The 60,948-nt window shown below is 49.9% G+C and overlaps 1 protein-coding gene across 1 annotated transcript; it reads left to right on the forward strand.

The window, feature by feature from the left end:
- The first annotated feature begins 5,284 nt into the window (after positions 1 to 5,284).
- LOC129383595 (MIF4G domain-containing protein-like) lies at positions 5,285 to 59,750 on the forward strand. Its single transcript, XM_055068222.1, has 5 exons — positions 5,285 to 5,320; positions 10,195 to 10,330; positions 21,365 to 21,483; positions 53,402 to 53,656; positions 59,421 to 59,750. The coding sequence occupies exons 1-5, from the start codon at positions 5,285 to 5,287 to the stop codon at positions 59,748 to 59,750; spliced, it is 876 nt and encodes a 291-aa protein (XP_054924197.1).
- Positions 59,751 to 60,948: the final 1,198 nt, after the last annotated feature.

Genomic DNA, 60,948 nt, shown 5'->3' on the forward strand with positions numbered 1-60,948 from the left:
CGGCCATCACGCCGAGGCGCGCGGGATATCTCCTCCTGGCGCTCGTGTGGAAGCCACAGGGCAGTTTCCACGACCTGCAACCACAAAGCAACTAAGGCGATTCCTTCGCTTGCCAATTATTATCGGTGGTTCATTTCTCGGCCGCGCTGTCATCTTGCAACCGCTCGTCACACTCCTGTCCGGTCAGACAAAAGCAAACGCTCCCATCTCCTGGACAGACGATGCCGAGACAGCTTTCAGTTCCATTAAGAAAGCTCTCGCCAACGCGGCTTTCCTTGCACATCCCCTGTACGACGCCCGGACATCACTCACGGTGGAGGCTTGACAAGTCGCCGTCGGTGGAGTGCTGCAGCAGTTGGTCCATGGCGTGTGGCAGCCGGTCGCATTCTTCTCGTGAAGGCTTTCGCCGGTCGAGCGTAGATAAAGCACTTTCGGTCGTGAACTGCTGGCGGCCTACTTGGCAGTAAGACATTTGCGCTACTTCCTCGAAGGTCGCCAATTTTACAACCTCGCTGACTGCAAGCCACTCACGTACGCTACCAACTCTGCCTACAGTCCCCGTCAGATTCACCAACTTGCCTACATATCAAAATTCACGAGCGGCAATCGGCACATCAGTGGCACAAACTAACCAGTCGCTGATGCACTATCCCGCATACAAGTCAACACAGCTGTCCAGGAGCGCCCACCTGTGGACTTTGCAGCTATGGCTACAGCAGAGCGAGAGGACAGCGAACCGGCCTTACGACTGAAGGATAATTCTTTCCAACTTCAAGACATGCTATCTCCAGGCTGCGATATTCCCTTGGTTCGCGATGTCTCTACAAGTTGTCTTCACCTCTGCGCTCTGCCACAATTTCGCCGCAACCTCTTCGAAGCCATACTTTCCTTCTCACATCCTGATATTCGTGCGACTCAACATTTCATAACTGCACGATACCTGTGGCCACGCATGAATGTCGACGTCCAACGTAGGGCACAGGCTTGTCTCCAATGTAAGCAAATCAAAGTTCGGCACTACATCCTCAGTCTGCTGGGAACCTTTAGGCCTCTTGATGCGCGACTCAGCCATGTGCCCATCGACCTGGTCGGTCCTTTGCCGCCATACAAGGATAATCGCAATATCTTAACACATATCAACCGCTTCTCGCGTTGGCATGAAGCATTGACACTCAGCGATATCACCGCAGAGACAGTTGTCCTATGGCTTGTCACAGTATGGATTAGTTGCTACGGAGTTCGCTCGACCATTACAACAGATCGAGGTCGTCAATTCGACTCTGCGCTGTTCCGTGGGATGTCCCGAATGCTCGGTGTCAGCAACATCAAGACGACGGCCTGCCACCCAATGTCCAACAGCATGGTCCAGCGCTTTCACCGCAAGCTAAAGTCTCGCTCACATCATCACGGACAACGATACCATTCGCCCTCCTCGCCATTCGCAGTGTAATACGGACTGAAGCCTCCTGCTCATCGGCAGAGCTCGTGTTCGGATCTACGTTGGGCTTACCTGGCCAATTTTTCGACTGGGCGCCAGCACCAATGCTCGACGACCGTAATTATGCCAGTCACCTCACTGCTGCCATGGGACACGTCTCTCCTGTTCAGTGCCGACCTTATTCACGCCAAACCTTCGTGAGTCGCGCTCTCCGAGACTGCACGCACGTCTTCCTGTAGCACGATGCGGTGCGATCACCACTGCTGCAGCCACCTTATGGCGGCCTTACATAGCCATCCAACGCTGCCCCAAGTACTTTGTCCTGCTGATGAACGGACGCGAAGACGGCGTTTCGATTAACCGCGTCAAGCGTGCCTTCCCGGCCTTCCTCGACGCCTAGCTCATAACCGCCGACGACAAACCAATTCAGAAGACCAAGCGCGTTCACTTCGCCGACGCTAGCACTACATCCTCGCCTAGAGATCACTCATTCGCACCTCCACTCTCTCGCTAGAGGGGGGGGGGGGGCAGGGGGGCATGGTGAGCCATCGGCGTCTTAATCGACGAGAAGGAAGTAGCGCCTAAGCACGCAGCTCCCCGCGCCGCGCGCTCAAGACAGCGCTTGAACAAGAAACTGTCAAACCAGCTGCGTTCAGTGATTCCGTCTGTGTTCGTCCGACGAGTAGTGAAGTAGGACATTACAAACCACAAGTTTCCCCACAAGGCACTTCGTGCAATTTAGAAGAAGGTCTTCATTGACTCATAGTGTACACATCGTAGCAGACTGAGAAGGGAGGTTACTTGAGGTAGAAGCTTTTGCACTATATAAAGAACAGAAATGTTCTGCAAGGGCATCAGTCTCCGAGAGAACATCGCGATTTTCACTGACGAGACATGCATCTTCAGCTCTGTTTTTAGAATGAGAACGCACGTTACTGCAATAAATATTTTCAATTACGTGTCGTAGCCAGCCATCTAGAGCAGGAATTTATATGGTGCACAAGATATGCACGCATACACACACACTTCCTCACTCACAGAGCACGTGACACGCACATACAGAGCAAGAACGGGGAAGTCGCCAGCCTCACAACGGGCTGAATTAGTGTTTCCGGTGGCGTGAGATTGCGCACGCTATCAGTGCCAATTCAGTCCGATCGTGAGGCAGGGGAGTCCGAATGCCAAGGCGGCGGAGAGAACGCTCTGCATGCCAGATATAAGCATGCAGTTGCGGTGTCTGGCCATGCAGGTGTGATGGGGCTCAGGCCGTCCTGACCGCGTGTTCAGACGGGCTGAAGAATGAGTGTGGTCCAGAGAGCCGTCAGACAGCCTGCGAAGTAGACGAACAGCTCCTGCCGCCATAGCGCTCCAGGTGTTGCGTGACATGGACGCGACGCCACGTCACCCTCACTCTCGCTTTGGAAGCCGGCGCGCGGTGCCTTAGCCAGCATCGTAGGCTGCTGCCGCGTACTGGTCCGGGCAGCATGTACCGCTTTCGCCTGCCGGCGTTGGTGGCCACTGCTGCTTCCTCAGTATCTCGTCTGTGGCATGCGGCGTTTGCACTGATATCTGCTGCTGCTTGGTAGCTCGGGCAGCACGTACCGCTATGGCACGTTACTTGCAGCGCAGAACTCGAACGACTGCTCAGCGGCTTTCAATTGGACATAATGCTTTCACATTTACTACTCATGAGAAGGGCTTAGGTGTTCTAGGATTTTCTACAGCGAAACTGTCAGCGGCTAGTTGATCTGGATTCTTCGTGGCGTGCTCACCCAAATAAACGACAACTGGTGAGGGGATTATTTTTGAGTTTCCGTGCCAAAAAGTTTTGCTTTCTCGTGTATTCGAATTATAATCCGATGCTATCATGTGCGTCAGTTGTGTGTAAGTTGTACTTTACAAATTTTCAGCATATTTTTCTTTGAGAAATAAATTATTTCCATAACGCACCCGCGTGGTGCGTAGGGCCCAACGATAAGCTGGAAGGCATTGTCTTATAGTTTCCGTGTAACAGAATTAAGTGTTCTCCTATATTCGATTTACTATCCGATGCTATCATGTGTGCAGGTTATGCGTAAGTCGTACTTTAGAAATCTTCTCACGCATTTTACTGTAGAAAATTCAATTACTTTGCGCGAGGCGGAAGGCCTACAAGAATGAGAATGTATGCTGCGCTTGCGGTACCACCATCTGGCGGCCGCGGCCACTTAGACACACTTCAAACGGCAGCAGGAAAAGGGCTTTGTCTTTCAGGTTCCGCGTAAGAGATTTATGTTTTCTCGAATATTCGAATAACAATCCGAAGCTATCATGTCTCCAGATCGTGTGTGACTCGGACTTCAGAAATAGTATGACACCGTTTAGTTTGAAACGTTAGTTTAATAAGGCACTTGCGGTTAGCGAACGGCCTAGAAGAATGAGGATGTATGCTGCACTTACATGTGCATTCGTGCTTGACGTACGTCGCTTGCGGTGGCGGTGCTTGTGTAAGGTCGGTTAACGTCCGCACCAGCTTCGCCACACATCTACTTTCACAGGGTGGAATGGAGGCGAATTTTTCTTCATTCCTAATACAAAGGTTTCTATTGCCGGCTACGTCGTTCACTGTAAAAAGGTGTTCTTGAAGGTGAGCAGAGGCAACTGGAAAAGGAATTGGAGGTACCGTCATGGTTTCTTCGGCATTTTGCAAAAACAGGCTTTGAGCGTGGATCGGCATATCATTCACACAAAGAAAAAGTGTGGGCCTGAGGCCAGAGCCCTGGGGCAGCACTGAGGGCAATAGGAAATCTCGGATACATTTCCACGGAAAAGAACACGGCATGAGTGACCTGTGAAAAAACGACCCGGTCACAAGAGAAGGCAACCTTCAAAGCCTGAATGGCTAACCTTCTGGAGGAGGAGCGTGTTATCCAGGGAGTCGAAAGCGCTAGGTCAAGCTTTTCAAGACATGATCAGTCTGGATCATGTCAGTAGGAGCGCGGGGATGGCAGTGGGCAAAGCCGTGTTATAGAAGCAACTATTTGGCAAACTTGAAAAAGAGGTATTTTTTCTTTCCTTTTTGTGATCCTCCTGCCACCTGGTGAGCTTCAGAAGAAATAATTTGCCATCAATGCAGTTTTCAGCGAATCATTGCCCACGAGTCGCATTCTCGCACTATCGCTTTCGGAGGTATCACTTTCAGTCTGCACTGATTGCCTGGTTGAGCAAGTCATCGAGCACGCCTTGTACTAAGTCACATGAAATTGAAAGTATTGCCAAAAGTTATAGTTAGCGATAGCATTGCTGGCCTAATACACAAAGATGCATTATGAAGATTACATCTACAGGGCACAAACTGTCAGGCAAAACCAGGCACGCTTATGGAAAGGCATGGAAGAATTGAAAATAAACAGAGGACATGCACCAGATACAAGTGTAACAAAATCAACAAGCAGCATAAACTGCCATAGGCAAAGAGTGCTGTCAGTTTGCGCAGCCTTTTGCGTAGCTGGGCATCCACTCTGCCAAACAAATTTCTACAAAGAACTCTCCTGTGATTGCTTATTATTATGCGTGACGCGCGGAATGCAGAGACAGTACCTTGTGCTTAGCCTAGGAGAACAAAAATTATTCTTTCTATATTAGAACTTATATTTCAACTGTAAGCGAGAGAAGCAGAAGAGCGGCTGTTCCGCAGAATGCCTGCTTAACTTCTGCCTGTCGTCCTGCCTTCTCTTGTCATTGCTTATGCTGCTTTGTGCACTTCGTCGTTTACACTTGGCCACGGAACAAGTTTTGAGCAAGGCTTAGATCCTTACAAGCAACAACTTGCCTGTAATTTTAGTAACACATGTGCTGATAAAAACCATGGCCGAGTGGACCAGTGAAGTCAAGTCATCTAAGGTGAGGTATTCAACGCACAAACAACTTCTATGGCGAGCGGCACTGAGCGCTGCACTCTAGTCGCAGTTGGGAAAGCAATGCAGAGGGTCCTGGAGACTGAACACCGGTTGGCCGCAATGACACACCGTGTAAATGACAAGACCAGCTCCCAGCCATTGTGTGCATTTTCGCAGCATTGCCGCCGACGGGCAACGGTAAGCCAACACGATCGAGGCAACGGAGCTCAACAAACTGTTGCATGCTGCTAAGCCGTCGATTCCCAAATGTGGAGCAGGGGGAACTTCCTGGTCAAAGGCTAGGACTTCAATCAGAGACAACGTGCTAACAAATCTGTAAGGCGGTGGTGGGAACTTTTCCATGCGCGAAGCAGGGGAGAGCTGCGTCTGCACCGAAGCCCGTCGTCTCTTGCGCGGCCTTTAGGAAAAGGTGGGCTGCATGGGCAGGCCTTTGATAATGTAGACTTCAGCCGTAGTGCTCGCATTTGCGTCATTGAGTGAGACACCGCTCAGCAGTGGGTGAACGTCTGCGCATTTGGCTAATGGCAGCACTGAACTGCGAGAATGTGGCTCCAACGGAACAGGGCATATTCCTTGGTGCATCCTGCCAACTTCACCATCGTAAGAGGAAGAAGTATACAAATGGTCATCCCACCAAACGCCTGCTTCAGTTATGCCTCGTTGCGCTCTCTTTCTTTCTCATTGACCGCAATGCCTTGTGTACTCAATTCTTTACACAATGTAATTATTTTAGGCGTGCATGCTGCATGTCACCATATTGTTGCATTAGAAGTGTTCATTCAATAATTAAACTCGAATCTATGAAAATGCATTAGAAATCTGGTTTTGAGCTAATCGTTTCCCTGAGTACAGTTTATAGTATTACAGCTGGAATAATTTTAGTGGAAGCTGAAGACCTTTGGTCTGCTTAACGATACCGACTGCACACTTAAGGCACTGATGACACCTTTTCCCTTTTCTGGCATATGCACTCACACCATACGCGGTTTCATTAAGCAAAAAAGATGAAAGGACGATTACAATTTCATTTACTAAGTATGCACTGCTGCTCACGCAGGCTTCGAAGCAACTGTGGTCTACGGGACTGCACGCATACGTCTTGTTTGACGCAGTTCCTCCTATGCATTGCAAATGGTGCACATGTTGCAAACAAGTCATTTTTTGCAATGCTGAAGTACAAGGACACACAGACTCAAACATGACAGTGCTGCACGATAATTCGTTCAGTGTGTCAGCGTTCTTGAGTGCTGCATGAGCGATTTGTCCCCAACGAGCCCATAACGCCCATGCACTTGAGAAAAAAGAGTGTGAAGGAGTACTGTGAACTTGTACTGAACTGGAATCTCGCATGTCGAATTGAAGAGCACACTGTCAGCTGAAATGCACGGCATGGCTGAAAAATTACCTCCCATTGTTCGGATACTAGGGTCTTGCACTTCTGAAAGTTATTTTTTGCAGCTGAAAACAGCGCACAGGTAGCCCATTATACTTGAATCGCCAGAGACGACCTTAACCACGCACGAAACACGCTGCGGTTTATTGCACAAAGTTCCACACGTTTCACAGCGACACATGGCACACAAAGTCAGGAGTGCCATATTTCAAATCTCTGCAGCGCAAACAGCACTAAAACATGACGGCGTCTTAGCTCAGATAACCCTGGATATACAAAGGCGAAAGCTTGTTTTAGCTTGGATAAGTGTTATTTTCACTTGGTGAACCTTTGATTTAGCGGCAATTATTAGTTAGGTATGCAATCATCGTTGGCCACGTATGACGGCTGTGCCAGGTTCGGTGGTCAGATATGACTCTGATTAGGCTTGGGTAAACACGCACGCATCGTTAGCCACACGTGAATGGACACAAACATTACTAGTCGTTGTATTAGCATGACACATATTGTTGCGTCACATTCTTTCACTTGATGGCTACGAAGAGTGATCAATGGTCGGTAAAGAAGTTGACTGCCGTCTTTGAAGCTAGCGTCGCGCGCTTGGCATGCCAGACCCTCTCCACTGAAGCAGCTCGCCGGGCGACATCCGCGGAGTGGTCAGACGCCACTTGGCGACGACGGCTCAAAGCCTCCCGCTCCCGCGCAACGCTCAGAGAAGTCGGCCCGGCCTCGCTCTCATCCATGGCCAAGCTCGCACTGACTAGGCGACTGCGGCGCTCCTCTTGCCAGGCACGCGTCGAGTCACGTGGTCACGCGGCGGCCCACTGCGGAGAGCGCATGCGCCAAGCCGGTGGCGGAGCTCGGCACGGCGAGTCATGTGATGCGTTGTCAAGGCTAAGGCGAAGCTGCATTCAAATGAAGGTCAAATTGCTGGCGATGGCCAAACTCGGCTCAATGCGGTTCGTAATGCTTTCGCTTTAAAATTCATTTTCAACAGCGTTCGTGAGCTGGGCACGTTTGCTCGCCGGTTACTAACTCGAAGGATGCGCTAGGCCTACGCTGAATGTAAACATGCCATATCGGTGGTAGGCGAGTGGCGAGTATCTGACTTCAGACTTGAAAAGAATGTTTCCATTTGTTTCGAGCACAAGAATATATATATACGAGCACAGGGGTTTCGACAATCGTCATTCGCTCCAATATTTAGTAGACGATCGCATTGGGACCGTTATAAAACCAAAAGACAGGTTGGATTTGTCAGCGTCGTTCAAACTCGGCACAACTTCCTATCAAACTGCCACCTCCCACGGTTGCCAGTCATGTCGTGTCAGCCTAGTTTCATAAAACTGCCACTGTTGTACGCGTCGTGCGTCCAACGAACACCGACTATCGTTGGTGTCGGCGTCTTCACATCGGCGACCATCAGGCATAGCAGGCGAGGCGTCACGGTCTCTCACTGGTAAATGCCTTAATAGCGCTCGTCCTGTGATGTGCCGCCGTCTTGGTCCCTTCTCGCTTTTCCTAATCAAGAATGAAAACCAATTTACCCATTGTGCTATTTTGACAAGTGTGCCATCTATGAGGTTAGCTGAATTTTTCGTGGATTATGCCATGTATTCGCTTCATTCCCGATGCACTCACCATACGGATGACACACATTCAAGTTGCGAACTAACAAATGTCAAATTGGCTTTTTTTTTTTGCACATATCGAAAGTGGATGTACGGACGCTACGACGCTGGTAGCCTAATCTAGTTGACACTGTGAAGCAACCAGAAATAACTTGCGTAGACGTCAAAAGGTTTAGTGTGAGATGCACACCGATTGTTTTAGCAAGTATCCTTGGACATTTCCGTAATACTAGCGTGGAAGTGTGCAATACGAATCTTATTAGAGAGTTTTAGCAGAACGTGTACGGTCCGCTGCGCTCAGACCGGCCTATCACAACAATTGGCACGCCGCCGCTCAGCAAAACGCTACTGGGAACGCTGACGCGCGTGCGCACAGCACACATAGCGGCAGCGGAACGTGGGACGCTGACCACGTTCCGCTAGGAACGTGATTTAGCGGTGCGTCTGGGAGCGTGTAGTTGCTTTCGTAATCGTTTTACCGCCAAGCTGAGAGAACGTCAGTGGCATCTCTGGAAGGCGCTCTTGTTAGATAAGCGAAATCAATGCATTCGGTGCAGCCACCGGTGCGCGTGAAACGTGTGCGGAGCGGAGCGCAAGCAAACGCTCTGCTAAAACTTTCTATAAACTGGCACTTTGGCCGATAAGGTGCAGCATTGACAGCAATGGCAAGGTAACAAGTGGCGTTCAAGTTCCATGAACTGTGTTTAAACAACGCTTGTCTGTCTTGGGCTTTCCGTCACAAAAAACGTACTCTGCATCTTTGAGTTTCAGCAAAATGGCACTGGAGTCTACAAATTGCCGTTTGACAACTAATCTAAGCGCTGCTGTTGAAAGTGCAGCGTCACGATCACCGAGAAAGAGCAAGCAGCCGCCATGAAGACAAAGCGCTGACAAAGCGCTGGTGTGACGACCGTGAGGAGTTTTAGCATAGTCTTAGTAGCATCGCCATGCAGAAGTCCACACTTACTCTCCATTCAACTCGGGTCAATGTTGGCACATAGTTGCTCAGGAGAAGCGCCAATGCTAGTGTTTAAGCCAGTAGCTCAAGCCAGAACATTGTGCTGACTCCGCTACCCAGCAGACTGAGTCCAAATGCGCCCACTTGGGCTCATCTCATTTTCGTCCAAATGCGCTGCCTCTAGGGCCTAGAACCATTTGACTGCTCAGCAGAAAGCGGTGCCGTGAACGCGTCTCCAGTGTCCGCAATCACAAGTGTCCGCGTGCCGAGTGTTCCTACAATAGCGCATTCTCTCCTATAACTAACTCCCCATTTCCATTTGGCACGTCTTCTGCGTTATAAGTTGAGGCGTTACTGCTGTTAAGGCCAAGCTCCTGGAAGGGAAGAATAAGGAACGACTAATGCGTTGCCCTAGAGGGTAATGAAAGTTTCCCGCTCCTACGCTTTCTTGACTATTGCTTATATCGTTTCACCTATATTTATTCAGCAGATGCCACTAGAGTCGGAAAATGGACATATCTTTAAAACGGCGCTTTCATACGAGATCGTCTATTCTGTGCAAATATTCTCATGAAATGAACACAATTTAGAAAATGTCCTAATGGGTAGTTGCCATGAAATAAGAAGCCCGTTCGGCTCGTTTTCCAAAGAAATGGAGACGCACTCGTGTAATTTTGTTATCGCATTTATGAGCACATATCGTTTCACTCGTTTTTTGCTTCCCACGTTTATTATTTCTTTTCCTGAAATCCTATTATTATTTACTCCCTTTCTAAAGTTAGCGCCCTTTCTCGCTTCGGCCGCCGGTCTCATGAAACTTAAAGTCATCCCGCGGAGAACAACATTTGCTTCATTCCGTTTCTTCTGTCCCCCAGGCTGTCTCAACGCTGCCGTCACCGAGCATTGGCCAAGAGGCGGCTGCAGACAGCGGCCCCATTTGCCCCAAAGCCGTTGCGTGGAGCGAAAGACAGCCTGGCATCTACCGGGAGATTATTCAAAAAGCGATACACGGTAACATTTCAGAGACTCGCATCTTCTAAAAGATCCTTGGAAAAGTTCAACTAATTCGATCAACCCTAATTAAAAAATTTGGCGCCTAAGCTTCATATTTAAGGGTGGAACGCAATAGCATTCAAAGATCCCTGACTGCTTCTCACGCTTCCCGGCAAAGGCAGCGTATGTAACCGTAATGTTTACAGGAAAACGCTCGTGGCGGACGCTATGCGCGAAGGTTAGCTTTGTGATAAAAAACGCAGCCTCTTGCGTGGGCCGGTCACGGAGGTAGTGCACAGCCACGCCAAAAAAATACATCGTTTTCAATCTCACGTCGTTGTTTCGCTCTTCTAATATTTCAGTCAGAGAAGACTTCGCATAAAAGGTATCCGCGGTCGGTGCTTTGCTTCATGACATTTGTTTACGGGGCTGTCATTTTCAATATTCCGTATATGCAGCGACTGGAACAAAAGCGCAGATGGTTCGGTGGAAGAGAAAGTGATGATTCTAAGTATTTGCTTTTGCGTAGAAATAAGTCTCAAAGATGAGTTCTGCACATAGTACCCCATGACGTGATGCAGTATAGAATACGGGATTGCATAATTGCGTTATAGATTGAGAGCAATGCATCTCGATCGAAAAATGGTCGTGTTCTCATAAGTGATAAGATTCCAAAACCAAATTTGTTAACTACACAGGCAGTATGATTAAACCTGAAATTCGAGTCAACGATCACATCTAGAAATCGAGCACGATGTGTTTGTGGTATGGCAACATTATTGATACGCATTGATAAGTCCGAAGAAATTTTTTAGGAAAGTGGAATACCAGAAAGTCGGTTTTAGACTGATTAATTTTAATACAATAAATGCGGCTCCATTTCCCTATAGATCGTAACAATGAGTCGAGGTTTGCAATTAATTCGGAAGACTTGTTACCAGAAGCCATGATGGTTGGGTCGTCCACCTACAAGAGACATTGGTCGGTATTCAAATAAGAGTGAAGGTAGTAAGCGTATGTTAAAAAAGGCAGTGGTCCAAGAATTGAACCTTGGGACATTCCTGTATTAATTATGAGACAACATGCCTTCAATAAACATGCTCTGGTACCTGTCAGATAAGTGACTTCTGATCAGGGTTAATGCCCGACCTTACAGGTCAGGCGTTCGAGTTTAGAAAAAAAGGTTTCGAGATTAGAAGGTAGAGTACATTATTAATATTATCGAGGTGTTTGGTGTAGCCTATAAAGACAGCTCCAGTTATCATACCACTATCAAGTTGTGCTCCAATCCACTCAGAAAAATGCAAGAGGGCACTTTCCGCCGAATGCCCACGACGAAAACCGAATTGTAAGGGTCATAGGATAATAAAGCATGCGGAATAAGTGTGTATTTGTTTTTGAAGAAATTTGTCTACAACCGTGATACGAAGCTCTCATCGCTAAAAGATCCTACAGGCCGGCTTGGTTGATGCGCTTTGAGGCTACATGAATTTTCATATTCCGTGGTGTACAAGCCTGGCCGCCTGCACCAAGACGTTGACAGTTTGTCGCGTTACCCTGTTGACGACTCTGACTCCTCCAATACTGCCAGTGCTTCTTGCGTATTCTCTGTATCCCAGCTGCTTCATTTCGCCAACGAGCAACACCGTGACGCCTACATCAGAGCACTCATCGACCGTTTTGAACACTGTCCGGTCGATGCCCCTCTACGCCTCTTCGTCCTCCGTGACGCTACTCTGTACCGTCGTAACCTTCATCCGCACGGCTCTGAGTTCCTGCTTGTAATAACTAAACCCCTCCGCTCAACCGTTCTAGAAGAGCTTCACGACGCACCAACGGCAGGACACCTCGGCGTATCTCGAACCTATGACCGTGTACGTCGGCGTTTTTTCTGGCTGAGCCTTGCTCGTTCCGTACGACGTTACGTACGACGTTACGTCGCCGCTTGTGAACTTTGCCAACGACGCAACAAGCCTTCCCAGCTCGCCGCTGGTTACCTGCAGCCGCTCGACATCCCTGCCGACATCCCTGTCGACATCCCTATCGTGTCGGCTTGGACCTCCTCGGCCCATTTCCGGAATCCACATCAGGAAACAAGTGGCCTGCAGTCGCGGCGGACTACGCGACCAACTACGTCGTACGCCGTGCCCTTCCGACCAGTTGCGCAACTGACGTTGCGGACTTCCTTCTACATGATATTGTCACGTGGTAGTGACGTTGAATAACACAGTAGCAATACTGTGAAAGATAAAAAACTAACCTTTATTGGGCGAACCTGTGCCCACAAAACAGGCTACACTTATAGCACAACGATAGCGGCGAACACGGTCGGCGACCGTCGAAAATCTGATCAGCGGGTCAAGCGCGTTAGCTTTTATACAGCAGTCATCGAATGTTCCAGACTAATCGCTGGGACCCGCATGCCTTCTACAGAGTTCTACGCCATTCGCGTCAAGGGATAAAATCAGATAACACAAGCTTCGGCGACAACAGACAGCGGATAGAAGCATCGATAACTTTCCAGAAACTTCGGATACATGCAGGCGCGTCCCGCGCTGTGCGATAACATTTGTTAGGCGGCAAAACGTGTCGCCGGATAAAGACAAGTACACGTGTCAATACCCCCCTCTTAAAAAAAAAAGCATCGCCCCGATGCTGCAAACAAACGAAAGTAATAAATAAGCAGTCGTAGCAAAGAAAACAACAAAATAAGGGAAGTTCGTTAGCGTCCGTAAAACGGTTTAGGACGCACCACGTGGACCACTTCAGGTCGTGCGCGGCGCCGCTGTGAATGAGAAATGCCGTCTGGCACGACCTCATAGTCCAGTGCGCCAATACGTCGGATGACCTTGTAGGGTCCGAAATAACGTCGCAATAGTTTCTTACTCAGTCCTCGTCGGCGTATCGGGGTCCATACCCAAACACGGTCGCCGGGCTGGTACTCGACAAAGCGTCGTCGGAGGTTGTAGTGTCCGCTGTCGGTACGCTGCTGGTTTTTGATCCGTAGGCGGGCGAGCTGTCGGGCTTCTTCGGCGCGCTGGAGATAGGTAGCGACGTCAAGATTCTCTTCGTCAGTGACGTGCGGCAGCATGGCGTCGAGCGTCGTCGTCGGTTTCCTGCCGTAAACCAACTTGAACGGCGTGATCTGTGTTGTTTCTTGGACCGCCGCGTTGTAAGCGAATGTTACGTACGGCAGCACGGCATCCCAGGTCTTGTGTTCGACGTCGACGTACATTGCTAGCATGTCGGCGAGGGTCTTATTCAGCCGCTCCGTCAGACCATTCGTCTGTGGGTGGTAGGCAGTTGTCCTCCTGTGCCTTGTCTGACTGTATTGCAGAATGGCCTGAGTGAGCTCCGCTGTAAAGGCCGTTCCTCTGTCGGTGATGAGGACTTCTGGGGCGCCATGTCGCAGCAGGATGTTTTCGACAAAGAATTTCGCCACTTCGGTGGCGCTACCTTTCGGCAGTGCTTTAGTTTCAGCGAAGCGGGTGAGGTAGTCCATCGCCACGACGATCCACTTATTTCCGGTTGTTGACGTCGGAAAGGGTCCCAACAAGTCCATCCCGATCTGCTGGAATGGTCGGCAAGGAGGCTCGATTGGCTGTAGTAATCCGGCTGGTCTTGTCGGTGGTGTCTTGCGTCGCTGACAGTCTCGGCATGTTCTGACATAACGGGCGACGTCGCCGGTCAGGCGCGGCCAATAATACCTTTCCTGTATCCTCGATAGTGTCCGGGAAAATCCGAGGTGTCCAGCGGTCGGATCGTCACGTAGGGCGTGCAATACTTCTGGACGCAGTCCTAACGGGACACCAAGAAGGTAGTTGGCGCGCATTGGTGAGAAGTTCTTCTTTAGAAGTAGGTTGTTTTGAAGCGAGAACGAAGATAATCCTCGCTTAAATGGCCTAAGCACAACGTCGGTGTGCCCTTCCAAATACTCGATGAGGTTTTTCAACTCCGGGTCTGCTCGCTGCTGTTCAGCGAAGTCTTCTGCGCTTAAAATGCCCAGGAAGGCGCCGTCATCTTCGTCATCTTGCGGCGGCGAGTCAGTGGGGGCGCGTGATAGGCAATCGGCATCACAGTGTTTTCGTCCGGACTTATAGGTTACAGTGATATCATATTCTTGCAGTCTTAGGCTCCACCGCGCCAGCCGTCCTGAAGGATCCTTTAAATTCGCGAGCCAACACAAAGCGTGATGGTCGCTCACGACTTTGAATGGCCTGCCATATAGGTACGGGCGAAATTTCGCTGTAGCCCAAACGATGGCGAGGCATTCCTTTTCGGTTGTAGAATAATTGCCTTCCGCTTTTGACAACGACCGGCTAGCGTAAGCTATCACGTGTTCATGACCATCTTTTCTCTGGACTAGCACGGCACCGAGCCCTAGGCTACTGGCGTCAGTGTGGATTTCGGTATCGGCGTGCTCGTCGAAGTGCGCAAGTACGGGCGGCGACTGCATGCTTCGTTTGAGTTCTTGAAATGCGTCGGCCTGCGGCGTCTCCCACTTGAACTCGACGTCACATTTAGTTAGCTGTGTCAGCGGCTCAGCGATACGTGAAAAGTCCTTGACAAATCGCCTGTAGTAGGCACACATGCCAAGAAATCTACGCACTGCCTTCTTGTCGATGGGCTGTGGGAACTTTGCGATGGCAGCTGTCTTCTCCGGGTCAGGGCAGACTCCAGATTTGCTGATGACGTGGCCTAGGAACAGAAGCTCATCGTAAGCGAAGCGACACTTTTCTGGCTTCAGAGTGAGCCCTGATGACTAGATGGCCTCTAGTACTGTCGTAAGCCGCCTAAGGTGATCGTCGAAATTTTCGGCGAAGACGAAAACGTCATCCAAGTAAACAAGACAGGTCTGCCACTTCAATCCTGCTAACACCGTGTCCATGACGCGCTGGAACGTTGCAGGCGCCGAGCAGAGTCCGAATGGCATGACATTCAACTCGTAGAGGCCGTCTGGCGTGATGTAGGCGGCCTTTTCGCGATCTCTCTCGTCGACTTCTATTTGCCAGTAGCCAGACTTGAGATCCATTGACGAGAAGTATTTTGCGTTGCAGAGCCGATATAATGCATCGTCTATCTGTGGTAGGGGGTATACATCCCTCTCTGTGATTTTGTTCAGTCGACGATAATCGACGCAGAAACGTAAGGTGTCGTCCTTTTTCTTCACCAAGACAACAGGGTATGCCCACGGGCTTTTCGACGGCTGGATGATGTCGTCGCGCAGCATTTCGTCGACTTGTTGTCTTATAGCTTCACGTTCTCGCGGCGAAACTCGGTAAGGGCTCTGGCGGAGTGGTCGAGCGCACTCCTCGGTCATGCGATGCTTGGCGACTGGCGTTTGTCGAATCCTCGATGACGTCGAAAAGCAGCCTTTTATCGTCGGAGCAAACTTCTGAGCTGTTGTTGCTTAATCACGGGGAGACTTGGATTAATGTCGTAGTCTAGTTCGGGAACCATGGTTCTCGGGGTAGATGCGGCGGAATCCGAAAGGACAAACGCATTACTTGTTTCCAGAATTTCCTCGATGTACGCGATCGTCGTGCCCTTGTTGATGTGCTTGAACTCCTGGCTGATGTTTGTCAGCAACACTTCAGTTTTCCCTCCATGCAGTCGAGCGATCCCTCTTGCGACGCAAATTTCACGGTCTAGCAGTAGACGTTGGTCACCCTCGATGACGCCTTCTACGTCGGCAGGCGTTTTGGTGCCTACGGAAATGACAATGCTGGAGCGAGGCGGGATGCTGACTTGACTTTCGAGCATGCTTAAGGCATGGTGACTACTAGAGCTCTCCGGCGGTATCGCTCGATCTTCCGACAGCGTTATGGACTTCGACTTCAGGTCGATGATTGCGCCGTGTTGGTTCAGTAAGTCCATGCCGAGAATGACGTCTCGCGAACACTGTTGGAGGACAACGAAGGTGGCAGGGTAAGTCCGGTCATGAACGGTAAATCTTGCCGTGCAGATTCCAGTCGGCGTAATGAGGTGTCCTCCAGCGGTTCGAATTTGGCGACCTTCCCATGCACTCTTAACCTTTTTCAACTGGGCGGCGATGTGTCCACTCATTACGGAGTAATCGGCCCCTGTGTCGGCTAAGGCAGTGACTGCGTGGCCGTCGAGAAGCACGTCGAGGTCGGTAGTTCATTGTCTGGCGTTGCAGTTGGGTCTTGGCGTCGGATCACGGCTGCGTCGTGTTGAACTGAAGCTGGAACGTCGCGTCGTCAAGTCGTCTTTCGTCGGTGTAGTCTTGGCTTCCTGGCTTCGTCGGGACGGCGGCGTGTCGTCATTAGGTCGTCGAGATCGTTTGTTCGTCGTCTTCGTCGGCGGCGGAGGATCTTCGTCAGTTCGACGAACAGCAACCGCACCTCCATCGGTTGCTGCTTTTAGTTTTCCGGATATGCGCTCGCAGAGCGGCCCCGGGCTGGACCAGTGTATGGTCGGCGCTGCGGTGACAGGTAGCGGCCTGGTGACGGTGAACGGGATGGTCGTCGAGAGTTCCACTGAGTGGCGGCTAAGTAATCGGCGATGTCACGTGAGGGCTTGCCAAGCTGTGGACGCGGCGCGTTGACGGCGAACCCTCTCAGTCCCAAGTCGCGGTATGGGCATCGGCGGTACACATGGCCGGCTTCTCCGCAGTGATAGCAGAGCGGGCGGTGGTCGCGGGCTCGCCAAATGTCCGTCTTCCTCGTGTAGGTGCGCTGGGCGACGGGCGGGCGCGCTGGCGGCGGCGGACGACGGAATTGCGGCGTTGCAGGACCCTGCCGTGGTCGCGCAGGGGGTCCTTGACGGCGGGCGACGGCGGCTGCGTAGGTCATTGCTTCCGGCTGCGGTGATTCTGGTTGCACCTCAGGAACTCCAAGAGATCGCTGAACCTCATCTTTGACGATTTCGGCGATTGAGGCCCCTTGAGGGTGCGACCTCGGATACAACTTCTGCAGCTCTTCCCGTACGACAGCTCCGATAGTCTCGCGCAGATCGTCGGTGGCCAGGGATTGAATTCCTGCATAATTTGTAGAGTTCGTGCGGCGGTTGAATTGCCGGCTCCGCATTTCGAGTGCCTTCTCAATGGCGGTGGCCTCGCGAAGCAACAACAGACGGCTCATTTCTTCCGTAAAGATGGCAACGTTCTCATTTGGTAGCTGTACTCGGGTGTCCAGCATAGCTTCGGCCCTTTCCTTACGCACGACACTTGTAAAGGTGCACAGGAAGCCGCTACGGAACAGGTCCCACGTTGTCAAGGTCGACTCCCTGTTCTCAAACCACGTTCTGGCGGCGTCTTCTAAGGCGAAGTAGACATGCCGCAGCTTGTCGTCGGAGTCCCAGTTGTTGAATGTCGCGATTCGTTCGTAGGTCTCCAGCCAGGATTCCGGGTCTTCAGTCGCTGCTCCATGGAAGGTCGGTGGGTCCCGAGGTTGTTGTAGGATAACGGGGGACGCTGGGGCAGCCATTGGGGTTGTCTTGACCACGATTTTGTTTGTCGTTTCAGGTAGAAGTCCGTGCTCTGGGGGCAGTCCTTGCAGTCTGCGGCTAGCACGCTGGTCTTGGGCGATGTCGGTTTTGTCCTCGGGCTTCGGGCTTGGATCGCGGTTTTGCGGGGGCGTTCGGTACATGAACGCACAAGCACCTCCACCAGATGTCACGTGGTAGTGACGTTGAATAACACAGTAGCAATACTGTGAACGATAAAACTAACCTTTATTGGGCGAACCTGTGCCCACAAAACAGGCTACACTTATAGCACAACGATAGCGGCGAACACGGTCGGCGATCGTCGAAAATCTGATCAGCGGGTCAAGCGCGTCGGCTGTTATACAGCAGTCATCGAATGTTCCAGACTAATCGCTGGGACCCGCATGCCTTCTACAAAGTTCTACGCCATTCGCGTCAAGGGATGAAATCGGATAACACAAGGTTCGGCGACAACAGACAGCGGATAGAAGCATCGATAACTTTCCAGAAACTTCGGATACATGCAGGCGCGTCCTGCGCTGTGCGATAACATTTGTTAGGCGGCAAAACGTGTCGCCCGATAAAGACAAGTACACGTGTCAATATCACTTTGATGCATGGTGCTCCGCGTCAATTGCTTACAGACCGCGGCCGCACCTTTTTGGCCAAAGTCATTGACGACATCATGCGTGCCTGCTCAATACAGCATAAATTTACCACCTCCTACCACCCCCAAACGAACGGCCTCATTGAGCGTTTGAACCGCACCCTTGCAGACATGCTATCCAAATACGTTTCAGACGACCACCGTGACTGGGACCTGGTTCTACCTTACATTACCTATGCATACAACTCTTCCCGTCTCAAAACTGCTGGATTTTCCCCGTTTTATCTCTTGTATGGCCGCGAACCGACGCTACCACTGGACACTGTGCTTCCGTCCGCCACAGCTTCAACTGGCGATTATGCCCGTGATGCAGTCGCCCATGCTGACCATGCTCGCCAACTTGCACGTACTCGTCTACAAGTGTCTCAAGACAAGCAGAAAAAACGCTACGACCTCCGTCACCGTGATGTCCATTTTGTGCCCGGCGCCCTCGTGTTGCTTTGGTCACCATCGCGTCAAGTGGGCCTTTGTGAAAAACTGCTTTCCTGTTACACAGGCCCATATGTCACCTATGAAATCGTTGTAGCTACGCCCACTACGTCCTCTGCTGTGACAACCAGTGACGTTGTCCACGTTGCCCGACTCAAGCCCTACAACTCTCCATGCAGCTTGGATATTTAACAGCACCGCTACGGTGCTATTGCCGTCGGGGGGTAATATTACGATATCATCGAGCGATGTTCAAGAGACGAGCCACCGCGAGAACGACGAAGAAGTTGGTCGGTACCCTTGGCACGAGCGAGTGTCAGCCTGGCTACCTGGCTCCAGTGTAAATAGCGTGTAAATAGCATCTTTCGTCTGTGTCTTTCCACACGTAAGAATATAAAGGTATATTGGTGAACTACTATTTTGAGAATAAAAAAAACTCTTACCAAGACAGCGGAAAGCTAGAAAAGAAGTAAGAACGATAAACGTGGCGCACGTGATGGATTTTGACGGCGTCTGTTCGTGTCTAGTTAATTGTTACTCGTAAAGAGAGCCGGAGTCGATGTCAGCGAACAATTACTGCACCACAAAAACCCATATGCAGAACAATGCTGTAGTTTCGCGCAAAATGCGAATAATTGAATGCGGTAGCAAATTATTTGACAGCTATACGAATTAAGGATAGTAGTTTCCCAGCCGTACAAACTTGTGAACATTCACTTAGATTATCAAGCACGCGGTCACGCGTTCACATCCAAAGAACACATCTCAATCGAGGATCGTGGACACTTGCTGTCAAAACGCTGGTGTGCGGTAGAGCGGCAGCAGGAGCGAACGAATTTCTCTTCGTGCTGCCCCTCGCTTCAATGCAACGAAGCGACGAGATCACAGCGCGCACTAAGCCACCAGCCCTCGGCGCGCCTGCACACTGTACCAATAGGATGTCGTTTTCAAGATAGGGTCCACGCGTGCACGATTATGCGCGCCATACGCAGCCCCTTGGTGCCTGGCGTGCAGTAGAGGACGGCGTGCTCCCTCCCGCCTTGCCCCGTTGCGCCCGCGAGAAGGAGCCACCATCGCCGGCTCGCTATGTCGCACGTTTTCACTCGCACTTACAGCATACGGCATGTGGCCCCGATGTTATCCCACTTGGTCTTTATATAGAACATCACGGTGACGCCAACCATGACGGCGCAAATGCTCCTGGAGTGTCCGTATAATTGCTATGCAATGAACTGCCTTCATAGCAATGATATCACACTGATGTGCGGGCGTTGTCGTTCCGCCATGAATTAAATACGAGGAAGAAGCAACAACGCGTGTGCTCGAGAGCTTTCGGAAGACTTTTTGATCAAAAGAAGAGATACAGCCTGCGTCAGTGGAACATCTATATCACTGTTCAGTGCAGGAATGTGTTTTTCTTTATTAATCAGATGCATTAGAAAGTTCTGTGGGGATGCAGGGAAGAGTATCTATCTATTTATCTATCGATTTGTATGCGCCTGCTCATTTGGGCTAACTTGTAATGCTGTAATTTGTAACTCCCAACGTTACGATAAACTTGTTCGTAGTCAGCGATCTGTCTTTCTGTGTGTCTCTTCTTCTGTGCCGTCCCGTTTCCCAATTTTGCGCATTTAGTAGTCAATCATTCAAGTGAACCAACTAGCCCCTCGACCCATTCTAATCAAGTGTTTTCTTCTCTTTTCATATAGAGAAATTACAGGTCGCAGTTTTCGTCTATAGCGTTGGGCTTGCGTCCGCGAGAGCAGAGATCTTTCTCAGCCTGCCAACACGCTCATGTAGCTGTCCTTATCTTCCATTGCTGTCTCCATCCCAGTTTTATAACCGCACTTATTGTCAGTACAGCAGTGTTGCATTACATTAGCATCTTTGAAAAAAAAAAAGGTACATTGCATTTTGTAGTACTGCCTGGCGGATTAGGATGTGGTTATGATGCGAGTGCTGTCTCGAATGAATTCCCCCGCAGAAGCGATCGCAGAATGACTCTCGAGGTTAAAACAATTGGCATTGAAGCAATGTATCGACAAACGTATGTACACCGCCGAAACGCGGCACGTATTAAGCGTGCAATGCCGGCGGGCTCCCCTTTCGCGCGTCCTTTTCTATTAGCTGCGCCATCTAGCGGCGCCGCCATGAAGTCCGCGTGGGGTACCTGTTTCAATACAAGATTGTCTTCTGTTCACCTTCTGAGATTGTCTGTATATATAACGTCGGTTTGAATCTGCCCACCACCTGAGAAGATTTAAAGCATACCCACTTAACTCAGTGGCACATACCCAGGGGCCCAAGTTGGCGGCAAAGAAGTGCACTGAAGAACGGTGCGTACTCATTGGTGCACACCTAGTGATGCAAGTTGGCCTGAATGAGTTTATCTACAACCATATCCGGAACTGGGCCCAGTCCCCAAAGAATGCAAATGGCGTTATAAATCCGTGAACTATTCAGCGTATAGTTTGCTACCTAACGCGACCGTCTTGTCTTGTGCGCAGACCCGGCTTCAGTGCGCGGCATCCAGTGGATGGAACTGGCCCGAGCTTTCTGCGGCAGCGTCATTGAAAGCAATGAAAACGCAGGAACGGTGGCCACATTATGCATATTTTTTAGTCAGGTAGGTTGACTAATTGATTAATCGACTACATCCACAGCATGAAGGCGATCCGCTCTAACGCATTTTTAATACTGACTGGCATCGCATATAACCAGGAATTTAAACTTCTCTACACTCAAGTTAAGGAACATTCCACTGGCAGCAATAGCGGTAGCGCTGGTGGTCATGGTTGGGCCAAAATGCACTTTGCAATTTCGCAATAAAACTCACTACACAGATACAGATAAAATAGATAGAGAGGCGATAAATATCTCAAATATAGGCACGACATACTAGAGCGACAACTGCACCTGATATCCCCGATTTCTTATTTGTATGAACTGTGAAGAAGAAGACGCGCCTCGCGGCACAGACACATCGCCAACGCGCGGCTCAGCTCCGCTCGCGCTGTTGATTACTGTCGCCTTTTTTTTTTGGACAGTGCTTCGGGCTGTCTCGCCGTTCCCGGTCGCTGCGCTTTTGCCTTAGGAGCCGCCAATAAACCTCTTCTCAATTGGTGGAGGTGCTGGGACTCAAACCCCGTCGCTTGTAACCCTGGAGGTGCGATCAAGAACGCTATCGCCCGCCATGACCGACAGCTCATCCCAAACGGCGCCGACGCCACAGTCCGTCACTTGCACCGGCGTTGCACGACAACGCGACCCCAAGATCTTCAACGGTGCAGACGACGAAGATGTAGAAGACTGGTTGGCGTCATATTGTTAGGTGTGGAAAGACACAGACACAGATGCTATTTACACGCTATTTACACTGGAGCCAGGCAGCCAGGCTGACACTCGCTCGTGCCGAGGGCACCGACCAACTTCTTCGTCGTTCTCGCGGCTGCTCGTCTCTCGCGGAATCATATCGTAATATTACCCCCCGGCGGCAAAAGCACCGTCACGGTGCTGTTAAATATCCAAGGGGCATGGAGAGTTGTAGGGCTTGAGTCGGGCAACGTGGACAATGTCACTGGTTGTCACAGCGGAGGACGTCGTGGGCGTGGCTAGAACGATTTCATAGGTGACATCGGTCACTTTGCGTATCACGCGATATGGGCCTGTGTAACAGAAACGCAGTTTTTCACAAAGGCCGACTTTACGCGATGGGGACCAAAGCAACACGAGGGCTCCGGGCACAAAATGGACATCACGGTGACGGAGGTCGTAGCGTTGTTTCTGCTTGTCTTGAGACACTTGTAGACGAGCGCGCGCAAGTTGGCGAACATGGTCAGCATGAGTGATTGCATCACGGGCATAATCGCTAGTTGAAGCTGTGGCGGACGGAAGCATAGTGTCCAGTGGTAGCGTCGGTTCGCGGCCATACAAGAGGTAAAACGGGGAAAAGCCAGCAGTTTCGAGACGGGAAGAGTTATATGCAAAGGTAATGTAAGGTAGAGCCAGGTCCCAGTCACGGTGGTCGTCTGAAACGTATTTGGATAGCATGTCTGTAAGGGTGCGGTTCAAACGCTCAGTGAGGCCGTTCGTTTGGGGGTGGTAGGAGGTGGTAAATTTATGCTGTATTGAGCAGGCACGCATGATGTCGTCAATGACTTTGGCCAAAAAGGTGCGGCCGCGGTCTGTAAGCAATTGACGCGGAGCACCATGCATCAATATAATATCATGCAGCAGGAAGTCCGCAACGTCAGTTGCACAACTGGTCGGAAGAGCACAGGTTACTGCGTAGCGGGTCGCGTAGTCCACCGCGACTGCAACCCACTTGTTTCCTGATGTAGATTCCGGAAATGGGCCTAGAAGGTCCAAGCCGACACGATGGAAGGGCTCGGCAGGGATGTCGAGCGGCTGCAGGTAACCAGCGGGGAGCTGGGAAGGCTTCTTGCGTCGTTGGCAAAGTTCACAAGCGGTGACGTAACGTCGTACGGAACGGGCAAGGCCCGGCCAGAAAAAACGGCGACGTACACGGTCATAGGTTCGAGATACGCCGAGGTGTCCTGCCGTTGGTGCGTCGTGAAGCTCTTCTAGAACGGTGGAGCGGAGGTGTTTAGGTACTACAAGCAGGAACTCAGAGCCGTCTGGATGAAGGTTACGACGGTACAGAGTACCGTCGCGGAGGACGAAGAGGCGTAGAGTAGCATCGGCCGGAGAGTGTTCAAAACAGTCGATGAGTGCTCTGATGTAGGCGTCACGGCGTTGCTCGTCGGCGAAATGAAGCAGCTGGGATACCGAGAATACGCAAGAAGCACTGGCAATATTGGAGGAGTCAGGGTCGTCAACAGGGTAACGCGACAAACTGTCAGCGTCTTGGTGCAGGCGGCCAGACTTGTACACCACGGTATATGAAAATTCCTGTAGCCTCAAAGCCCATCGACCAAGCCGGCCTGTAGGATCCTTTAGCGATGAGAGCCAGCAAAGAGCATGATGGTCAGTGACTACGGGAAAAGGGCGACCGTAAAGGTAAGGACGGAACTTTGCAACCGCCCAGACAACAGCAAGGCATTCGCGTTCCGTAATGGAATAGTTGCGCTCCGATGGTGCTAGGAGGCGGCTCGCATAAGCAATAACGCGATCCTTGCCACGCTGAAGCTGGGCTAAGACGGCACCTACGCCATGACCGCTGGCATCTGTACGTAATTCTGTAGGGGCATCAGGGTCGAAGTGGGCGAGAATGGGTGGTGAGGTTAGAAGAGTGACGAGACGAGAGAAGGCGGCGGCTTCTGCAGTACCCTACGAGAATTGTACGCCTTTCTTCAAAAGATTAGTTAGGGGCCTAGCAATTGTCGCAAAATCTGGAACAAAACGACGAAAGTACGAGCACAGCCCCACAAAACTTCGAACGTCTGCGGCTGCCTTCGGAACCGGAAACTCTCGGACAGCGCGAGTTTTGTCGGGGTCAGGCTGTACTCCGGAAGCGTCAACTAGATGGCCCAGAAGAGTAATTTGTCGGTGGCCAAAACGACATTTCGATGAGTTAAGTTGCAGCTTCGCCTTTCGAAATATATCAAGTATAGTTGTGAGACGCTCAAGGTGAGTGTCGAACGTTGGCGAGAAGACGATGACGTCGTCGAGATAGCCGAGGCATGTGGACCATTTGAAACCTTGGAGCAAGGAGTCCATCATACGCTCAAAGGTGGCAGGGGCGTTGCATAATCCAAACGGCATTACTTTAAATTGGTATAGGCCATCAGGTGTGATGAACGCGGTTTTTTCTTTGTCCATATCGTCAACAGCAATCTGCCAATATCCCGAACGAAGATCAATAGACGAGAAATATCTGGAACCGTGCAGGCAATCAAGGGCGTCGTCTATACGTGGGAGCGGGTAGACGTCCTTTTTTGTAATGCTGTTCAGGTGACGGTAATCAACACAGAAGCGCCACGTGCCGTCCTTCTTCTTAACCAACACCATAGGTGACGCCCAGGGACTCGATGAAGGCTCAATGATGTTTTTATCGAGCATTTTGTTCACTTCATCTTGAATTACTCGGCGTTCCGACACAGAAACTCGATACGGTCGTCGGTGAATAGGCACAGCATCGCCAGTAAGAATGCGATGCTTGACCGCGAGCGTCTGGCCTAAAGGGCGATCGTCAAAGTCGAAAATATCGCGGTAGGACGATAATACTTCGCAAAGGTCTTCAGCCTGCGTAGAAGACAGGTCCGTCGCAACCATTTTCTTTATTTATGTTGGGATCGACGCCCGAGGCTAGCGCGATGGGCATGCTAAGGTCGCGAGAACCATCGGTCGATAACGCTGCCACGTATTGGTCGCCGAGACAATCAATGGTGGCAAGGCAAATACCTTGCGGTAGACTTCGCTTTGCCAATCCAAAGTTACTGACAGGCATGCGAGTGTGGTTCGCAGTAATAGTAACTATACTGTGAGGCACGGTGACGTCATACTGTATTGGGATGTCGGGCAGAGGAGTGACGAGGTACTCGCCACCAGGAACTGGTGGGAAAGACAACAGTTCAATGTAGGCTATGGACTTTGGTGGCAGGCGAAGAAAGCCGGTAGAGCGTAAGCGGCAGTGGGGCGCGTCAGAAGGTTCTGCGAGCATCGGCAACTCGAGGCGAAGGGTACTGGAAGAGCAGTCAATTAGGGCAGAATGGGCGGAGAGAAAATCGAGGCCGAGAATAAGGTCGTGGGGGCAATGAGTAATTACAGTGAAGAGTACGGGAGTGTGGCGGCCGGCGATGCTGACACGTGCCGTACACATGCCGATGATAGGCACAGTACCGCCATCCGCAACGCGAACGACGCGTGCCGACGCTGGGGTGAGGAGCTTGTTCAGTCGTCGTCGGAAGGCAGCACTCATAATAGAAAGATGTGCTCCTGTATCGATGAGTGCCGTGACAGGATAGCCGTCAACGTCAACGTCAAGAAGGTTTCGGTTAGTAGATAACGTGAGCAGAGGATTTGAGGGCAGGGTCGACAACGCAGCTTCACCTCCAGAAGCTGCAGTGCCTAGTTTTCCGGCTGGGTGCGGGAGGCGATAGGCGGCGAAGAAAAGCGGCGGGGCTGGGGCGAACGAGACTGGTGGCGTCGAGGTGAGGGCGAGCGGCTGTAGCGAAGGTTCGGAGCAGGGACATCAGCAGTAGTAGGTTCATGGCGGGTGGCATAGGGTACAGAAGGTCCAAAGGTGCGGGAATAAGTGGGGGCGTAAGTCCGAGGAGGTGGTGGCCATCGGTTGCGGCAGTGACGGGCGACGTGGCCGATGCGACAGCAGTGGAAGCAGATCGGCCTGTCATCAGGTGTACGCCATTCGGACGGGTTGCGGCGAGATGTGGCAGAAAAGGACTGCCGGGGACGAGGAGGGCCGCTGGATAACTGGGGAACGCTGGGTCGAGACGTGGAACACACGGTGTTCAGACCCATGTTTTCAAATTCCTGTCTGACGACAGCCTGAATCATCGCAATGGTGGTTGCTGGCGGATCGGGATGCGGCGTGGAGAAGGCTGGCAAAGAGGCGGCCTCGAGTTCGCGGTGAACAATGCGGGTGACGTCGTCACAGGTGGTGGTCTGACGTGGTCGACCCTCACATGTCGACGTAGCAGCAGTGTTGGGTAGGCGCGCAATGTGGTTTGCGATACGGCGGCTCTTAGCCTGTTCAAGGCGACGGCATTCTTTTATAATGGCATCGATAGTCGACACGTTGCCGAAAACAAGCAAATTGAAAGCGTCGTCGGCGATGCCTTTTAGCACATGTGCCACTTTATCTCCTTCGGACATATGATCGTCAGCTTTACGGCATAGAGCCAAGACGTCGAGGATGTAGGAAACGTATGACTCTGTAGGTGACTGAACACGAGATGCAAGAGCCTTTCTCGCGGCAGCCTTGCGCGCAATGGGGTCGCCGAACAGTTCCCGCAGTTTTTCCTTGAAACAGTCCCAACTGGTTATTTCGTCATCATGTGTTTGGTGCCACACGCGTGGGGTGCCGCCGAGATAAAAGATGACATTGGCGAGCATAATCGTTGGGTCCCACCTGTTATTAGCGCTGGCATGTTCATAGAGCTTGATCCAGTCGTCGACATCCTGTCCCTCCAGGCCAGAGAACACACCTGGGTCACGATGTGGGGCAACCGTGACGACTGGAGCAGTCGGACAAGCCGAAGCCGTTGCGGAGGCGGGTTCGTCACCGGGAGGCATGGTGACAAGCTCGGTGTGCCGACCACTTCGGAGTTCCGTGGTGAGGACGGGGATCGCTGACCTCCACCAGAAATGTTTCGTGTGGAAACACACAGACACAGATGCTATTTACACGCTATTTACACTGGAGCTAGGCAGCCAGGCTGACACTCGCTCGTGCCGAGGGCACCGACCAACTTCTTCGTCGTTCTCGCGGCTGCTCGTATCTCGCGGAATCATATCGTAATAATATGAACGGGTGAGCGCGCACAACAAGTGGGATGATCCAGCGAAGTGAACCCACGTCATCTTTTATCTGGCTGGTGTTGCCCAACTCTGGTTTCACAACCACGAAAGTGACCTACCCACATGGTCAATCTTGAAGACAACCTATACGGAAGTGTTCGGCCGACCCGCTGTTCGCAAACTGCGCGCTGAACAACGCTTGCGCGCCCGAGCACAGCAGACGGCAGAAACATTCACGAGCTACATTGAAGACGTCGTGGACATGTGTAAACGAGTCAACGCGGCAATGCCCGAAGCTGAGCGAATTCACCATATACTGAAGGGCATCGATGACGGCGCTTTCCAGATGCTTCTAGCCAGGAATCCGCGCACTGTGTCCGAAGTCGTCAGCCTATGCCAAAGTTATGATGAGTTACGGAAGCAACGCGCTTCGACTCGGCGTGCTCTGGGCAGCGACGACTTGGTGGCACGCCTTGACAGCATGTACGACCCATGCTCATTACTTCAACGAGTCAAGGACTTCGCGCGTGAGGAAGTTGCCCGCCAACTTTCTTTAGTCCCCTTCACTCAGGAGCCCACCTCCCGTCTTCCAAACACGCTCCGCACTTTCATCTCCGAAGAGGTCGCTCAAGTTGTCCCTTCCGCACATCATCAGCCGCCTGCAGCCACGAATCTCAACTCTGCTCTGGCAGTGCAGCCTGTCGCGACTCCTCCCACCTATGCGCAGCCAGTCCTGCCTGTGGCTGCGCCTCTTACGTACGCGCAGGCAGTACGCAGGCCTCCGCCTGCGTCTTTCGCGACCCATTCCCAACCGGTGCCACCGGAAGCCCATGCTGCATCTTGGACCGCACCGAGAGCTAATCCTTGGAGGACGCCTGATAATCGTCCCATCTGCTATTCTTGCTGCACTCCTGGACACGTCGGCCGATATTGCCGACGTCGGCCTCAAGCGTTCGGCGACGCCTCTCGACCCTTCCAGTACGGCAGCCAGCCTTTTCGCCAATACGCCACTCCTTCCCACCAACCGTATGCTCGTGCTGACCTTCCAGAATTTCCTTCGCATCGCTCGCCATCCCCTCGCCGACGCTCGCTCTCCCCAATGCGTCGGCGACCCGCGCCACCTGACCAGGAAAACTGAACGTCGCAGTTCACGAGGCAAGAACTGCGCCCCATTCGAACTGTCTAAGTCCTCGCGCCTGTCCTGCTAATGTGGTCGAAATTAGTGTAGAAGGTGTTCCTGCATTCGCTCTTGTGGATACCGGCGCAGCCGTTTCTGTGATAGCCGCCGAACTGTGCCGTTCGCTGCGCAAGGTGACCACGCCGCTTTCTGGACTGTCGCTTCGTACGGCAAGCGCTCAGCACGTCACTCCGCACGCAGCCTGTACTGTACGTGTGCTTATTCACGGCATTGTTTACATAGTCGAGTGCATTGTTCTTCCCACCTGCTCGCATGACGTCATCCTCGGATGGGACTTCTTATCCCGTCATAAAGCCGTGATCGACTGCGCACGCGCCGAAGTTGAATTTTCCCCTTGTGACGCACCCTTGCACGAAGATTGTGACCACCCATCTAAACTTACCGTGCGCGAGGACACAGATATTCCACCTGGTTCCTTCGCTCTCGTACCCGTCTCTTGCGATGCCATCACTGATGCAACGGTCCTCTTCACACCTTCCGACGTCTTCATGAGCCGTAAATCTCTCCGACTACCCTTCGCAACACTTGACATGGCTGGCGGCTGTAGCAATATATACTTCTGCAATCCCCTCTGTGCGCCTATTACATTGCTCGTTGGTGAATGCCTTGGCATCGTGGAACTCCTCGACTCTTCGTCTTTGGTTGACGTCCCCGGAGACTCTTTTGATGTCGACTCCGGCCAGTCGTCTTCGATTTCCGCGCTTGAAGAGACGTCCAAGGATGCATTCTCGAGTGCCATCGCCGATACCCTCACACCTGCCGAACGCGCCGACCTTCTTGATCTCCTGCACCACTTTAGAAGTTCATTCGACGTTTCACAACCTCACTTGGGCCGCACGTCGGAAGTGCAGCACTACATTGACACCGGTTCACATCAGCCGTTACGTCAACGACCCTACCGCGTCTCGGCCGAAGAGCGTCGTGTCATTACCACCCAAGTCGAAGATATGCTGCGCCGTGACGTTATTCGACCTTCGCACAGTCCCTGGGCATCGCCTGTCGTTCTCGTTCGCAAGAAGGACGGGTCTATTCGCTTTTGCGTCGACTACCGTCGGCTAAATAAGGTAACGCGCAAAGACGTCTATCCTTTGCCGCGCATCGACGACGCCCTCGACAGTCTTCAGGGAGCAGAATTCTTCTCGTCCCTTGACTTGCGTTCGGGGTACTGGCAGGTACCGATGGCTGCAGCCGATCGCCAGAAAACCGCATGCATTACACCTGACGGCTTATATGAATTTAATTTAACGTAATGCCGTTCGGGCTTTGTAACGCCCCTGCCACCTTTGAACGACTCATGGACAACACGCTGCGTGGCCTCAAGTGGTCCATATGTCTGTGTTACCTCGACGATGTCGTGGTTTTCTCGCCTGATTTTCCGACTCACCTGCTCCGCCTCAGACTTGGGGCCCTATAACGTAAAACTATTCCAATATGTTTCTATTCCAATCTCCTGACGTCAAATTTGCGTAACCACCAACGCAAGCACCGGGCGGTCACCCGCAGGGTTGTCTGAACAGACCAATCAAACGCTCTCCTCGTTCATAGGAGGTCACTTTTGTTTGCTTGAAAAACGAATAACATTGCCTACACTGAGCGGCTTGTCGTATCTAATTGGCTGACAAGAGGCGAGGAGAACGCTCAAGTGGAGAGGCATTCGATGGGGCCGAGCCACTGCACTGAAAGTCGATAACCGGATGAAGAGGGTGGTGCCGGCGTCTACGATTGGTCGGCTTTCCCTTACTTAGCTTGCGGTGGCTGGTCGAAAATTGCGGCGGCATGCAACGGAAGCTCAAAAATGACGGTAAAACGGACCCTCAGCAAAGAAGAGTTGGCAGAATGAGGGAGTAAACGTGCCGAAAGTGCTTGAAAACGTTACACGGCCACGCAAGAAGGTTTATTATACGGAAATACACCCATGCTCTCCGGCAGGTGCGAGTAGCCAGCATCTGAGCGATCGGCGGCAGCAATCTTCTATTCCTTTCGGGACGGGGCAGCCTGCGGCTATTCCGAAGAAAATTCAGTTTTCTTCGGCATATTAATGCATCTTTATCGCGTACACGTCACTTTGACGCGGTGAGTTCTTGCGGTTTTGTGACGTCGCGTGAAAGGCAGGTGAAGTGGGTGCAGCCCGAAAACTTTTTACCAATAGCCGAGGGCTAATGGCGAAAAGGGGTCGAATCAGAAATAACTGTTTTCTTTTTTGCTGTCAAATCATGCATAATCAGTGTGTACACATCATATCAGATGGGGAGGTATCGCCGTTTTCGTGACGTCGCGTGACAGACAGGTGAAGTGGGGGTGGTCGAAAAAAGTTTTTCACCAATCGTGGAGGGCTGATAGCAGAATTGGAATAGAAAAGTTTGGAATAGTTTTACGTTATAGCGCCCTTGTTTTGACCTGTCTAACGAACGCTAGCCTCCAACTCAACCTCAAGAAGTGCCGCTTCGCCACGCGAGAGCTCACCATTTTAGGCCACGTTGTGTTCAAGCACGGCGTTCTACCCGATCCTGCAAAACTTCGAGCAGTCGCTGAGTTTCCGAAGCCTCAGACCATCAAAGAACTTCGGAGCTTTGTGGGCCTATGCTCATATTTCCGGCGCTTTGTTCGGAATTTCGCATCGATCATGGCGCCATTGACTCAGCTTCTGCGCGGTGACACCACCCTCTCCTCCTGGTCCCCTGCATGTGACTCCGCCTTCGCTACGCTGCGTCGTCTTCTCACCTCCCCACCTATTCTTCGCCATTTCGACCCGTCAGCTGCAACTGAGGTACACACAGATGCCAGCGGGGTCGGTCTCGGCGCCGTCCTCGCCCAACGAAAGCCAGGCTACCCCGAATACGTAGTCGCCTATGCGAGTCGCACGCTGACGAAGCCTGAGGCCAATTACAGCGTGACCGAAAAAGAGTGCTTGGCCTTAGTATGGGCACTTGGCAAGTTCCGACCATACCTGTACGGGCGCCCATTCGACTTGGTCACAGATCACCACGCGCTTTGTTGGCTTGCCAACTTGAAAGATCCCACTGGCCGCCTAGCCCGTTGGGCATTACGCATCCAGGAGTACGATATTCGCGTCGTATACCGCAGTGCGCGAACACACTCCGACGCCGACGCCCTGTCTCGTTCACCTTTACCTCCAGACTCGGCCTGCGGAACAACTTCCGCACACTCCATCTCATCTCTCGACATGGACTCCTTTGCCACCGCACAACGTCGCGACCCGTGGATCGCTTCTCTTTTCGACTATCTTTCTGGATCATCGACCATTCCTGTATCCCGAACCCTCCGACGCCAAGCAGTTCATTTTGCCATTCGTGACCAGCTGCTCCACCGACGCAATTACTCTCCTGAAGGCCGTCAGTGGCTTCTGGTGATTCCCCGCAGCTTAAGGTCACAAATATGTGCCACTTTCCACAACGATCCACAGTGTGGCCACGCCGGAGTCTTCAAGACGTACGAATGAATTCGCCAACGCTACTACTGGCGCGGCATGTACAATTTTGTACAAAAGTTTGTTCGGTGCTGTCTTCACTGTCAACGCCGCAAATCGCCGCCTTTACGCCCGTCTGGTGCCTTGCAACCGCTCCCGTGCCCTGCCACACCCTTCGATCGCGTCGGCATCGACCTATACGGCCCGCTTCCTATGACGCCAGACGGCAATCGGTGGATCGTAGTTGCTGTTGACCACTAGACACGCTACGCCGAAACTGCTGCTTTACCAAGTGCTACGGCACGGGATGTAGCCTTTTTCGTTCTACATCGCTTCGTGCTTCGACACGGCGCACCTCGAGAACTCCTCAGCGATCGAGGTCGTGCCTTCCTCTCCGAAGTCGTCAAAAGTTTGCTCTCGGAATGCCGTATTATTCATCGGACAAGCACGGCATACCATCCCCAGACTAACGGACTCACAGAGCGATTTAACCGCACACTTGGTGACATGCTGTCGATGTACGTGGCATCTGATCATGGTAACTGGGACCGCATCCTTTCATTCATCACGTTCGCGTACAACACCGCGATCCAGGCCACTACGGGATTTTCACCTTTCTTCCTCCTGTATGGCCGCCAGCCTGCGCATACCATCGACACGCTCCTTCCATACCGTTCTGACGCCTCCGAGTGTCTACCTGTGTCCGACGTCGCCCGACAGGCCGAAGAATGCCGCCAGCTAGCGCGCTCCTTTACGGCCGAGCAACAGCAGCGCCAGAAAGAAAACCGCACCGACACGCTTCCGAACACCACCTACGCTCCAGGCGTTCTTGTGTTGTTGTCTGTGCCTTTCCAGACTCCGGGGCTTTCCTCGAAACTCGTCCCAAAATTCGAAGGGCCTTACCGAGTCTTGGAGCAAACATCTCTGGTGAATTTTCTAATTGAGCCACTGTCACCACCTGAAGACTTGCGCCGGCGTGGACGTGACATTGTCCACGTCTCGCGTCTCAAGCCCTACCACGACCCTCTGCCTCCTGATTCTTAAGGCGCCAGGATGGCTCTTTTTGTCCGGGGGGAGATTGTGAAGAAGAAGACGCGCCTCGCGGCACAGACACATCGCCAACGCGCGGCTCGGCTCCGCTCGCGCTGTTGATTACTGGCGCCTTCTTTTGGACAGTGCTTCGGGCTGTCTCGCCGTTCCCGGTCGCTGCACTTTTGCCTTAGGAGCCGCCAATAAACCTCTTCTCAGAACATACTTTGATACATTTTTACATTTTCTCATGCTTCAGTCACACGAGACCTAATGCCATTTAAATATAATGACATCAGCATTTAGTGTCCTTAGTCAGCTGCCACACTAGCATCTGTAATGCCTTTAAAGGAAAACAACTTTTGGAAACGAAAGAGTTTTGAACTCATTTGAATGCGCTTCGGTTCCGCAAGGGGTACTACCGCCGAAGAATGGACAGCAACAAATAATATAGTAACAACAAAACATTTCAATACCAGTTACTACATTTTCATAACCCGCCGTGGTTGCTCAGTGGCTATGGTGTTGGTCTGCTGAGCACGAGGTCGCGGGACCGAATCCTGGCCATGGCGGCCGCATTTTGATGAGGTGAAATGCGAAAACCCCCGTGTACTTAGATTTAGGTGCACGTTAAAGAACGCCTGGTGTTCGAAATTTCGGAAGTCCACCACAACGGCGTGGCTCATAGTCAGAAAGGGGTTTTGGCACGTAAAACCCCATCATTTCCTTACATTTTCATTTTTAAGTGTTTTCTTCTTTTAGAACAAAGCATTCAACTTATTCGTTCTCTAAAGTTCGAGCGTTCTCATTTCCAGCAACAATGTCGAGAGCGTTATCGAGAATGCTTAGCGCCATATGATAAATGCAGTAGTTGCAAACAGAAAAATGTGTTATAAAATTTGCGGAGCAGTAAGAAAGCGCTAAAAATGATGTAATAAAAACGCATATATTGAGGCATGTATCGCACAACCTTATGAGAGTAAAAATGGAGATTCTTTTGGTACATCATTTCATTTTTGCCAATAAAAATAACTAGGCCAATTGCACGCCCCCTACATTTATGACGTGAGAACGAACAGATCGCTGAACTTCATGGCGGCGTCCCCTAGGCGCCTTTAGGTTTTGCATGCTTTCTTGCGTCCCGCGATTCAAGGTAAGATGTATTGCAGAGAGGTAGCAAGCGTAATTCAGCTCTACTGATTACGTGCAAAAAATATGCGGATCCCAGGCACTGTGGGGAGTCGATGTACGCGAACTCTATCGGCTGTTTGCTTTGATTGACGATACTTAGCGACTATGTTGGCAGTGAACGTGTAATTTCTATGGGGTTTAGTCTAATACGAGGGTGGTGAGCTGATGTTCAACGTTACCTTGCGTGCACCATTGCTGTTTGTATGCGTAGACCACAGAAAACAGAGCGAGACGGGTTTGCTTAAGTCGTTGGCATCATTGTTCATAATCTCTGAGACTGTTGAGCATTATTATAGTCTCACATGGCACATTGCATCGTGACAGAAGTACCATACTTTAAATAAATTGTGGGGCTTTACGCCATTCAATAAACATTATAATTGCACGCAAAAATTGTATACGTACATTTGTGCTTTGCCCCGTGTTTTGGTGCGCAGCGAAGACGCTCCTGTTCCGCGCGACGCTTCTTTCGGGTCTGGGTGTCCTCCACGCTGAGTGCACGCTTTGGAGCCATTTTGCTGGCTCGTGTTTACGTGCTCCTTCTGCATACAAGCCTAAAACTCTGTTTAGAGGCCAGCTCCAAGCGCTCTATTCAGGCTATGGACGAGTTCAATGTTTACGGCAATCCCCGCCCAGCACGCGACCCCCACAGCCCAGAACCTGCATTTTTGACGCTCTGGAAAGCAAACGCAGGGGATGGATGGATGGATGGATGGATGGATGGATGGATGGATGGATGGATGGATGGATGGATGGATGGATGGATGGATGGATGGATGGATGGATGGATGGATGGATGGATGGATGGATGGATGGATGGATGGATGGATGGATGGATGGATGGATGGATGGATGGATGGATGGATGGATGGATGGATGGATGGATGGATGGATGGATGGATGGATGGATGGATGGATGGATGGATGGATGGATGGATGGATGGATGGATGGATGGATGGATGGATGGATGGATGGATGGATGGATGGATGGATGGATGGATGGATGGATGGATGGATGGATGGATGGATGGATGGATGGATGGATGGATGGATGGATGGATGGATGGATGGATGGATGGATGGATGGATGGATGGATGGATGGATGGATGGATGGATGGATGGATGGATGGATGGATGGATGGATGGATGGATGGATGGATGGATGGATGGATGGATGGATGGATGGATGGATGGATGGATGGATGGATGGATGGATGGATGGATGGATGGATGGATGGATGGATGGATGGATGGATGGATGGATGGATGGATGGATGGATGGATGGATGGATGGATGGATGGATGGATGGATGGATGGATGGATGGATGGATGGATGGATGGATGGATGGATGGATGGATGGATGGATGGATGGATGGATGGATGGATGGATGGATGGATGGATGGATGGATGGATGGATGGATGGATGGATGGATGGATGGATGGATGGATGGATGGATGGATGGATGGATGGATGGATGGATGGATGGATGGATGGATGGATGGATGGATGGATGGATGGATGGATGGATGGATGGATGGATGGATGGATGGATGGATGGATGGATGGATGGATGGATGGATGGATGGATGGATGGATGGATGGATGGATGGATGGATGGATGGATGGATGGATGGATGGATGGATGGATGGATGGATGGATGGATGGATGGATGGATGGATGGATGGATGGATGGATGGATGGATGGATGGATGGATGGATGGATGGATGGATGGATGGATGGATGGATGGATGGATGGATGGATGGATGGATGGATGGATGGATGGATGGATGGATGGATGGATGGATGGATGGATGGATGGATGGATGGATGGATGGATGGATGGATGGATGGATGGATGGATGGATGGATGGATGGATGGATGGATGGATGGATGGATGGATGGATGGATGGATGGATGGATGGATGGATGGATGGATGGATGGATGGATGGATGGATGGATGGATGGATGGATGGATGGATGGATGGATGGATGGATGGATGGATGGATGGATGGATGGATGGATGGATGGATGGATGGATGGATGGATGGATGGATGGATGGATGGATGGATGGATGGATGGATGGATGGATGGATGGATGGATGGATGGATGGATGGATGGATGGATGGATGGATGGATGGATGGATGGATGGATGGATGGATGGATGGATGGATGGATGGATGGATGGATGGATGGATGGATGGATGGATGGATGGATGGATGGATGGATGGATGGATGGATGGATGGATGGATGGATGGATGGATGGATGGATGGATGGATGGATGGATGGATGGATGGATGGATGGATGGATGGATGGATGGATGGATGGATGGATGGATGGATGGATGGATGGATGGATGGATGGATGGATGGATGGACGGACGGACGGACGGACGGACGGACGGACGGACGGACGGACGGACGGACGGACGGACGGACGGACGGACGGACGGACGGACGGACGGACGGACGGACGGACGGACGGACGGACGGACGGACGGACGGACGGACGGACGGACGGACGGACGGACGGACGGACGGACGGACGGACGGACGGACGGACGGACGGACGGACGGACGGACGGACGGACGGACGGACGGACGGACGGACGGACGGACGGACGGACGGACGGACGGACGGACGGACGGACGGACGGACGGACGGACGGACGGACGGACGGACGGACGGATCTATCTATCTATCTATCTATCTATCTATCTATCTATCTATCTATCTATCTTCCCTCAATTCAAAACTAGTTCAGCCCATATCACCCTGCACAGCTTCATTTGTAGTCTTCCCTTGAGCGCCCAACGCGAGGCGACCCACGGACCTTCGGTTCCCATCGTGTCCTCACTGTACCCCTGACTTCAAGCAAACCACTGCATTTTCAAAAGTACGTCCTGCAACCATTACGCATTTCCACATACCCTGGAGCGCCTCGTACCTATACCACATTGTGCCATACAGGTGAGCGCCATCATGTGAAGGTGCAAGAAATGCAGTGGCGCGCGAGTAAAACCTAAGGCCCCTCGATAATTTCAATGTAGTGACACTGTCCTCTCCGCGGCGCTTTCCTCTTCGATTCTGCTCGAGCACCGGCTGCGCGCGATGCGCGCTGCACGCTTTTTCTCCTTGGCTCCTGCGGACGGACCGCAGCATTCGATGGCGGCATAGGCGCCGCCTACGGGGGGGCTGCATGGCCCGAGCTCCCTCCGATGTTTTCCGGAGGGGGAAGAGTCCCGACGATGCCAATGGCTAACCCCCCCCCCCCCCCCCCCCCGAAAGAAAGCGTCATTACCAGAGCTCTGTTACCCAGATCATTCGAGGTTTCTTACAAGTTGCCTCTACATTTTCCATTAAAATTTTATTGTGGCTAACAGCTTACTACATCATCGTTCGCGCGGTCGTGCACGGCTTTTAATTCGTACTTTCGACTTTCTTCTGCAAGTGCTGAGAACAGCAGAAAAGGCGCATTATAAGCACCAGCGCCGGCTACCTCATCCATATTTGTTTGTCTTCAACATATATAATTTTTAATTACTACTGTGAACACCATGACAGACAATATGTTGAAATATATACACAGTATGAGTTCATTGTATTTTCTGAAGAGAGGGAGGAAGCCAACTAAGATTTATTTCTAATGCCAAGGATAACTTATGCCTAGAGGATGAATGTGTTGCTATTTGTTCACCTCGCTTCAGATTGATTTGCGTGCTTTTTTTACCTTGGAAAAATACCTGCACACTTCAGTGACCCCTTTGGCAGTCTTTTATCGACGGCATGTGAAATTAACGTGAATGATATGTCTCCGTATTGCTTCTGTTTACACTTGGCAACCCCTGATAACTCACGAAGAAAACTCCTCATAATTTACAGGATTTATGATGGATACAATTAGGCATCGCCAGTTCCATGCAGAACTGATAAATGTATCTAATGAGGCCAAGTAGGATTTACTCGAAATCAAAATCAATAGCAGTCATGCCCGGCAGCGCTTATACTCGTACTCACAATAAAAAAAAGAGGCTGCAGTGTCGCCGGAAAGGCGAAGCCAAATTAGTGAAAGCGAAGTATAAGGCAGTTACACGAAGGAATATTCTCACCCTATCAATCTGTGCAAGGGCCGCACCCCCAATTTGGCAGCCATTTAAAAAACATCCAACCCTGAAGCAGTCGAGTTCGGTGAGCTGATTTCGATCACGCTCAAAAGCGAATTTTCGCGCGTCGCTACTAGATGGCGAGAGGAGGCGATTGCGGTAGTTTACGGCGGATTGGGATACTCGCAGTTGGCACAATTAGATAAAATGTCCAGGTTCCATGTGAGACTCGTCAAAATCACTACAAAAAAGTGCGGCCCTTACTCGAGACTATAGGTTAGTTATATCAGCCATATCAATTTTATTAACCCTTTACTTAATAATTCAAATAATACGCATAGTGTAATGCACAGACCATGTAAACCTGTAAATATCCCACTGGGTGACCACCAGCGCTCGCTGTCACAACGCTGGCATTACGACGAACGCCGGCAGCGGGGGGCGAACGGTTCGCACCCGCGCGATTCACAGCGACTCAAAAATTAGATTCATCCTCACCATGTGCCCATTTTTGTGTCCACTACAGGACGGCCTCTGTCACCGATCTCCAATTACTCTCTATATTAACTTAGACTACGCGATGTACAACACTAGGGGCGTGGAAAAACAGTCCGGGAAGGAAGATAGCGTGCATGAACTTAGCAGCCATCCCTGCTCGGCCTTTATAATTGCACCCACCAAAGATTACCCCCATTTAGATAAGGCACGCAGGTCGCGTAAGCGTCAGCCGCGCACATTCATTCGGAGCTTTGGCAGGGCTAGTAGCTGCAGCAGGGCGATTTCATACGCACAGAACGCATATGTCTCCCTAACATGTTTAACCAGGCACGTACCCAGGATTTTTTTTCGGGAGGGGCCCACCACCTCCATCATCATCATCATCATCATCATCATCATCCTGTTTTATGCCCACTGCAGGACGACGGCGTCTCCCTGCGATCTGTAATTACCCCTGTCCTGCGCCAACCGATTCCAACTAGCGCCCACGAATTTCCTAATTTCATCGCGCTACCTAGTGTTTTGTCGTCCTCGATTGCGTTTTCCTTCTCTTGGTACCAATTCTGTAACCCTAATGGTCCAACGGTTATCTAACCGGCTCATTACATGACCAGCCCAACTACATTTTTTCTTCTTGATGTCAATTAGAATATCATCTATACCTGTTCGCTCTCTGATCCAAACCGCTCTCTTTCTCTCTCTTAACGTTATGCCTAGCAATCTTCGTTCGATCGCTCTTTGCGCGGTCCTTAACTTGCTCTCAAGTCCCTGCTCCATATGTCAGCGCTGGCAAAATGCACTGATTGCACACCTTACCTTTCAATAATAATGGTAAGCTTCCAGTCAGGAGCTGGCAATGTCTGCCGTATGCGATCCAACCTATTTTTATTCTTCTGTGAATTTCCTTCTCATGATCAGGGATCCCTGTGATTAATTGACCTAGGTAACCGTACTCCTTCACAGTCTCTAGTGGCCGACTGGCGATCCTGATCTCTTGTTCCTTTGCCCGACTATTTGTCATTATCTTCATCTTCTGCATATTAATATTCAACCCCACTCTTACACTCTCTCTTTTAAGGTCTCTAATCATTTGTTGTAACTCGTCTGCATTGTTGTTGAATAGAACAATGTCATCGACAAACCGAAGGTTGCTGAGCTATTTGCCGTCGATCGTTACTCCTATGCCTTCCCAGTTTGATAGCTTGAATTATTCTAAGCACTGAGTGAATAGCTTTGGAGAAATTGTGTCTCCCTGTCTGACCCCTTTCTCTGTAGGTATCTCCCTGCTTTTCTTGTGTAGAATTAAGGTAGCTGTAGAACCTCTGTAGATATCCTTACGCGAAGAACGAGTCAGTAAGACTAGAAACTATTTACAGATTATATTGACAACAACGGTTGCAGCGCTCACCGGTTAAATTCACAGCGCGAGCACAGTTCGTTCTTCCTCCTCTTTTCTGGAGTGATGGCGCCCACGTGCCTCGTTCAAACAAACAAATACCACACGCATGTAGCAATAGTTTCCAAGCTTTTTACGTAAGCGTTCTGTACTCCTGGATTACGTAGTGCCTCTAGGAATGCTGGTATCTCTACTGAATCAAATGCCTTTTCGTAATCTATCTAAGCCACATAGAGAGGCTTATTGTACTCTGCGGATTTCGCGATAACCTGATTGATGACATGGATGTGATCCATTGAAAAGTATCTCTTCCTGAAGCCAGCCTGTTCCCTTGATTGACAAAATCCAGTGTTGCCCTTATTGTATTGGAGATTATTTTGGTAAATATTTTATATAATACTGGGAGCAAGCTAATGGTCCTATAATTTTTCAATTCTTTAACGTCTCCTTTTTTGTGGATTAGCATAATTTCTGCATTCTTCCAGTTTTCTGGGACCCTTGCAGTCGATAGACACTTCGTATAAAGAGCCTCCAGTTTTCCAAGCATGTCTCCTCCATGTTTGATTAAATAGATTTTTATTCCACCTTCTCCTCCCGCTCTTCATCGTTTCATGTCTTGCAGGGCCCTTCTGACCTCATCGCTAGTTATAGGAGAGTTTCTGTATCCTGTTCATTACTATTTCTAAGTGAGGTATCGTGACCCCTCTGGGTACTGTATACAGTCAGCTTAGAATTTTTCCGCTGCTTTTACTATATCTTTGAGATTATGATGATATTATCCTTCTTATCTTTTAGTGCATACATCAAGGTTTGTCCTATGCCAGGTTTCTTTTTTACTGATTTCAGGCTGCGTTCATTTTTTACGGCTTCTTCAGTCTTTCTCATATTATAGCTTCGAATATCAGTTATTTTCGCCTTGTTGATCAGTTTTGACAGTTCCGCCAATTGCGTAACGCTGTGCGGCCGCCAGTCCCATACAACCGCGTAGAGCGCAGGACAGTGCGATTCTAGACGTACTGCGCCCACCGCAAAAGGTTAGAAAAACACCCACATAAGCACAGCAGAGAAGTGGCTACGTGAGGCGGTTCGACCGATAACTGTAGAAGCGTCATTCAAAACAAGTAATTGTTCTCCACTTCCGGCGGCGTTTTCTCTACTTCCTTTTTAAATAAAAAGATGTTGATCCATAAATATTCTCATCAACAATGGTTAACTTTTTTATTGTTCGCTTTTCCTTGCAATTTGGTTGTTGCCTTGGCTCTCTCCATTAGTAGATCGCTTAATTTCTCAAGTCCTTGCGATTTTGGTTTCCAGTTGCCAATTTGGCGCGAAAAGTGCTATACAATTAGGGAAAAACAGACGAGGTAACGGGCGACAGTCATCTTGCTTATGGGTTTAAGGGTTATTGCAGGGTTTCATGATGGACGCTCTTTCACATTATCTTATTTCCGACCTTATCTAACCCATATCACGTGTATATGGTTCCGGGCATCTGCCAGCGTCGCGGCGAGCCGTAACTCAAGGAAATAATGAAGCAAAGAAACAAGTTAAACGCAATGGGCGTTTTCTCCGGCCGCAACTCGTTCCATGAGAGTACAGACCAGCTAAGTAACAGCCGCATCCCTCTCCTGGTCCCAGGATCAGCCTAAACAAAGACGGTTGAACTAACGAAAGCAACAGCTATGCGCGTGATGGTTGAATAGATGGTGACAACTGAACGCATCTCGAGTTAATCGCGTGGGTGCGGAATCTATGAGAAAACTGTCCTTCACATTACAAGAGATGCCGATAACTACCGCCATCTAAAAGGAGTGAAAAAGGCAGCATAATGCTGACTGATGATTAGCTGCCAAGTCTCAACATTGATCTGGCGGCGCTTTAGGAATGTGTGAGGAGTGGTGGCGTGGGTGGGAAGGGGGGGGTATGCCACTTGATTTCGGGGGGGGGGGGGCCCGGGCCCCCCCGGGGCCCCCCCCCCCCCCTGGGTACGTGCCTGTGCTTAACTCAATCCGCTTGTCGCATGGCTCCTCCGGAAAACGTCAGCCTCTTCGTGGTATTGAGGGGAACTGTCTCCTGCAATGAGTTCTTGCAAAAACTCATGCAATGCCGTCACTTCAGTGAACAGTTATATATATATATATATAGATATATATATATATATACATATATATATATATATATATATATATATATATATATATATATATATATATATATGTATATATATATATATCTATATATTTCAGAACACACACAGAACAAAAGAAAGACGAACGGTAGGGCATACATTTTTACTGACGTTTCGGCCGGACGACCGGCCTTCGTCCGAGTGAATGCAAGTGGAATCGCGTCCCAGTTGTATATTTAGACACCAGAAATGTATCACTTTGTCCCACGCGGACATGTGCATAGTCAAGCACTAGTCAAAAAAAATGCGGCGCGAGTTCATGGTTAAAGAAAATGTAAAATATAGCCAGGCAGTTGTAGAAAACACAGCAGATAGGCAGCGTAACTGCATGTAATCACCTAACCATGCAATGCTTATCAAGCACAAGCTGCACACAAGTAAAATATGAAGGGTAGTGCCGTATTCCGCACTGCAGCAGAAAGCAGGATTGCGAAGTGCACGCATGAATAGATTTAACAATGCACACGTGGACAAAAACTGGCATATTGACACGTGTACTTATCTTTATCGGGCGACACGTTTCGCCGCCTAAAAAATGTTATCGCACAGTGCGAGACGCGCCTGCATGTATCCGAAGTTTCTGGAAAGTTATCGATGCTTCTATCCGCTTTCTGTTGTCGCCGAACCTTATGTTATCTGATTTCATCGCCTGACGCCAATGGTGTAGAACTTTGTGGAAGGCACGCGGGTACAAACGATTAGTACAAAAGCCGACGTGCTTGACCCATTGATCAGATTTTCGACGATCGCCGACCGTGTTCGCCGCTATAGTTGTGCTATAAGTGTAGCCTGTCTTGTGGGCACAGGTTCGCCCAATAAAAGTTAGTTTTGTCGTTCACAGTATTGCTACTGTGTTCTTCAACGTCACCACCACGTGGCATCTGGTGGAGGTGCTTTTTTACATGTATACCGGACGCCCCCGACATGCCGTGATCCAAGCCCGGGCCGCAAAGAGAACATTAACGTAGTCCCGGACCATCGTTCAAGCCGCCGTCTTCAACAGCTGCCCCCGGAGCACGGACTTCTACCTGAGAATAGCAAGAAGATTGCGGCCAAGGCAACCCCAATGGCAGCACCAGTGTCCCCCATCGTGCTGCAGCAGCCCAGGGAACCAGCGAAGTTCCGCGGTTCCACATTTGAGGACCCGGAAAGCTGGTTGGAAACGTATGAGAAGGTCGCTACGTTTAACAGCTGGAACAGGGACGACAAACTGCTACATGTCTTCTTCGCATTGGAAGACGCTGCCAGGAGGTGGTTCGAGAACCGCGAAGCCACCTTGACGACCTGGAACCTGCTCCGAAGCGGCTTCCTGCAGACATCCGCGAGCGTCGTACGCCGAGAACGAGCCCAAGCGCTATTAGAATCCCGGGTGCAGCTACCTAATGAGACAACTGCGACCTTCATGGAGGAAATGAGCCGTCTCTTCCGTTACGCCGACCCCGAAATGCCCGAGGAGAAGAAAGTCCGCCTACTCATGCGTGGTGTGAAAGAGGAACTTTTTTCCGGAATGGTACTAAGCCCACCGAAGACCGTCGACGAGTTTCTTCTCGAGGCCACCAGCATCGAGAAGACACTCGAGATGCGAAACCGGCAATTCGATCGCCACACGAACTCTGCAAACTACGCCGGGGTTCAATCACGGGCCACCTCCGATCTATGCGAGACATTTAGAGCGGTCGTACGGGAGGAGCTGCAGAAGTTCTACCCAAGGTCGCAGTCCCAAGTGGATCCAATCGCTTAAATCATCAAAGAATAGGTTCAGCGATCGCTTGGAGTCCCTGAAGTGCAACCACGATCACCGCAACCTCAGTCGGAAGCGATGACCTACGCCACCGTCGCCCGCCGTCAAGGTCCCCCTCGGCGACAACGCCAGCGTAACGCGCCAACGTAACGCATCAGTTCCGTCGACCACCGCCGCCAGCACGCCCACCCGTCGCCCAGTGCAGCTACTCGAGGAAGACGGACATTTGGCGAGCCCCCGACCATCGCCCGTTCTGCTACCACTGCGGCGAAGCCGGCCATGTGTACCGCCGATGCCCATACCGCGACCTGGGATTGCGAGGGTTCGCCGTCGACGCACCGCGCACACGGGAAGGTGAACGCCCTCGTGACATCGCCGACTACCTCCCCGCTACTCCGTGGAGCCCTCGACGACCGTCCCGTTCACCGTCACCACCTGTCGCCGCAGCACCGACCATACACCGGCCCAGCCCGGGGTCGCTCTGCGAGCCTACATCCGGAAAACTAAAAGCAGCAACCGATGGAGGTGCGGTTGCTGTTCGTCGGACTGACGAAGATCCTCCGCCGCCGACGAAGACGCCGAAGAGACCATCTCGACGACATAATAACGACACGCCGCCGTCCCGACGAAGTCAGGAAGCCAAGACTACACCGACGAAAGACGACTTGACGACGCGACGTTCCAACATCAGTTCAACACGACGCAGCCGTGATCCAACGCCAAGACCTAACTGCAATGCCAGACAAAGAACTACCGACCTCGATGTGCTTCTAGACGGCCACGCAGTTACCGTCTTAGTGGACACAGGGGCTGATTACTCCGTAATGAGTGGACACATCGCCGCCCAGTTGAAGAAAGTTAAGACCACATGGGAAGGCCCTCAAATTCGGACCGCTGGAGGACACCTCATCACGCCGACTGGAATCTGCATGGCAAGAATAACCATTCATGACCGCACTTACCCCGCCACCTTCGTTATCCTCCAACAGTGTTCACGAGACGTCATTCTCGGTATGGACTTCCTGAACCAACACGGTGCAATCATCGACCTGAAGTCGAAATCCATAACGCTGTCGGAAGATAAAGCGATACCGCCGGAGAGCCCTCGTAGTCACCACGCCTTGAGTGTGCTCGAAGATCAAGTGAGCATCCCGCCTCGCTCCAGCGTTATTTCGGTCGCCACCGAAACACCCGCTGACGTAGAAGGCGTCATTGAAGGCGACCAACATCTACTCCTCGACCGTGAAATTTGCGTCTCAAGAGGGATCGCTCGACTACACGGAGGGAAAGCTGAAGTGATGCTAACCAACTTCAGCCAAGAGTTCAAGCATATCAGCAAGGGCACGACAATCGCGTACATCGAGGAAATTGTGGAAACCAACAATGCATTTGTCCTCTCGGATTCTGCCCCATCTGCCTCGACGACCACAGTTCCGGAACCAGACTACGACATTAATCCAAGTCTCCCCGTGATTAAGCAACAGCTGCTCAGAAGTCTGCTGCGACGATACAAAGGCTGCTTTTCGACGTCATCGAGGATTCAAGAAACACCAGTCGCCAAGCATCGCATAATCACCGAGCAGTGCGCTCGACCACTCCGCCAGAGCCCTTACCGAGTTTAGCCGCGAGAACGTGAAGCTATAAGAGAACAAGTCGACGAAATGCTGCGCGACGACATCATCCAGCCGTCGAAAAGCCCGTGGGCATCCCCTGCTGTCCTGGTGAAGAAGAAGGACGGAACCCTACGTTTCTGCGTCGATTATCGTCGTCGGAACAAGATCACGAAGAAGGACGCATACCCCCTCCCACGGACAGACGACGCATTGGATCGGCTCTGCAACGCTAAATACTTCTCCTCGATGGACGTCAAGTCTGGCTATTGGCTAATAGAAGTCGACGAAAGAGATCGCGAAAAGACCACCTTCATCACCCCAGACGGCCTCTACGAGTTCAAGGTTATGCCATTTGGACTGTGCTCGGCGCCTGCAACGTTACAGCGCGTGGTGGACACGATTTTAGCAGGATTGAAGTGGCAGACCTGTCTCGTTTACTTGGATGACGTCGTGGTCTTCGTGGGAAATTTCGACGATCACCTTAGGCGGCTTGCAACAGTACTAGAGGCCATCAAGTCATCAGGGCTGACTCTGAAACCAGAAAAGTGTCGCTTCACTTACGATGAGCTTCTGTTCCTAGGTCACGTCATCAGCAAGTCTGGAGTCCGCCCCGACCAGCAGAAGACAGCTGCCATCGCAAAGTTCCCGCAGCCCATCGACAAGAAGGCAGTGCGTAGATTTCTTGCCATGTGTGCCTACTACAGGCGATTTGTCAAGGACTTTTCACGCATCGCTGAGCCGCTGACACAGCTAACTAAATGTGACGTCGAGTTCAAGTGGGAAACGCCGCAGGCCGACGCATTTCAAGAACTCAAACGACGCATGCAGTAGCCGCCCGTACTTGCGCACTTCGACGAGCACGGCGATACCGAAATACACACTGACGCCAGTAGCCTAGGCCTCGGTGCCATCCTAGTCCAGAGAAAATATGGACATGAACACCTGATAGCGTACGCTAGCTGGTCGTTGTCAAAAGCGGAAGGCAATTATTCTACAACCGAAAAGGAATGCCTCGCCATCGTTTGGGCTACAGCGAAATTTCGCCCTTACCTATATGGCAGGCCATTCAAAGTGGTCAGCGACCATCACTTGTTGTGTTGGCTATATAACTTAAAGGCCCTTCAGGACGGCTGGCATGGTGGAGCCTCAGACTACAAGAATACCACATCACTGTAACATACAAGTCCGGACGAAAACACTCAGATGCCGATTGCCTATCACGCGCCCCCATTGACCCGCCGCCGCAAGATGACGAGGATGACGACGCCTTCCTTGGAATAATAAGCGCGGAAGACTTTCCCGAACAGCAACAAGGAGACCCGGAGCTAAAAGCCCTAGTCGAGTATTTGGAAGGGCACACCGACGTTGTCCCTAGGGCATTTAAGCGTGGATTGTCTTCGTTCACGCTTCAAAAGAACCTCCTCGTGAAGAAGAACTTCTCACCAGTCCGCGCCAACTACCTTCTTGTTGTTCCGTCCGAGCTGCGTTCAGAAGTACTGCACGCCCTACATGACGATCCGACCGCTGGGCACCTCGGTTTCTCCCGGACGCTATCGAGGATTCAAGAAAGGTATTAGAGAGTTTTAGCAGAGCGTTTACGGTCCACTCCACTCAGACCGGCCTATCACAACAATTGGCACGCAGCAGCTCAGCAAAACGCTACTGGGAACACTGACGCGCGTGCGCACAGCACACATAGCGGCAGCGGAACGTGGGACGCTGACCACGTTCCGCTAGGAACCTGATTTAGCGGTGCGTAAGGGAGCGTGTAGTTGCTCTCGTAATCGTTTTACCGCCAAGCTGAGAGCACGTCAGTGGCATCTCTGGAAGGCGCTCTTGTTAGATAAGCGAAATCAATGCATTCGGTGCAGCCACCGGTGGCGTGAAACGTGTGCGGAGCAGAGCGCAAGCAAACGCTCTGCTAAAACTGTCCATTACTGGCCGCACCTAACCGCCGATATCACCCGTTACGTCAAGACATGCGGAGACTGTCAGCGACGCAAGACACCACCGACAAGGCCAGCGGGATTACTACAGCCGATCCAGCCTCCTTACCGACCTTTTCAGCAGATCGGGATGGACTTGTTGGGACCGTTTCCGACATAAACTTTCGGAAATAAGTGGATCGTCGTGGCGACAGACTATCTCACCCGCTTCGCTGAAACTAAAGCTCTACCGAAAGGCAGCGCAGCCGAAGTGGCGAAATTTTTCGTCGAGAACATTCTGCTGCGGCATGGTGCTCCAGAAGTCCTCATCACCGACAGAGGAACGGCTTTTACAGCAGAGCTCACGCAAGTCATTCTACAATACAGCCAGACAAGTCACAGGAGGACAACTGCCTATCATCCGCAGACGAATGGTCTCACGGAGCGCCTGAACAAGACCCTCGCCGACATGCTAGCAATGTACGTCGACGTCGAGCACAAGACGTGGGATTCGGTCCTGCCGTACGTAACGTTGGCTTATAACACGGCGGTGCAAGGAACAACACACATCACGCCATTTAAGCTGGTTTACGGCAGGAACCCGACGACGACGCTCGACGCCATGCTACCGCACGTCAGTGGCGAGGAATATCTTGACGTCGCTACCTATCTCCAGCGCGCCGAAGAAGCCCGACAGCTCGCCCGCCTGCGGATCAAGAACCAGCAGAGGACTGACAGCCGACACTTCAACCTCCGACGACGGTTCGTCGAGTACCAGCCCGGCGACCGTGTTTGGGTATGGACCCCGATACGCCGACGAGGACTCAGTGAGAAGCTACTGCGACGTTATTTCGGACCCTACAAGGTCATCCGACGTATTGGCGCGCTGGACTATGAGGTCGTGCCAGACGGCATTTCGCATTCACAGCGGCGTCGCGCACGATCTGAAGTGGTCCACGTGGTGCGCCTTAAACCATTTTACGGACGCTGACGAACTTCCTTATTTTGTTGTTTTCTTTGCTACGAGTGCTTTTCTTTATTACTTTCGTTTGTTTGCAGCATAGGGTCAATGCTTTTTAAGAGGGGGTTAATGACACGTGTACTTATCTTTATCGGGCGACCACGTTTCGCCACCTAACAAATGTTATCACACAGTGCAGGACGCGCCTGCATGTGTCCGAAGTTTCCGGAAAGTTATCGATGCTTCTATCCGCTTTCTGTTGTCGCCGAACCTTATGTTATCTGATTTCATCGCCTGACGGGAATGGTGTAGAACTTTGTGGAAGGCACGCAGATCCCAACGATTAGTCTGGAACATTCGACGATTGATGCATAAAAGCCGACGCGCTTGAACCGCTGATCAGATTTTCGACGATCGCCGACCGTGTTCGCCGCTATCGTTGTGCTATAAGTGTAGCCTGTCTTGTGGGCACAGGTTCGCCCAATAAAAGTTAGTTTTGTCGTTCACAGTATTGCTACTGTGTTCGACGTCGCCACCACGTGACAATATGATGCATTATAAAACCAAAGCTCTCTATCGTCTCAAATTGGCATTAACCACGCCCGTAGCATCAGTCATCACGCCACCCATGCGTCTTATGCCATAGCCGTAGCTGCGAGCCGCCGGGCACAAATCTAGACTTTGCGAACACAGAAAAACCTCGTACAAAAGGCCACCGTGACCACGTAAACAAGTAAGAAGATATGTATAAACTGGTCAATATAATTAGTTATGCAGATTAGTTTTCCCATGTTTTCGTTAATACCAGAAGAAAGAGCGTTGACCTTGTATATCAGGTAATGTTCGCGAACTAAACGATCGTGTTGGGAAGGAAGACCAGGTTCCGGTATGGTCAACCTAACACCGTCGAAAGAGCGTCCAGTTGTTCAGAGGTGTTTTCACAGAGGAAGGTGTGGGAAATGCTTTGCGTGAGTACGATCATTAATCAATCGGAATGTAAACAGCGTTCCTGTTTGACCAGTATGTTGCTGGTGGCAAGAACTACACTCAAGCCGATAAATGGCGCTTAACGTGTCACACTTGAAGCTGCCTTTGATGCGGAGTGCGAAGTTTGAAGCCAAGCTTTTCGCTGCTATTATAGTTAGCATATGTGCGAATACTTTACAGCTTGGCTTCCTGCATGGACTGCAAACTGCGGGTACGCAGGCGCCGATTGCTGAAGTGCTTATCAAATCGCGAATGTTTTTGACCGTCGGTACACAACTCGCGGTGCCTCTGGAAAGATTGTTCTAAGTCTTTCACTTTAGTCTACAATATTTTGATGCCTTTTGAGAATGGCAGAAACATTCGGAATTCACGCTGAGAAGGTCAAAACTGTGGACAGGCGCCAATATCTCCATTTCCAAAACAGCCACGTTCGTCATTTTAAAGCCGCAATTGCCTATAGCCAGACGCACCGTATTTAGCGTATATGCTATGACCAAAAAGATTTCGATGTTAACTGCGAAGAGTGAAAGACTACACTCATGGACCGCCAGGACCCTAGGAAAATTATTGATTACACAATAAAACGAGCCAGTAACTTGAAAGGGGAGATATTCTCATGAAGTCAAAGCCAGCGGCGACCACTCCTGCAGCTAACTTTATTTTGATGCAATCGGCGTCAATTCCGAATGTTTCCGCCATTCGAAAAAATATGTTTGAACCACCCACACCCAGGGCCTCCATGTGGCGCAAAGAAGCTACTGAACTAATTGAAGTCCTCAAGCTAAAATTTGTAGAAAAATCGCAAAGTACGACTTACACACCCCCTGCAGACATGATAGCGTTGGATTGTACTTTGACTATACGAGAAAACATAATTGTGCTACGCGAAAACTGAAAGAAACCCCTTTTCCAGCGTTTGTGCCAATTCTAGACCGGCCACGGCGTCCGCCATTTGTGCCCGCCATGGCGTGAGTGTCTTGGAGGCGACGGAGCGGCACACCCGCTTCCTTGCAATGCCTCCAGATGGCGCTCGCCTACGCCGCATCGCAGCTCCCGCCAGTGGCGGCCTTGTTGCATAGCTTTCGCGGCCAGCGTTTCCCGGTAAACATTAATGACACACGCTCCAGTTTGACGTAGTAGTTCTGCGGAAACCCGCAAGGTGGAGAGAAGTAATGAATAAAGGGAAATCAGACATCCACCCGTTCGTAGCAATTGCTGAAAGGAAACCTATGAGGCTTTGAGGCTATGAGGCTTTGAAACTATGAGGCTTTTCTTTCGAGGAACCCGTTGGGTTTCCTTTGTAGCAATCGCTACGAACGGGTGGATGTCTGATTTTCCCTTTATTCACGCTCCAGTTCCCGGGAAGCGTGAAACGTAGTGAGACATTTTTTAATGCGAAGCTTAAGCGTCCTCCATCTTTTTTTTTTTTTTTCTGTGTTGCCATATATCCATTGCCTTCGTTTATCCATATACCAAGTATTTATATTCTTTTACGGGAGGTATTTTCTGGCCCTCTAATGAGATTGTCTGACCACTGCTTTCATTGTATATCATAACACCTTATTTTTTTAAGCTAAATGACTAAATTCTCGTCTTCCTGTACAGAGATAACAGCCAGACGTCGCATATCACTTTGCTCGCTAGGTAGCAACACAACGTCGTCCGCATAAAATAAACCTCGAAGCTGCTCCTCTACTATTGTACTCTCCTATTTGTATAAAATATTAAGCCCGATATTACTTCCCTCTTGCACCCTTGCCATCCTCACCCTGTACATCATAAACAGCAGTGGGGATAAAAGGCACCCTTGCATCAGTCGCTTGTTGATATCCCCTTTCTCCTCGCTCCTCATCCCTTCCCACTCAAAGCAAACGGTATTTTCATGGTAAATCTCTTAAAAGCTGCATACGATCGTCCCACAAAATGTCGCGGTTTATGTCTAAAAAGGCCACTTATAACGGTCTCCTGTCTGCTCTGGATATTTTAATACACGGAGTAGGGACAAATAAGTTATCATCCAGACGCCTACTTATTCTGAAGCCATTCTGAAGCTCTCCCTCAATGCAATTATTCTCTGCCCATGTTTGCAGCTTTAATTTATTTGCCTGCAGTGATAACCTGTTTATTACCGATGTAATGGTCAACGGTCTATACGAGTGAATTCTATCTGTCTCCGCCTTACATTTATAAATTAAATTCATTCAACTTTGTCGCCAAATGTCTGCTATTCGTCTATGTTTAAAGTTTTTTCTACTGCTTTCAACTGAGCTTCGTCACTTGTCGGTCCTAGTTTATTAATCAGCCTAACGGGAACCTCGTCTAGCCCTGTGGCTGTGCGCTTAGGAATTTTCTCTTCGGCTTTCTTCCAGTTGAAATTTGTCAGCACCAGCTCCTTTTCCATGTGGTTCTCTTTCATGCTCTTTTTTTCCTCAAAGACAACCTCGTCATTCCGTTGGAAAGACCGGCTGTTATTTTTCTGATGTAATTTAAGCCGCGTACCTTTCCAGTTTGTTTCCATCTTCGTCCAGGATATGTTGTTGTATTGTTGTTGACTTCCCGCCTAATAAGTTTATGTTGTTCCAAATATTGTACGTGCAACCTTCTTTTTCTCACATATTTCTTACAACCAACGTTCACTTTCACCTTTTCTCTTGGCTTGCACCAGTATTTGCACCATAAATTCTTTCTCCCGGTATATTTCCCATTTACTGGCTACTTCATCCTGTGGGAACTGCAATTTTTTGCCAGCCTGTGCTCTCGGGATGTTTTCTGTCGCTAGGCGATCGATTCTCGTATCTCACTGTTCCACTACCATTTCAGTTCCTTTCCCGTATTTCTGTCATTATCAAACTTACAAGCTCACTATATTCCCACTCTTTGCTTGGCCACTTTCCAAGGTCTTCCTCGGCTCTTGTGACTATATTTGTTATTTTTTGAGCGTTCAAATGTCGACTGGCCACATTGCGCACCTTGCTCTCTTTCTCAACTACATATGCCATTTTGATAATATCGGCGCTTAGACATTCCGTAACTCTTGGTTCTCTCTGCAACTATTTCCAGCCCACAAATACGTTCCGCCCAGCCAAGTTTTCTTTCCACTCACTGTACAATATAACCAAAGATGCTCTTGAAATTTCGAATTTACTCTTTGCCATTTGGCTCTCTGGTGGATGAGCATTCCGACTCCCACTCCCTTTCTTTCGGATCTAGTTTTGTTGCACCCACCCCAAACATAATTCTCATTCACTGGCGGCGATTCCGAATCTTTGAGGTGCATACACCCCTATTCGTTCTCTAGTGAACTCCTCCTTATTCTCTCCCCACTTTTCTGTTCTTCGGCAACACTGCATGTTCATGTAGCCTATTGCATGGCGAGGTCTCTTTGTTGTTTTCCTCCTTCTCTGTTATTGACGGCGATGCTATTCTGAGGTTCCCCAAAGGTAGCTTCTTCATTACTACCTATACTGGCCTACTGAGGACCTGTGGGCACCAAAAATGCAACCTCGTGACCAACAAGTCGCCAGCCCACTTCTAGTCCAAGTCTGTAATTGAAGTGCATACCGTGTCGTTGAAAACCAGCACACGTTCTCACTTCCCTGTTGACTTCTACAACCTCGAAACCTTTCTCTCAGCTCATTGTCCATATAGCAAGACAAGGACGCAAACGCCCTCCGGTGGCACTGCACGAGACCTAGGGTGCGCGCGAGCAAGATCACAGCAGCGTCGCCCGAAAAGTAGGGAGAAGAAGCAAAGAAAGCTCCGCTTTATTACTGTTGCTTTAGCATGTGTCGGTAAAGTTCATTCTGTTTCCTTCCATACATCACCTGCGCAGGTGGACAAAACGAGGGCGTTCTTGTGCGCCCTGATCAAGACAACCCGTGAGTGGTTTGATCGGCGCGCTGAGCTGCTGCAGGCGCCCAATGGCTACCCACGACGGTGGACGGCCTACGTGTTCCTGGTGACCGAGCTCTTCGTGGGACTGAAGCGGCAAAGAGCTCACGTCAGCACCATCGCGCTATTGGCGTTGTTGCTCCTCCAGTCTTGCCTAGTTATTCTACGGACACCAATGACTGGCAGCAGCACTGAGGCGAGTATGTTTTTGCATCGAGGTGGCACAGAGTTTCATACTAACATCAATAGGGGGAAATGTGGCGCTAGTGTCGCCGCCTGTCACCGGCACAGCGCCATGGCTGCGGTTTTTGTCCAGCATGGGAATAGTGGATATAGCTTCATCCCTCTGCTTTCAAGCATAAAAAGGTTTTCATCCTTTAACGTAATGTTTTCACTGAAAAATTGAAGTGGTGCAATTAGCCTAGTTTACCCCTTAATGTTTATCATCGTACTGCCTGCACATCAATGGTCGAAATACTGGTCTAGGCACACATACATTCGGAAGTGTCACAACTTATTTATGCATTCAAGGTTATGTGGTAGAATGAAGCTGTTCCTTATGTGAAACACGCCACCGCTCTAAAGAAATGTTCTTCGAATAGGACATAAAGTTGAACCACAAAACAAAAAAATAATAGCTTCCTTTCAAAACGAGACTGTGCCAACTCGATAAAAGATACCACGTACCGACCACTATTTCGTTCCTGTTACAATGACTGCTACCCTCGATTTTCCGCTAGTAATATCATAATAGAATTCATGGCTCTGAACACTTTATCGACTTCCTCCAGTTTGTGGCATAGATAATAAGCACAGCGATACCAGACTGAGCTTCACGGGTTTCATCAGCCAGTAGGATCGCGTGAGATGAATTCTGTAATTTAATTTTTATTTATATAAGATGGTTTTCAACTGAGCGCTTCCTTAAAAAGTTTTTCCATGTTCGAAACAGCAAGCTGGGCTACTTGGTAGGTCACAATGTTCGTAAGCGAGCAGCACTAAACGGACGATTGCAGCGCTTGTGATGTGTTATTCCTTGTCCGTCGTCCATATCGCGCTGCTCGCTTACGAAGATTTTTTCCATAGTAGCCATTTCAAACAAGGCGTATTCTTAAAACGCGTCTGCGGGCAGAGCGCAATGCCCTCAATGCGTCCACCCTACTGGAATGCGAGTTAACACTTTATAGGTACTTATTTTAACAATGAGTAAAATATTGCGGGTATGTGACAAAACCTGCCGCGCCTACGGTGCAACAAAGTCTGCAATTTGTTACTCCTAATAGAATAAGTTTCGGAAATTGTTGGCAAGCAGCAACATACTAATGTGATAGAATCAACAAACTCTACCATGCGGAACTTCGACATTATAACAAGCGCCAAGGAACGCGGACACGAACACGATACATTTACGGGGTATGCACTGAGCTGGAACCGCTCCATGTTTGATTACTGCGATCAAAAAGCCTCAAATCCATCAAGTGGGTACTTGACATTAAACGTTGAGTTGCTATGCATAACCCTAATCTTACTTTTCGTGTGTTGCCTAGAGAAATGCAAATGGCTTAAGTCATTGCGATGTTTACACAAGGGGACCAAAACGATGTATTAATTATCATTAGCAGCAGCAGCAGCAGCCTGGCTACCCGCACGGCAGGGCAAAGGTCTCTCCCATACTTCTCCAACTACGCCGGACATGTGCTAATTGTGGCCATGTTCTCCCTGCAAACTTCTTAACCTCATCCGCCCATCTAACTTTCTGCCGCCCCCTGCTACCGTTCCCTTCTCTTGGAATCCACTCCGTAACCCTTAATGATCATCTCTTTCCTCCTCACTACATGCCCTGCCCATGCCTATTTCTTTTTCTTGTTTTCAACTAAGATGTCATTACCTCGCGTTTGTTCCCTCACCCAGTCTGCTCTCTTCTTATCCCTTAACGTTACACCCATCATTCTTCTTTCTATAGCTCATTGCGTCGTCCTCAATTTAAGCACAATCCTTTTCGTAAGCCTCCAGGTTTCTGCCCCGTACGTGAGTACTGGTATTACACAGCTGTTATGCAGTTTTCTCTTGAAGGATAATGGCAACCTGCTGTTTCTGATCTGAGAATGCCTGCCAAACGTACCCCAGCCCATGCTTATTCTGATTATTTCGGTCTCATGATCCGGATCCACGGTCACTACCTGGCCTAAGTCGATGTATTCCCTTACCACTTGAGGTGCCTCGCTACCTATCGTAAACTGCTGTTGTCTTCCGAGACTGTTAAATATTTCTTTCGTTTTCTGCAGATTAAGGTTTAGACCCACCCTTCTGCTTTGCCTGTATAGGTCAGTGAGCATGCATTGCATTTGTTCCTCTGAGTTACTAAGCAAGGCAATACCATCAGCGAATCGCAAGTTACTGAGGTAGTCTCCATTCACTCTTATCCCCAATTCTTCCCAATCCGGGTCTCTGAATACCTCCCGTAAACATGCTTTGAATAGCGTTGGAGAGATTGTATCCCCCTGCCTGACGCCCTTCTTTATTGGGATTTTGTTGCTTTCTTTATGGAGGACTGCGGTGGCTGTAGAGCCGCTATAGATATCTTTCAGTATATTTACATATGGCTCGTCTACACACTGATTCCGTAATTATCGACTCATTGCGATTCTCCCCATCTTTTCGAAAGGCATAAAACTAATTCGTTTGAGGCTCCTTACGATTTTTTATGAGCACAATGTTTTTCAACATGCGTTTAGAAAGAACCACTCAATGAGACAGCACTTGTCACACACAAGAAAGAATAGAAGCCCTTACCATCAGGGATAGTATTGTGGAAAAGCGTTTCGTCTGATAAAACCATTCGCTACTGCTTCTCAAGCTTCTCAGATGCGGTGTTTGGAGAACTGTTCATGCGCTGCAGCAGTCGTATTTAGCGCAGTGAACACAGTGTGCAGATATAGGCAACGTGATTTCTACACCTCAACCTTTCTGTACCGGCGTACCACAAAGCAATATGCTTGGCTCGCTTTTGTCTCTGATCTATGTCAACCATATTGCATACAGCGCAGCTTACGTTAAGTTAATGTCTTATAAGAATTATTCGTTTTTGTTCCTCGCCATTCAGACGAGGAAATTGGACAAAAGAAAATGAAGGAATCTCGTGTTTTGCTTGTCAAAACGACGATTTGATTATGAGGCACTCTGTAGCGGGGGGACACCGTCTGAATTTTGACCACCAGGATATCTTTCACGTGCCCCGAAAGCACGGGACCTCCCCCCCCCCCCCTCCCACAGGTGTTTTTGCATTTCACCGCCATCGAAATGCCGCCACCGCTGCCGGTGACCCGTGACCCCGTGCTCAGCAGCGTAACAACAAAGTCACCGCTGCGGGTATAATAAAGACAAATAAAATGCTACAGGACAGAAATGCTTGGACAGACGACAATTTCATAAGGACAAACTGGAGTAAAAGATAAATGGTGCTATATCTGCCAAAAGGGAAGAAGGTAAGCGCTATGACGTATGCTTAGACAAGAACGTAATAAAATTCGTTGACGGTGTGAAAGCATTCGGCATGGTTTCTTCTAAGTTTTTAATCAAAACTCTGCTCTTCTGTGGGCGTGGTTGCGCGACTAAAACGTCTCATTCCAACAAGTTAAAATCTTGCATTCCTTTGTCCTGTTGCAGTCATTTTTTTCCAACCTACAGTACTGTAGCATTGTCTAGGATATTATTGGAATAGGGAATGTCACAGTTACATTTGCTTCAGAAAAAAAAAAATGTCCCACGTTTAGCTACCATACCCTTTCTACCATGCAACCTAAGTCTACATTAAGCAATCTGACATTTTGTCGGTGCTATCATCCACAGATATCTATATATATATATATATATATATATATATATATATATATATATATATATATATATATATATATATATATATATATATATATATATATATATATATATACAGTCGCTTATTAAAACGTAGCCCTCACGTAATGTACAGCACTGACTGAAACATATTTTTTGCGGCTAGTTTTCATTCGACAGACACGGCATAAAGGAATGTGGGCGGTCCCCACATTCCCAGCACATTACAGTTCTCAGTTATTGCGCTGTACGTTGCCGGTACTGTAAGACAAGATCCATACAGAAAAGGTGGCTCTTGTTTCTGAACCACTTTTCAGCACTGAAATCATCTTGCTGGAATAATTCAAGGTCATTTCCTTGTGTTTCTCTATTACTCTTCTTTTTGCAGCCGTGACTCTGTGCTTTTCGATTGTCGCGTTCCCCAGGTATATTGCTGATGCCTTGCTGCAGGTTGTATAAATGCTGATATGTCGTGGTGTTCTTTGTTGAAGTGGCGAAAAGCTCTTTTTCTTTCTTAACATTTGCTTTCTCTCACACAAGCTGATGTATGATTGTCTAGTGATCCACACATTTTTTCAATGTTCCTCTATAAGGAGTATTTAACTGGGTTGTATACTGTCACGTATCGCGACGGTGAAAAGTTACACTGGCACAACGGCGATCGTCACAAAAATTTTTGTTTATTGCGTGTACCTGTACTCAGAAAAACAAGTTGCACTCCGGCAGAACAATGTCAAGAGCACATGAAACGATCGACAAGATCTGGTTTGTGGGTCAGACTCGTCGGCTATTTATACATGACTCACTGATATGTCTAGAATAATCACTGATGCTCGCGTGCCTTCCAGAATTGACAATACTCTTAGCGTCGCGCAATCAATCTGACTGCAAGGTTCAGTGAATACATAAACTACAGATGGAATCGCTTGGAACAACTCACAATGTTCTGACGCACGCGAGTACTCCTTGAGCCCCGCAATAACTCTAGAAGTTGTGAGCTGGCGAAAGCGTTCACCAGCAAAAGGGTCGCTGATGTAAGCGTGCCTAGCCTCTCCCCCTTCCGGCTCCTTCTTCCGGCTCCATCACAGGTGTTTGACGGGACCCTTAATGCCCGTTAAGGCCTATTTTTACGTTCTACCTGCCTGCAGGATCAATCATTTGTTGATAGTATGTTTGACTGCACTAACGCCACTGGACGCGAAAGTCTACTAAAGTGGTACCTTTTAAAATCTTGCGCATTTTATGTGCAATTAATTCACCCAACAATTCATTATCACAGCAGCTATATTAAAGGACAGGAGTAGGCTGCCCATAATATGTATTCAAGATTTGAAGTTTTCGAGTTTAGGTGAGTACTTCATGTGTTAACTAAGCTAAATAATAAATCGAGGTCATAGCAAACCATACTTTAGGTTGCTCGAAAGGATAGTGTACAATACTATGCCGGTTCCATCCCCGTATCGTACAGGGGCTTTAAGGCTTGCCACAAGTTAGCTAAAACACTCGGTATGGTTCATGTTGTTGCCAGTGCGTCTCATATCTATAGGTGCTTAATAATGCCTGCCGTAGAGCAAGTATCCATGTTTTTTCTTGCCCTGCAAGTAGTATTTGGCAAAAAAGACGTAAATAAGTTTCTTACCGTCCTTCCCGATGACTATGGCTCCCACAACTGTGGCCACAGCCTAAAGTTACAAATATTATGTGAAGTACACAATACTACACTGTCCTGTTCTAAATATAGGCTGCGGGTTACAGTATTCATGAGCCAAGAAGAGAGAATACCCGTTCATAGAATGTCGAAAACATATGTTTGGTCTTCACTCATCAGGATGGTGAACTAACTCTAGTAATCCTTAAGCTTGGATGCCATCAGCAGCCCTTTCCACCAGCGAAAGCTGGTCTCGTGGCCGGAGCTCGCCAAGGCTCTCTCCCGAAGCAAAGGTGGAGGTTCGGGGGAGTGAGAGGGGATTGATAGCATGCGCCTGCCGTGTGTCTCAGCGTCCGAGGCTCCCCCCAGAAGCGGCAATGTGGAGAGTGCTAGTTAGGGTAGAATAAGCTCCCGCAATGCCTTTGGTAATTACAGCTACCCTCAAATCTCGTTCCAGATGGAGTGCCTGCGGTGGGTGCTGACGGTCGCCGGCCGCGACGTGCAGAGCACAAACGCGTGGCTCATGGTGACGTTGATTAGGCGCATGCGCAATGCCTTCGCGCAGTCGGATGCATCGACTATGGCGCGCCACACGCTCCTCGAACTGATCGAGCTGCACGCCTCCGGCTGGCAGCTGAACGCGGCGCAACTTCAGTACTATTGCCCGCATGCGAGACTGCACTGCTCCGAGGCGGGCGACAACAGCGCCGCAGTAGCTGCCGGTCCACATTTTGGGAATGCGAATGCCAGCTGCGTAGGTGTGCGTGCCACGCAGCGAGCTGTTTAAGCACACGTGCTGGTCAGCGCAACATCTGATATCTGTGCTGCCAGGAAAGTTCGGAGCGTGCAATATTGCCGGCTCCAGTCAATCTCCAGCAGAAATTTGTAACTGCACCGGTTCCCGCTCACTCCAACGAATAAATGCGAACTTATTTCAGCGTCTCCGTTGTCATCGCTCTTGTTTCGCAAAAGCTTTTGTTTTAGGTTTTGGACGACGCAAGGAGCTTGCATGGTCACTTTCAGCTAGCATCCTTTCTGCAATATTATCTTTAACCAGAACAATGGTCACTCAATGCCTGTCCTCGCGCCCTCTCTTGTGCATGCGCTAAATTGAATAACGTTTACTTTAGATTTCTTTTTTTTTTTCGATATACGCGGTGAAGATGACCGCCAGTCCAGCACAAGAGGTTCTCACCCATGCAGCAATAACTTAATGAGTGCGGATGTCTTTTTAAGTTAGGATGTATAAGTATCAAACATTTATTTGTGAATTTGGGGTAAAGAACTACCGTTATAAACATTGCCGTGCGTCATTACTCCAAGTCGCAAATGTTTACGGAATACTGATATCGAAAAAACATTCTGGCAGTTAATGTTGCGCTCTTCTTTCGGCTTCCACATGCCCTGGAAAATTTCAAAAGATCTTCAGATTTTATTTGCGTCAGTCACCGTTAAGTTGCAGGCAATAATCTGGAACATCGTTCGAATTTCGCTAACATTTATTTTAGTATCCTTTCACTTAAAGCTTTTCCAGAATCATCGTAGTTACCGATTAACGTAGCCGAAAATGTTGAACAAAACATAAGTTGAAATATGCAAAATGTTTCCCATTAGGAAGCACGGAGCCATTTGCTGGTCGTGTAAATAACACGCGTGCTGTGATCACCCCGGCTGAGCCCTGCTTTCCCACTGAGAATATTTAATGGCCATGCTATTCAGTGCGCGTGGGTGCGTAGTCACGTGATATTTTTCGCACAGCATGGCCTTCCTTTATTTGCCAGAAAAAGCAATTAGGCTCAGTTCACTTTGCTGGAAACATATCATTTTTATGTGTCTAACGACTCTCTACAGCCGCCTCATTGACATTAGTTTCTGCAGTTAAAAAGTTAACCACTTTACTGGCGGCTTCTAGACAGCACTAGCACCATGCACTTTACGTTATTCGAGTAGTGCACGATAGCTGCGACGCCATATGTACATGGTGT

The sequence above is a fragment of the Dermacentor andersoni genome, chromosome 8 (assembly GCF_023375885.2).
Source record: "Dermacentor andersoni chromosome 8, qqDerAnde1_hic_scaffold, whole genome shotgun sequence".
Lineage (NCBI taxonomy): Eukaryota > Metazoa > Arthropoda > Arachnida > Ixodida > Ixodidae > Dermacentor > Dermacentor andersoni.

Bases quoted from the DNA above. Each gene is read 5' to 3' on its own strand.
- LOC129383595 (XM_055068222.1), top strand. From the start codon at position 5,285: ATGGCCGAGTGGACCAGTGAAGTCAAGTCATCTAAG. The intron at 10,331-21,364 runs GTAACATTTCAG...TCTTGTGCGCAG, and splicing joins TATTCAAAAAGCGATACACG to ACCCGGCTTCAGTGCGCGGC. The intron at 53,657-59,420 runs GCGAGTATGTTT...ATCTCGTTCCAG, and splicing joins TGACTGGCAGCAGCACTGAG to ATGGAGTGCCTGCGGTGGGT.